This window comes from Aulonocara sp. 'chitande type north' Nkhata Bay, linkage group LG16, assembly GCF_057382095.1.
Source record: "Aulonocara sp. 'chitande type north' Nkhata Bay isolate Kocher_YH1m ecotype deep benthic linkage group LG16, A_spYH_male_GT1.1, whole genome shotgun sequence".
Lineage (NCBI taxonomy): Eukaryota > Metazoa > Chordata > Actinopteri > Cichliformes > Cichlidae > Aulonocara > Aulonocara sp. 'chitande type north' Nkhata Bay.
The window spans coordinates 10,762,012-10,828,597 of record NC_141359.1 but is presented as its reverse complement, the minus strand read 5'-3'; the positions used below and the strand labels follow the sequence as shown (position 1 = coordinate 10,828,597).

Genomic DNA, 66,586 nt, shown 5'->3' with positions numbered 1-66,586 from the left:
TGTGTGTGTGTGTGGTGTGTGTATGTATGCACATTTTTACAAATTAAATAGTTAAAAAAAAAATTAAAAAAATAAATAAATAATAATAATAATAATAATAATAATAATAATAATAATAAAATATATAAAATATACAGAGTTGAATATGTGCAAAACAAGTGGCATTTATATACAGTGTGGAGTGCATAATGTTAAAGTTCCAGTAGTGAAGCTGAGGTGTCTATGACGTGTTCAGCAGTCTGATGGCCTGATGGAAAAAGCTGTCTCTCAGTCTGCTGGTACGGGACCGGATGCTGCAGAACCTCCTTCCTGATGGAAGTAGTCTGAACAGTTTATGGCTGGGGTGACTGGAGTCCTTGATGATCCTCCCCGCTTTCCTCAGGCACCGCTTCCTGTAGATGTCTTGGAGGGAGGGAAGCTCACCTCCAATTATCCGTTCAGAGCACCGCACTACTCGCTGGAGAGCTTTGCGGTTGTAGGCGGTGCTGTTGCCATACCAGGTGGTGATGCATCCAGTGAGGATGCTCTCAATGGCACAGTGATAGAAGGTCCTGAGGATGCGGGGGCTCATGCCGAATCTTTTCAGTCTCCTGAGAAAGAAGAGGCGCTGCTGCGCCTTCTTCACTGTTTTGTTTGTGTGTACTGACCACGTAAGATCCTCAGCCAGGTGTACGCCAAGGAACCGGAAGCTGCTCACTCTCTCCACAGCAGCGCCGTTGATGGTGATGGGGGTGTGTACTTCTCTGCACCTCCGGAAGTCCACTATCAACTCCTTTGTCTTTGCGACGTTGAGGGTGAGATGGTTGTCTTGACACCAGTGGGTCAGGGCGCTGACCTCCTCCCTGTAAGCTGTCTCATCACTGTTGGTGATAAGACCCACCACTGTAGTGTCGTCCGCAAACTTCACAATGATGTTGGAGCTGTTAGTGGCTGTGCAGTCGTAGGTGTAGAGTGAGTACAGGAGAGGGCTCAGTACACACCCCTGTGGAGCACCAGTGTTCAGTGTGATGGGGGATGAGGTGATGCTGCCCAGTCTGACCACTTGGCGTCTGTCAGACAGGAAGCTAAGGATCCAGCTGCAGAGGGAGCTGCTCAGTCCTAGATCCTGCAGTTTCCTGTCCAGCTTCGAGGGAACGATGGTATTGAATGCTGAGCTGTAATCTACAAACAGCATCCTCACATACGTGTCTCTCTTCTCCAGGTGTGACAGGGCAGTGTGTAGTGTCAGGGCTATGGCATCATCAGTGGACCTGTTGTGGCGGTATGCAAACTGTAGAGGGTCCAGTGAGTCGGGTAGTGCAGAGCAGATGAAGTCCCTGACCAGCTTCTCGAAGCATTTGCTTACGATGGGGGTCAGGGCTACAGGTCGCCAGTCGTTCAATGAGGAGATGGTGGAGGATTTGGGTACAGGGACGATGGTGGCCATTTTGAAGCAGGCTGGGACTACAGACAGAGAGAGGGAAAGGTTGAAGATGTGTGTGAACACTCCAGCCAGCTGAGCCGCGCATGACCTGAGGACGCGGCCGGGAATCCCGTCCGGACCAGTAGCTTTGCGTGCGTTCACCTTCCTGAAGCACTTCCACACATCCTCCTCAGACACAGTGTGCGCACTGACGTCATCCGCGGTGCGCACACTGTCCGGTCTCATGGTGTTCGCTGTGTCGAATCTAGCGTAGAATACGTTTAGATCCTCACATAGAGAGGCCGTGGTCTGCGGTGTGCTGGTTTTCCCTCTAAAGTCTGTGATCGTGTTTAGTCCCTGCCACATACTCCGAGGGTTGTCAAACTGTTGCTCCACCCTGTCCCTGTACTCACGTTTGGCTGCTTTGATCGTCTTCCGGAGTTGGTAATGTGCGTGTTTGTAGTCCGATGTGTTCGCGGAGGCAAAGGCGGTGTTCCGTGCCGCGCGAACATCTCCGTTAATCCAGGGTTTTTGATTTGGGAAGGATTTGACTGTTCTGGATGGGACGACATCTTCCACGCATTTCCTGATAAATCCACAGACTGAGTCTGTGTATTCATCAATGTCTCTGGCGGCCACGTGAAACATTTCCCAGTCCGCGTGATCAAAACAGTCCCGCAGCGCAGACTCCGATTGGTCCGTCCAACAGTGCACCGCCCTCCGGGTTGGAGCTTCCTGTTTCAGCTTCTGCCTGTAGGCGGGCAGGAGCAGGATGGAGCAGTGATCTGATTGGCCGAATGGGGCGCGGGGGAGGGCTTTGTACGCATCCCGGAAAGAGGTGTAACAGTGGTCGAGTAGCCGGTTTCCACGTGTGTTGAAAAGGATGTGCAATTACTAGTTTTATTTATTGAATATTGTTGCTTTTGTTTATTCCATTATGGCCGAATGTTGACTTAACGTATCTAGAGTTGAACGAGTGATTTGAATTTTGTAGTTTTGTCCGTTTTGGATGTTTTTTGTTACTTTTCTGATGAAATGCCAAAACGGCCTATGAGATTTTGCATTGAGTTAAATTCCACTGAGATTATTGAATCTGTTGCGCAACACCTGTGATTAAATGAGTTTTGTAAATATATTTGATTAACTTTGGATAATGTTTATTAGCTTTATTGCTGATATACTTTGATGGGACCCATGAGAATGTTTTTCTATAATAGTATTTTGAATGAAATTCATTATAAGAGATGATTGTTTATTGATTGTTGTATGAAACATGGCATTAATTACTTGTCTTTGTTATTTATGGATTTATGTATTTTGTCACGGCAGTAGAATGCTGTTTCATTTTCTTCTGTGATAATTTATGTTTTTGACCTTGTTTAGGTCAGGTTTTTTTTTTCTCCCGCGATCAGCCCTGATCAGCGCGGGATGGCGAGCCACCCGACCACCGCTACGTTGCAGTAGGAATCGTAAACCTATGGACTGAATTAAACTGTTGACACATGACCTATCACAGGTCCATGGAACTAAACTAAATCTCATACTGGATCACACCTCATCCCACCTCCTTTTGGAACCTAATAAGCTGTTTTGTATTGTCAACATTATTTTTGTTTGTGATATATATGCATATTTTTTTAGCTTTTTGTACATCTGTCTATACATTTCTCAAAAATATATATATTTTGAGCTCTACTTTGGTTTCCTGTGCTTTATTCACACACTCAGGCTCCATAGTCGAAACTAATTCTGATAGCTCATTGTCTATGAAGCTGCAGTCAGGTGCCCTGGTCCTTTAACCGCGTTACATGGGACATATAAGCAGCCGGCTGTGGTGAGTGAAAGGGACACTTTTTTTGCTGCGTCAGGTTCTGTGACTGTGTTTTCTGGAGCTATTTTTTGTGTGTCTTCTGAAGATAACAATGATTTTTCCGTCGCACCCATCGCCACTGTTCCAAAGACTGCCTTTGCTGAGCCCGCATTCAGGGTTAATGACTGTGTTCACGCTATTGTTTCTAAACCTGGAGTTACTGAGTTTAGCACTACGAGTTTAGGGAATGACTATGTTAGGGGAGCCTTTTCGTCTGCATCGGTTCCTTACGGTAAAGCAATAAACTTCCCTGAAACAGTTTTTCCTGACCATATCCCCCCATCCACACCTTCACCACAATTCAATGTGGGGTCTATAACACAGTTAGCAGTACAGTTATTAGTTCAGTCAGCAGCCCAGCTGCCCTCAGTTCAGTATGCAGCCCAGCTGCCCTCAGTTCAGTCAGCAGCCCAGCTACCCTCAGTTCAGTCAGCAGCCCAGCTGCCCTCAGTTCAGTCAGCCACTCCATCACCTGTTACACCTCCGCTACCATCATCTTCGCTACCTGTAGTTCAGTTGCCACTAGTTCAGCAGCCCACCCACTCGTTCATCCAGTCACCATCCTCACCATCTCATTACGAGCAGGGAACACACTTCATCATTACATCTGCTGGTTCTTTTACAGTTTCTTTTACAGAGACAGTTACTCCCTCTAGGGTCTCACCAGAGGCTGGGTGTCAGTCACCAGCCAACTCTGGACCCCTAGAGGTCAAGACGCCAGTGCCAGCAGCTCCACCGGACAACTCACCTAAATAGTCTCGGCTCTCAGCACCCCTGAGAATTCAAGTGAGTTCACCCATCCGCCTCCGTCCTCTGCTGAGTATGTTGGGGAACACTTTCAGCTCTTCAAGGACTGCAACCCACTGTTGCTGCCTGAGTCTAACCACTGTGCTGCTCAGTCCCAGCCAGTGTCCGCACTGCCAGAGGTTTCCGTACCTGCTGCTTCAGTGTCTGTCTCCACTGGAGGGCCTGAGAAGCCCTTCCAGCCTCAAGTGTCGTCTGCTGGAGGGCCCGAGGAGCCCGTCCAGCCTCATGCCACGTCTGCTGGGGGGCCCGAGAAGCCCGTCCAGCTTCATGCCTTGTCTGCTGGGGGGCCAGAGGAGCCCGTCCAGCCTCAAGTGTCGTCTGCTGGAGGGCCCGAGGAGTCTGTCTAGCCTCATGCCACGTCTGCTGGAGGACCCGAGAAGCCCGTCCAGCCTCATGCCTTGTCTGCTGGGGGTCCTGGAGGACCCAGCAAGCACATCCTCGCGTCAGCTGGAGGGTCCGGGGAAGTTTGTTCAGCCGTCACCTGCTGAATCATCCCCTGCGACTTCTACACCGTCACCGGCAGCATCCACATCTCCGCCTGCAGCATCACCGTCAACTGCAGCATCACCGTCAACTGCAACATTACCGTCAAGTGCAGCATCACCGTCTGCAGCATCACCATCGTCAGATTCCGCAGCCATCCCGCTGCCGTCAGGTTCCGCAGCCGTCCCGCTGCCGTCAGGTCCAGCCTCTGTGTCTTCATCCAGCCTCGCCTTTCCTGGTCCAGCTTCAGCCTCGCCTTCGCCTGGTCCAGCTTCAGCCTCACCTTTGCCTGGTCCAGCTACAGCCTCGCCTTTGCCTGATCCAGCTTCAGCGTCTGGTCCTGCCTCGTCTGGTCCTGCGGATGCCACACCGTCATCAGTTCCAGCTCGTCCTGTTCCGCTTCACCTCTGCCGGCCGCTTTCCCGGTCTCTAGCTGAGCGTCATGGCCGTCGAGGCCAGCCTCCTGAGACAGTTTGTTGCCGTCACTGGTATCGTGGCCAGCCTCCTGAGACAGTTCGTTGCCGCCGCTGGCATCGCAGCTGACCTCCGGACCTGCTCTGTTTCCACCACTGCCTTCCGCGTGGCCGGCTTCCTGATTTGTTTTGTCTGCGCCGCCCCCATTGCCGTGTGCACGGTCGGCCCCAAGAACTGTTTGCCCGTCGCCGACGTTGCTGTCCGCACGGCCGGCCCCCTGAACTGTTTTGGCTCTTGTGCTGTCCCTCCCTCTCTGTCTTTCACTCAATAGACACGCACACCACCACCATCAACTTTGCTAAATTGCTAATGAAAAACGTTGATCAGGCAGCTGTGATTGAGTAGCAATGTCCATCCAACTATATTCACGGTTGTTGTGGTCATGATGATATTGTGAGGCCACACTGAAAAGGCTCGGATGAGCTTGCCAAAGTTCTACAAGTTGTGCCTCCATCACTTGTGTCCAGATCACACGCTGCACTGCTGTGCTGCCCCATCTTTTCACTTTCATTACTGTGTTTGCACGTGCGTAGTGTGAGAGGCTGCGTTGACACCCTCACAACGGCCAACAGGATTTCAAACAGGTTTGATTTTCTTACGACCAAACGACTGATGATCGGGAGCTGGTCGTGAGGTGTTAATCGCTTCTCGTTACCCCACGTATACTATACGATGCACAACACATGATGAAGGCGAAACTCGGGCCGATCACCAAAATGGTTGCACGACTGAAAAATCGTCTCAAAATGAGCCAAAAATCGCACAGTGTATGCCCAGCTTTAGGGAGATTAGCCTTGATGTAGCCAACAGCCCTCTGTCATTTCTGGTAAGCCAACAAGTCCGACGTTATTCCTGCGACCCCTGTGCTCCAGATCTGTGAGCTTTGTAGCGAGTTGGTCAAGTTGTTTCTTTAGATTGATAGTCAATCGTCTGTCCTCTCGTGCAGCTGCTTGCACTGAATCCACTCGGTCTTGAGTACACTTAGCCACTGTAGCCACTCTCTCGAGTTTGCCGCTAACATCATTTACCACTTCATTGGTCTTTTGAAGCTCTGTGCATAAGTCGTGTAAAGCAGGGACTGAGACAGAGTCCATAGCTTCTCTGACTGCCGAGGCAACTATTGCATTGAGGGACTTTTGTTGTTATTGAAGTGCTAGCTTTAAGCCATTAGCAATAACCTTGTTGAGGTCATCCTTAGTAACGGAGGATTCTTTAAACTTCTTTAAGGGAGAATGAACAATCTCCTTTTTCCATGAGTCTCTGGTTAATGAAGTGTCCATAGTAGGATAGGCCTCAAAATAACTAACTTGTATGACAGGATGCGTGAAAAACTGTGACTATGTGAGCAGAGCTAGAAACTATGCTGGCGAAGGGTCACGTCACAAACTTAATTTCTTAATTGCTGAAAATGCATGACAATTTCTGTCCAGTCATACTTGTCCAATAATTTGAACATCACAATCAAAAAACAGGACATGCTCAGATGAAAATGGTTTTGCAGATTTGCAGTCATCAAGTGAAATTTTTTTAAGGTATGGGTAAAAAATTCCTAGCAGTAACATGCTTGTTGACAATAGATTTTAACCATAAGAAATTTTTTAAAAAGCACTTCGTCATGGTAAAAGTGCTGGATGAATATGTTATATATTCACAATATGTTATTTTGTGAATAAGACTTCTTGTGGAAAGTGCTTTGACTGCATAGAAGGGTGCTATAAAAGTACTAGTCCATTTATGCTTTGTTAAGGTTTTTAACTATATTACGTTTATAAATAATGAGTTATGGAAAGTTCAAAAGAATTTTCATTTAAAAAAAACCTATTTTTTTTAAGTATTGTAAACTTCATGTAGTTGATGGAGGTGATTTTACAATTGGTCATGCTAATTTTAATTACCTTATTTAGCTGCATAAATATATATAACTGAGAAAACAGTTATACACACACATATATATATATATATATATATATATATGAGGACGACGGGCATGCAGTTGAGCGTCCCTGAGACGGTTTCTGACAGTTTGTGCAGAAATTGTTTGGTTGTGCAAACCAATTGTTCCAGCAGCTGTCTGGGTGGCTGGTCTCAGACGATCTTGGAGGTGAACCTGCTGGATGTGGAGGTCCTGGGCTGGTGTGGTTACACGAGGTCTGCGGTTGTGAGGCCGGTTGGATGTGCTGCCATATTCTCTGAAACGCCTGTGGAGACGGCTTATGGTTGAGAAATGAACATTCAATGCACGGGCGACAGATCTGGTTGACATTCCTGCTGTCAGCATGCCAATTGCACGCTCCCTCATTGCTTGTGGCATCTGTGGCATTTTGCTGTGAGACAAAACTGCACATTCCAGGGTGGCCTTTTGTTGTGGGCAGTCTGAGGTACACCTGTGCACTACTCATGATGTCAGATCAGCATCCTGATGTGGCACACCTGTGAGGTGGGATGGATTATCTCAATATAGCAGATGTGCCCACTACCACACATTTGAACTGATTTGTGACCACTGTTTGGGAGGGATGGTTATATTGTGTATCTGGAATGAATTTTAGGTCTCTACGTCCATCCCATGGGGAATGGGAGCAGTAACAAAGGTGTTGCGTTTATATTTTTGTTGAGTGTATATATATATATATGGTCGCCCTTAAATATATATAACTGAGAAAACAGTAAAAAATATTTAAGGGCGACCGTGGCTCAGGGGGTTGGGAAGCGCAACTGTAAGGATAGGTTGCCGGTTCGATCCCTGGGCTCTCTGTCCTGGTCGTTGTGTCCTTGGGCAAGACACTTTACCCTACTGGTGTTGGCCAGAGGGGCCGGTGGCGCGATATGGCAGCCTCGCTTCTGTCAGTCTGCCCCAGGGCAGCTGTGGCTACAACTGTAGCTGCCTCCACCAGTGTGTGAATGTGAGAGTGAATGAATAGTGGAATTGTAATACGCTTTGGGTGCCTTGAAAAGCGCTATATAAATCCAATCCATTATTATTATTATTAAAACAGAAGACACTGTGATGAATATTCATATGCTTGTCAGCATCAAAGAGAGACTTCTACTAATTGATTCATTCTACTAAATTATTTTTATGTGAATATACAATAGTAAATACTAATCTATGACAATAAAGAAGGGAAAATGTGAAATGCAGGCATATGAGATGTTTAGAATTTAAACATTACCAGAAACAGTTTAAGAAATTGTTCGTCTTGTTTTTTATGACCATTTTGTTGTCATTAATAGAAGAACAGAAATGAACATTTACATAAATGTCATGACATTTCTATAAATTTGATCTCTTTTCCTCTGTCTAGTATGTAAAATCGGAGAAAAGGTACTCCATTATCTAGTTTGCATTACAATTTAAAATTATATGCCATACATTTGATAATAGGGCAGTAATACCAGTGTTATTAAACTTGACAACAATATTTTGATATGTTTGAAAATTTCATTCATTTTGAGTCCATATATGATTGGATTTAAAAGAGGATGGAATAAAATTGACTGAAACGTCAATGTCAAACGAAGAGTTTTTGATAGATCAGAATCCAGTCGAACTATAATTATATCAAGGAAAATAAAACAGGAAAAGTTGATTAACACCAGCAGGTGGGGTAAACATGTCTTTACAGCTTTTTTCCTCACTTCTCTACAACAATGATATGATATTCTAATAATCCTGATGTATGTAAAAAGTATGAAAAGCAAAGGTAGAAGGGTAATGTTTATCAACATGACCATACCATATATAGATATTGCGACCGAGGGCACACACTGAAGCTTGTAAAGTGAATTGTTACAAAAAATTCCTGTCAGGGTAAAGCTACAGAGTTTGACATTCGAATACAACACACCCATCACTGAGGTTTCAAAAGCAGGTATAAGCCAAGCTAAAATCAGACATACATAAATAGTTATTCTATTCATAATAACTGGATATTGCAGGGGTTTACATATAGACACATACCTGTCATATGCCATTGCTGCCAACAGTAAAAACTCTGACCCACCTGAGGTGTAATATAAAAATCCTTGGAAAAGACAGAGTGGATATGATATCATCTGTTTTTCAGACAAAACATCAGATAAGAGCTTTGGATAGATAATCATGCTGTAAAGAACAGAGTTGATTAACAAAGCTGCAATAAAAATGTACATTGGCTCGTGAAGGTTTTTGTGAGTCCAAATAAGGCACACTATAGTGGAATTAAAGCAGAGAATCAGAATATATAACGTGGATATAACTACAAAATAAAGATACCTGTATTTGTGCAATTCTGCAAACCCACCAAAAGTTACCAATGTTAGATTTAATTCAACATCCATTGACAAAAACAAAAACGTTACTGAGTATGGAACTATATTACATAAATGGTATTCAAGAATAACAAATGAAAATGCAACTGTTACTGTATTGGAATAATATATTTTCAGCACTACACTAAGAAGGTAAGTGACTGACTATATGGCTTTGTTTTATTAGAAATCTTCCATCCTCTATGGGACTCATTAGGTTCTCCACTAACATGTAAACAACTTCAGGAAATCTGACCTATAAACATCTGATCTGATGTTTATATCACTGTGCAATTCATTGAATTTGCCCATGCATTGTTTTTAAATCATTGAACTAGTATAGGCTTACTATATACGCAAAAAGTTCGAGTGTATGAAAAAAGGCTAAAGAAACCTCTTGAAAAGGAAACATTTTCTTTTTCTGTTTTCCATATGTGAATGGACATATCTCTCTGGGTTTCCGGACAGAGATCTCGGATGTTGTATTGGTATCAGATCATTTCCCCGAGTGCCCCGATTAACATAGAAACCACTGTTGCCGTGACCCTCTACATTTTATCAAGTTATATGACTATATAACACTTTAGTTAATATAAAGCATAGAATTTAGGCACTTCAGGTAACTTCATTCTAACACTTGGGTTTCTGCTGCCTGAGGTATTCACTAAGCACACAGTCTGTCGGGGCATTTCCCTGATGTATTCGTGAATGTATGTTGTCTCATCCTGGACTATGATAATGCATGGTCAGGAGCCTTCTTGTCTTGATGTCACTGGCTTTTGCCAGCCTTTTATGCCAGCAGGATACCTGATCACAGGCAGGGTGTAGGTGTTTATAGCCCAGATCTTGTTCTTATCATTCATATGACTTCTCAGGATGTGCCTGAACCTCTGCAGGTACTTAGTGGTTGCAGCTTTCCGAGTGACCTCTTTGTGGTTCCCATTTGTCTGCGTGATCCCCAGGTACTTGTGGCTGTCCTTGATGCTTGCAATGTTGGCTTTTGGTAGTTCGATCCCCTCAGTTCTGACTACCTTCCCTCCTGTTGTTATAATCCGACTACACTTATCCAATCTGAGTACTGACATGGACTAGAAATAGAGTGCATATTTCTCTTACGGTGTGTTCACACCGAATGCAATAGACGCGACCAGAGCATCAGGTTTACATGTAAAGTCAATGGAGGAACGCCATGAAGCGTGACTGGGGGTCCCGCGAAAATTCAGAAGCAGATTTGCATCGTGAAAACGCATGAGTCGCGCGAGTAGCGTGACTGACACGTTTGAAGCACGAATAAAAATACATGCGGCAGTTTGTGTGCTGCATTTTGTGCATTTGCGCGTATCCAGCTTCAAGCCGTGCCACGACAACCAATTAGGAGCCTGGTGACATGATGCTCTGACCGTAGTTCAAAGGGGCAGGTCCAGCCAAAGCCATTTATTCTTCATTCAATATGGAGGAAAGGCTCATCAACGCCGTAGCAAACCACCCGGAGCTGTACGACACCAGCTGTTTTCTCTACCGAGACAGGAATAAAAAAGGCCTAGCTTGGAGGAAGATGTGTGAAGAGATCGGGCAACCTGGTAAGTTCATTCATTTCTCTTTTGAAATTTTTAACTGACCCGTGGAAGCCGCACAAAAGCTAGCAAGCCGCCTACTGTCCTGCTATTTTCCTACTGATGTACAAATACCTTTCTGCTAACGAGATTATGTACTTATTCAGAGGACATCTGCAGGAGAAAGTGGAAGAGCCTCAGGGACACATACTCCAAGTAGAAGAGGATGGAGAAGAAGAAGAGGAGCGGGTCTGCAGCAGGATCGGGATGAGATGGAAGTTCTTTGTGGTCATGGGGTTTCTGGCAGCAGGGGAGTCCCAGTCAGAAGGTATGTTTACAATGAATTAATGTTGGCAGTTAATTTATGCATGTTGTCATATAGGAATATATGTTATTGTTAACATATATGGGCATCAGTTTCCTCATGTGCAAATGGTTACTGGACTTCCTGACCAACCACCCCCAACATGTCCAGCTGGATAACCACTGCTCATCTACAATCCAGCTGGATAACCACTGCTCATCTACAATCACAATGAACACCGGTGTACCACAAGGCTGTGTGATGAGCCTTTTCCTCTACTCCCTCTTCACCCATGACTGGAGACCTGCCGATGGTTCTAACACCATCATTAAGTTTGCAGATGACACCACGGTGATTGGCCTCATCAGTGACAACGATGAGGCCGCCTACAGGGAGGAGGTGGATCATCTGGCTGAATGATGCGACACAAGCAACCTGCTGCTTAACACTGAGAAGACCAAGGAGCTCATCGTGGACTACAGGAGGAATGCTGACCCACATCCACCCATCTACATTAAGGGGATGGCTGTGGAGCGTGTGAGCAGCTTCAAGTTCCTGGGAGTCCACATCTCCGAGGATCTCACCTGGACGACCAACTGCTCCAAGCTGGTCAAGAAGGCTCACCAGCGCCTATTCTTCTTGAGGACTCTGAGGAAGAACCACCTGTCCTCAGACATCCTGGAGAACTTCTATCGCTGCACCATCGAAAGCATCCTGACCAACTGTATAACAGTCTGGTACGGGAACTGCTCTGCCTCGGACCGGAAGGCGTTGCAGAGGGTAGTGAAAACTGCCCAGCGCATCGCCAGAGCACCACTTCCTGCCATAAAGGACATCTACAGGAAGTGGTGTCTGAAAAGGGCTGGGAAAATCATCAGAGACCCCAGTCACCCATCACAAGGACTCTTCACCCTCCTGCCCTCTGGGAGGCGCTACAGGAGCCTCCGGACTAAGACCACCAGGTACCGAAACAGCTTCTTCCCCACAGCTGTCAGACTCCTGAACTCTGCCTCCTGACATCAGGCCCACATTAAACACATGGACTGGACATACACACACCCACAACCACCTACACACACAATGGACAACTGTACCCTCATACACACAATAATAACATGGACTGAACCACCACTCTCAACCACTAGCACTTTATATAGCCTTTGTAGAAATTATCCACATATCTCACTCATCTTAACTGCACTACTGTATAATTCTGTATAAATAATCATTCTGTATAATACGATAATTTTTAATTCTACAACTGCTTATAACTTGCACAGTTCACATTTCTGTATAGCTGTATATCTCATATTTCTGTATAGTTTTTTTTTAAATTTCATATTTGTGTATAGTTTTTTCATATTTATATCCTGTTCATAGCCTGTACTTAGCTTGTACTTAGGGCTAGGCCATATTATACCGTTCACGGTAATACCGATACAATGTTAGGCAACAATAAGAAAATGAAATATCGCGATAGGATATGGGTAAAACTTTCACGGACTGCCGGGGTAGACCATGTGGAGTGAGTAGAGGACCCAAGAGGAGACAGAGGCGAGGACACAAAACTGGACTTAACAAAAAGCGAGCCTTTATTTAGGGCCGAAAACTCATGGAAAAAACAACAACAACAAAGTAACTGAGGGAAAACCTGAACATAAACTGGGAAACTATGACTCTACTGAGATTTAGACTATGACTAAACAACATAAAAACTATGACTTACTATCATTGGGAAACTGTGACAAGGGGTAGGGGAGATAACACAGACGACGCGACACTGAACACAGCAAGACTGAGGACTAAATGAGGTGATCAGAGGAAGTGGAGACATATGAGGACACAGCTGACACACATAACCTAATGACAGGACAGGGGAAGTGAAAACTAAATGCAATGAACAAAGAACAGAGGACTCTTTCAAAATAAAACAGGAAACATGATGAGACAGACCAGACAACATGGGCTTGACAACACGAGACGTGGAACACAAAGGGCAAATGAGACTAAGATCCAGGGGAAGGGGAAATGAGGAGATCCACTAAACAGAACTAAGGCTGAACAACTTAGGGGTTTAAGAGAGGTGGATGAGCTTAACCCAAATAATAAATGACAATACACAATATATAATGAACTCAAAATGCTGGGTCACAGACCCAGCCATGACAAAAACGCGCATGCGCAGTCCCTTAGTTTTCATATGCACATGGCTGAAAAAGCCAAAAGAGGCAACGGAGAATGAGAAGGGGGAAAGTGGATTTTTGAGTGAAACGGATGAACCAGAACTATTTTTTAAAAATGGTGCAACTTCACTTGTGTGGTGTTTGTCCGTCAGATACACAGAAAAGTAAATTTTTTTGTAGAACATGCATCGTTATTGCCGTATTTGTCGGACTAAGGTGCTCGTTAATCTGGGTGTAATCGGGGTTCTAAACCCCGTCCTTTCAGGTCCCAAAGTTAAACGATCACTGCAGCATCACTGACAGTTAAAAACTGTCTAAATTCTTTCGATCAGCATTGCTGCTTTACCAGGTGTAACTATGAAGTTTAACATACAGGCATCCATGAAAACAGAATTTATTACATTTAACGGAGTTAGAAGCTAGCAGGAAATTAGCGGAAGGTAGCTCGCTAGTTTCGCCAGTTACCTAAGCATGATATACCATGTTCTGACTGAGAGAATTCTGAAAAAATTCAAACATTAGCTTTCCTATCACTTCCAACATAAATGAAGACAGGAAAATAAACAGCAGCAGACGTTTGTATGGTTACTGAAGTTGGGCTAACTGGTATATAATGATGTGCTACGTATCGCTAGCGACACAGCTATGTTAGCATAATATAAACAGCGAAGCTGGAGGATGAACGCTAACATTTTTCCACTCGATAAAAGTTAACATGAAGCTTCCTGACGGTTAGAGACACATGCAATTGCATGGCAGGATGCTGTAAGCGGACCAACTTCAGTCAGGAGAACAACTGAGATAATCCATCCACAGTACGAGGTTAGTCATTAATATACTGCAACAACATGGGAATGGAGCAGCTGTGATAGAATACAACATAAATGAATCAATGGTACAGAAGTGGAGGAAGCAAGAAGAATGAGTTGAATAAAGTTTGATTTATCTGACTGCTTTGTTTCGCCTAATGTGCCTTATAATCCCGTGTACCTTATGGTCCGAAAAATATGTATTTGACTTTTTTATTTGGCACACTGCAGTTTAAGGTTGCAAAGCGCCTCTTTTGAACTTCAGTGGATATTACATACATGGTTATGCTGAGGATATGTCAGCCCATTTCTACTGGAAATGCCTTTTGGTTAAACTTTCAGCAAGAAATTTGCACTGTTAAATGTTTATATGGTTTTAATGCACATAAAAAACAGCTGCTTATTTAACTGAAAATAAATGGATGGGGGTTTTTTTTGTGCTAGTAAAGTTGTGGAGTCGTATTTTGTCTCGCAGAAATTATATTGTCAGTTATATCAATATCGCAAATTTTCAAATATATATCGTGATATATTTTTTTGGCCATATGAATGAATTAATGAATGAATGAATGAATGAATGTCTTTCATATCACCCTGCTCTACTTGTACTCACTACAGCCTGTACATACTTATAGTTATAGCATATTCATAACATACCTTCATACCGTGTACATTATAACATACCATAATAGACCCATTTCTGTAATATACTTACATATCTATATTTTTGCTAATATATATTTGTAATATATCTATATCATGGCTAAAGCACTTCTGGATGGATGCAAACTGCATTTCGTTGCCTTGTACCTGTAACATGTGCAATGACAATAAAGTTGAATTCTATTCTATTCTAATATTATTTCAAATAATTCTTTTTTAATAACTATTGTATCAGTTCTACTACACAGCAAAATATTAACACACAACTTGACACATGTAGAATTTTTTTCATAGTATACTAATGAAAAAATATACAACTATATAGGAACATAGTGAAGACCAATTATTTAAGACAATAAAGAGAGGTTAGTTTATTTTGGAGGCAAGCTCCATTTATTAAGTAAATTTTAAAAAGGCAGGAATGCACTTTAGAGGTTTGTGGGTTGCTCTTAAAAGAGCCGTTCTGGGGAAGTCACTGGGACGTCAAATAGGATATTCTTTTGGCTGCCAAGACACTGCTCCCTATGCCGAGAAGTGGGCCATGAACTTCTCCCTCACCATCAGGACCTTTCGAGTATCACTAGAAATATTATAAACAGTCATCTCCATACCACAGTTTGCTAACAGTAAACACCGACGACATTCACAGATAGCACACCATATCCATGTTATCAGTGTATAAACTGATAGTTTAACATATATTAGCATAGGTATCAATAAAGGACTACTGTATTAAACACTTTTACCAGGCATATGGACAGGCGCTCTGCAGGTGGGATTGAGCACCTGTAGTTGGTGTCCAGGCCTGACGCGGGACAGCAGCTCCTCAAATTGGGCAAGGGTAAGACAGTGGTACCGCTGAAAGCGGCCATCATCCAGACAGAGCTCCTGAAGCAAATGGTGAAACTCACCAAACTGCTCACGCTTCTGGAGGACCTGATGGTCCCAGGTATGGCGAGGACGTCCTTTACACCGCTGCTCTGCTCTCTACAGTTAATAGAGAAGGGAGACTCTCTCTTCAAACACTAGATCAACAGCTGCCATCTTGCAAACATACCATCTGGCACTACTTCCTCCCACATTTAGAATAGAATAGAATAGAATAGCCTTTATTGTCATTGTACAGAGTACAACGAAATTGGAGTGTCACTCCCTTGGTGCAAGTTTCAATAATAAATATAAATGTAAAATATAAAAAGTACAAAAAAAACAATCGTAAGTACTCAAACAATAGTATGTACAATATATACAGGATAGCAGCATTAATATAATGACAGTATGAATAGCAGCATAATATAATGACAGTGACGGTATGGAATAGGTTCAATTGTTTTTGTGCTTATTTACTACGGTGATAGCTCTGGGAAAGAAGCTATCCCTGAATCTGTTTGTCCTGGTTTTATGTGACCTGTACCGTCGGCCTGACGGTAATAGTTCAAACAGTTGGTTGCTGGGGTGAGAGTGGTCCTGCTGAGGTACCGAGAGTTTGCAGTGACCTCCAGGCTGGGCAGAGAGCAGCCAGTGATCTTCTGGGCTGTGTTGATGACCCTCTGCAGTACTTTCCTGTCTGCAGCTGAGCACCCTGCATACCATGTTGTTATGCCGTACGTTAGGATGCTCTCTATGGTGGCTCTGTAAAATGTCACCAGCAGCCTCTCCTCCAGGTTGTTCCTCCTGAGCACTCTCAGAAAGTGGAGACGCTGCTGGGCCTTTTTAACCACCGCTGTAGAATTTGCAGTCCAGGAGAGGTCATCAGATATCTGCACGCCCAGAAACCTCATGGAGTGTACCCTCTCCACACAGCTCCCGTGAATGTAAAGTGGGGCCGGGTCTGCTCTGCCCTTCCTGAAGTCCAAGATAAGTTCTTTAGTTTTCGTGGTGTTCAGTTGGAGGTTGTTAACTGAACACCACTCAGTCAGTCTGTTGACCTCATCTCTGTAGTCCGACTCATCCCCCCTTGAGATGAGTCCAACCACTGTGGTGTCATCCGCGAACTTTATGATGGTGTTTGAGAGATGGGTAGGGGAGCAGTCGGATGTGTAGAGCGTAAACAGGAGGGGACTCAAAACACATCCTTGTGGAGACCCGGTGCTGAGTGTGATGGTGCTGGACCGGTGGGGGCCGAGTCTGACAGACTGTGGTCTATTTGTCAGGAAGTCCTTGATCCAGAGGCAGATGGGGGTGGAGAGTCCCAGGTGAGACAGTTTCTGGACCAGGATCTCCGGGATGATATGATTGAATGCTGAGCTGAAGTCCAGAAAGAGCATTCTCACATAGCTTCCTCGGTGCTCCAGGTGACTCAGCGCAGTGTGGAGCGCTATGGTGATAGCGTCCTCGGTGGAACGATTTGTCCTGTAGGCAAATTGGTGGGGGTCCAGAGTGGGAGGCAGACCGGCCCTGATGTGCTGACAGACCAGTCTCTCAAAGCACTTCATCACTACAGGCGTAAGTGCAACAGGCCTGTAGTCATTTGGGCTGGCCACGGCTGTCTTCTTGGCGATGGGGATGATGGTGGAGGTTTTGAGGCAGGGCGGGACGGTGTTTGATGACAAGGAAAGGTTGAAGATTTTAGTGAAGACTCCGGTCAGTTCGTCAGCACATGCTCTGAGAACCTTTCCATGTATTCCATCAGGACCTGCCGCCTTCCTGGGATTCACTGACCTTAGAACACACCTCACTTGGTGCTCCCTAAGTGTTAGTGTGCCAGTGCTGGGGGCGGGTGGAAGTGGTGTGGCAGCTGAGGGCTTGGTCGTCTCAAAGCGGGCGAAGAAACGGTTTAGATCCTCAGCCAGTGAGGCATCAGTCCTAGATGTTGCCTGGTTATTGCTTCTGTAGTTGGTAATGTGATTGATCCCCTGCCACATTTTTCTGGGGTCGTTGTCAGCAAAGTGATCTTCAATCCTCTTCCTATAGGCAGCCTTAGCTTTCCTGATGCCTCTACTCAGGTCTGCCCTGGCCGCCCTATACGCAGCCCTGTCCCCTGACTTGAAGGCAGTGTTGCGGCTTTTTAGGAGGGATTGCACTTCGCTATTCATCCAGGGTTTTTGATTTGGAAACACCCTGACCCTTTTGTTGACGGTGACATTGTCAACACAGTTCCTGATGTACGAGAGTACAGTGTCCGTGTACTCCTGGAGGTTGTGGCTGGAGAATAAATCCCATACAGTTGTTGAGAAGCAGTCCTGCAGTTGAGAAAGGGCTCCTTCAGGCCAGGTTTTTATTGTCTTTGTCTGGGGCTTTGTTTTTCTCAGCAGGGGGGTGTAGGTGGGGGTGAGGGACATGCAGAGGTGGTCAGATCCAGCCAGGTGGGGGAGGGGTGTCGCTCTGAAAGCATGCCTGATGTTTGAATAGACATGGTCCAAAGTGTGTTCTCCTCTCATAGCAAAGTCCACGAACTGGACAAATTTAGGAAGCACAGTCTTTAGGCACGCTTTGTTAAAGTCGCCGGCGACAATAAAAACCCAATCGGGGTGGGCAAGCTGTTGTTTGTTTATGGTGTTGAGCAAGAGGCTGAGAGCCGTGCTAACGTTAGCATCCGGCGGTATATAAACAGCTATCACAATAACTACTGTAAACTTCCTCGGGATGTAAAAAGGTCTGCACGAGACTGCCAGAACCTCCAAATCAGGAGAACAGTGTGTGTGAATGATCCTGCTGTTACAACACCACTCGTTATGCACGTAAACACATAGCCCCCCTCCTCTGCTTTTACCTGAGTTGCTGTTTCTGTCATGCCGGTGTAGCGTGCGGCCTGCTAACTCGACTGCAGCGTCGGGAATCAGCGGGTGAAGCCACGTCTCCGTAATAAGAATAATTTCCGCTTCACGCGTGTGAAAATTGCATATTTTTAAGTGCGACCAGTTTGCGTTGGACGCGCTTCGAGGTGCGAATGTGAACGTGACCAGCTTGGGGCTTCTGGCGCTTTTTAGTCGTGTCTATCGCGTTCGGTGTGAACGCACCCTTATACTGCCTTCCCTTCACTGGCTTCCCGTTAATTCCAGAATTGAATTCAAAATCCTACTCCTCATATACAAGGTCTTGAATAATCAGTTCCCATCATGTTTTAATGACTTTATAGTACCATATCACCCCATTAGAGCACTTTGCTCTTGCACTGCAGGCTTCTTTTTCCCAGAGTATTATAAAGTAGAATGGGAGGCAGAGCCTTCTGTTTTCAGGCTCCTCTTCTATGGAACCAGCTTCCAGTTTGGATTTTGGGGACAGACATTATCCCAACTTTTAAGATTAGTCTTAAAACTTTTCTTTTTGCTAAAGCATATAGTTGGGGATGGATCAGGTGACCCTGAATTGTCCCTTGGTTATGCTGGAATAGGTGTAGGCAGCTGGAGGATGATGCATTGAGTATTTCTTGTTCAGTCATTTTTTTCACTCACTGTGTGTAGATAGCTAGATCTCTCTGCATTGAATCATTACATCTTATTAATCTCTGGCTCTCTTCAGCATGGCTTTTGACCTATCTTCCTCATCTCACCCCCACTGGTTGCAACAGGTGGCCGCACCTCTCTGAGCCTAGTTTTGCTGGAGGTTTCTTCATGTTAAAAGGGAGTTTTTCCTTCCCACTGTTGCCAAAGTGCTCGCTTATAGCGGCTCATATGATTGTTGGGTTTCTGTCTTCACACTCAGGCAACGGTCGTTGGGATTTGTATAAAAAACATTGAATTGAAACCAATATGAACTGTTAAAATGTATCCCAGTTTCTGTTCATTCACCCTAGTTATCCAGTTCTTGCTCACCATATGTTTTACACACATATAAATGAACAAAAGATTACTATACATTGTACAATAACTTGTCATTTTATCCAATTTCGACTTTTTTCTATCACTCACATTTACATTAAATCAGAGAATGAACCTGTTGTATATCAAGAAAGTCATTTCCTTTATACACTCACACCCAACAGTCCGGTTTGCTGTCCTCGTGGAGACATCTCATTGACATATTGCTTTCTTTCGCAACTTACCCTAACCCAGTGATTCGCAAACTGTGGTAAGTGTACCAGTGGTGGTACTTGGGCTCCCTCTAGTGGTACCCGGGAAGTCCAGATTTTGTGTGTGTGTGTGTGTGTGTGTGTGTGTGTGTGTGTGTGTGTGTGTGTGTGTGTGGTCTTAGAAGAAAAAAGTAAGTTCCAACTGTATGTTTATGCAATTTTACTTCAGGATTAGGTGACAGAAATTAAGTTGACAGTCCATAGGTGATATAAGGTTACTGTAATGAGTATCATTAGTGAGCTTGCATCCCACCTGCACTGTGTAAAACAACAGGCCAAGCCTCAGAGGAGTGGCCTGACTACAGCCAGTCTCTAAACAACTAATTATCTCACAGTAGCTACTATGAAGGACTTTTGGGATGTTTTCCCATGTATCACTGTCATTAGCAGGATCCGTGAACCTGATCTAATGTAGTATATCACAACAAACATCCAGTACCTTTGGGTCTTCACACCAGAGAGAAGAGAGAGAAGGAGAGAATTTATTATTTCAATGGCCTCCACAATGTGTCACTAAGTTGTAACTATCACAGACGTAACTGTCAAAAGGATAAAGTGGTCAACAAGCCATTTTGTCTTTTGGCCTAAGAGAGCAATTAAACTTGCCTTGTATTAAAAAGTTTGGTATTAATTATCAGAAATAGGAGATTTAAAGAGTAGCCTTCAAAGCGTACCTGACTATGGTGTAAACTAGTATAATGGATTTTAAATAAACAAGATGTGATTCAAGCACAGATTTTGAACAAGTTTTACCTTCTGAAGTCAAAGTTATCACATGTGCTAACCAGTGGCGGGGTGGCTTACTGGGCTTAAGCCCGGGTTGTTTTTTCAGAAGCTCAGGGTCTTTTGGAGTGTAATTTTTTCATAGATGCCTGGCTGACAACTGTATAAAACAAAAACTACACACAATATTTGAAGCACATAGTGCACACTGGCAGGGCCTGGCAGGGCCTGGCAGGGCGAAGGACGCGGTCTCAGCTGAACTATGGACACGCACACACATACATATACTGATACTGATAAGCACTCGCTGACACATCACCCTCCCTACCCCGGATCCAACGCCACCTCCAACGCTTACCTCCCCTCTGATGTGGACATCGGGTCAGCTGGAGGCGCAGTCGAAGATTGCAGCGGTCCCAGATCAGATGTACACACTGGAACACTTTCCCGTGTTGCTTGTCTGTGTTTATTGTGCTATGGTGTGTTAATATCTGTGCATTCCTGTATTATCCTTTTGTGTTACGCATTTTGATGTTTTTTTCCTTGCTACCTAGCCTGACCTGTCTCCCCAATGTGATGTTTGTGTATTGTATGTACGGTCGGCAAGGTCTGTCATCTCGGTTGTGGGGAGCTGCTGCCTGCGAGTTTGCTGTTGGAGAAGTGGAGCCAGGCAGACAGAGGAGAACTGAAGTTTGACCAGGTACCAAAGCAAATCATTCATACTGTACAAACAATGTAAATATGACAGTGTATCACGAAAGATTGATATCAAACTGATCACTTGACCCATATTACATTACTTGTTCTTCAAGTGAATCAACAAATGGCGAAATGAAAAGCCGAACAACAACAATGTTGTTTCTTTAGAGAGTCTTAGCTTACATTTGTGTTTATTTCATATTTTCAGTTGTTACCCTCCACGGCTAAATAAATTGGTTTCAGAATACAAGAATGGACATAAGGGGCTTCTTTCAAAGAAAACACTCAGGTAGATGTTATTTTATATATTATGCTTTGTATGTTGTTCAGTATATTTCTATGCAAAACAAGAGGAATTTCAATACACAGCAGGATATTCACAGTTGAAACCAGATATTTACATACACTTTATGGAAAACATAAAACAAGAACATTTTTTTACTGTACAACATCAATTTAGAGTAAACTTGTTTTGTTTTGGATAAATAAATATTGAAATATCTTTTGAATTAGTTACATGTCAGAATAAAGAGAGCTGTCTATGTTTTTTATCACTTTCATCAAATTTAGGAGTATACACTAAGTTTATTGTTAATTAATAAGAAAACTCCAGACGATTCCATTCTGAGCTGAAGAAGCTTCTGATAGGTTAGTAGAGTCCATGTGAGTAAACTGGTGGCACACCCGTGGATGCATATAAGGCAAAACACAGAGCCTGTTTCTTTGACATAGGAAAATCAAGAGATATCAACCAAAACACCAGGGAAAGAACTGTGGAGCTCCATAAGTGTGGCTCAATTTTGAATACAATTTGGTGCCATTTACAATTAAGAAATACAGATAGTTTCTCTCTTTACTCTTAAAGTTAACAAATGTGCTTTTTATATTTATCAACCTAAAAAAAATAAACATTTAGCCTGATTTTATGTTACAATTAAAAAAGTGTTTGTGTTTTTATCTGAAGAGTTTGTAAATATCTGGTTTCAATGATGTTGGTGTTTGGCTTGATTGTCAGCACAAAGAGGGAGAGAGAGGAACAGAGAGGGAGAGAGAGGGAGATGGAGAACGAGGACAGAACAGAGAGGGAACAAGAGCCAGGTGAGACAGACATGTTAGTCAAATGGTTGTTTACCAAAAGTATCACCGTATCATAGGTACTCATGTATCTCGTACCTAGTGTTTCTTTTTAGGTTTGTTATTTTTCAAATTCCATATTTATTAAGTTATGCAGGCTTGTTTGCACAACAAGCCTGCATAACTTTTGCATAACTTTTGAACAAAACTCAAAACAGAGCCTATTATTCTTTCAGTCATTTCTAACACCACAGATCTGTGCATGGATGAATCACTTCTCCTCCTACCTGAAGAGGGAGGCAAAAAGATCCCAAATCTGGGCCACTATCAAAGGGTGCAACCTCCATTCCCTCTACTCCCAGGTTCAGATGGCCCAGAGCATGGGTGACTCTTAGAGACACCCATGCACCATAACAGGTTTCTTCTCTGCCTGTTTATGTAAAAGATCACTGTTGAATTGTTGGTCCTGACTAGGAAATGCTGGCCCTTCAGTACCAGACAAAAAAGCTTGAGGGCTAAGAACACCGCTGTGGCAGCACAAGAACAAGTTCTGAGCACAAGATCCATCGGGCTGGGGTCTACTGCACAAGGTAAGACCTCAGATGCAGAAAGTGTAAAGATGCCCTGTTAAGGTTCAAAATTGAGGAAGGAGAGTACAAACTACTCTTGGTCCAGAGGATCTTGGTCCAACAATGATTTTAATGAACACACGTGTGGGAAGACACTCTGTACGCAGACAGCCAGTAGTCCTCGACTTAATCAAAGCATGAACAGATATTTTATAGCATCAGGGTTTGATTTACTGACGCCCCTTCATGCGTCACAGATACATTTTATACATAGATCAGACTTTTAACCCAGAAGATCATCTTCTATTTTCATGGCTGGCCCTTCCTGTCTACCTTTCAGTTCTTGTCTTGTTCCTCTTTCTTGCCGAGACAACAAGGAACGGTTCCTCTTTTACCGAGACACTTTTGCAGTTACAGCCAGACATGAGTAACCTCTCTCTCCTCTAAATAAATCTAACTCATGTGTGTGTGTCACGACCTCACATGCTCTTTCTCAATTCACCTGTTGCACTTCTGACCTTTCACCAGGACAGAGGCTCACTGAGACTATGTGTATGTCTTCTACTAAATAAATGTTTTAACCAAGAACCTCTACTAAAACCTTAATATAAAATGATCTGATATATAAGTGTTTTGTAAGCATGTATTGCAATTCCTTCTATGTTCTAGTTTTCCCTCAGCATGGATCATCTAGACACTCTCACTAGATGAAGCTTAAGACCTTTAAAGAACCTGAACATCAACTCAAATAAGCACAGATATGCAATATGTATAAAATAGTTATAACTGCACCTGAAATACAAAGTTAATTTAATACCTGTGTGCATAAAACCTTAAAGCCTTCTTAAAGCTATCTGTTACATTGTTAAAGCCTCGTCTTAGCCTGCTGCTCAAAATAACTTCCTGCTTTCACTTCTGCATACAACTTCCTGTCAGCCTGCAACTCAGTCTTTCTGAAAGAGACACTGTTTAACCCCTGAATGCAATATAAACTCCAGATTATATTATTAATGCAATGGTACTGATGACAATTATTCAACAATAGCAGTAAAATAATTTCCCTGATCCACACTCCCTCTCTCGACCTCTGGAACACCAGAGGTCGCAATACATTGTGTCTTCGCTCAGACCCTCTCTGGTGGTTGAGCAGGCCTCGAGATCTCCAGGATCCTTGCCCCTCCTGTGGTCGCCGAGATCGATCTTCTGCAAAGGAAACAAAACACCTTTTCCTGCATCTCCCTAACTTATCCTATTTGGGACTCTTTAATCAAAAGCATGATCCTAATTATGCTCTTAACTTATTGACTTGTATCTATGTATATTCTTCAACGTTCCTCATCACTTTAAAACTCTTAAAGCGCTGCTTTCACGTCCGGTTGCTTGCTCTATTTTCCCTTATTTGATCATCAACATCCTGTACACACAAACTGTCGCTGCTGCAAGTGCCTTCACTCTGATCTTAAGTCACCTTTTTAACAAGAAAATCATTATAAGCGCCTATTCTACTAAAAGCTCCAAAAGAAAACAACCACTTTAATCAATTAAGTTTAAGCATATAAGCAATTACTCCTGCATACATTTCAACATAGCTAACTGCTGCCTTGAAACAACTCCTGTGTGTTAACACTAACTTCATTTTAAAACCTCACATTTCCTATGTTATAACCCATTTTGGTATAGCCTTTTTATTTCATTTTGCTCCTTTTAATGTAACAATACCTTCTAATTCCAATTTATCGGACTTAACCAAAATATATGCTTTCCTTCCTCTTTGGTCCTTCTTTTAAGTTCAGTCAAAAGCTAAATGAATTTAGGGCCTTTTGCCTGGAATCAATACTGTCATGTGTGTTTCTTAACTCTGTGTCTGTAAGCGTGTGCAATCCTTCAATAACTTCAATAACTCATCTCAAAAATGCAATATGTATAAAAATCATTTCTATTTATAAGCTCTCCCCTTTATCCTAAAAATACCTCCTATGTAATATCTGTATGTGTAAGCCTACATTATAACCACTACTTCTAGAAATCAAAAAGAAATCAAAGCTGTTCTACTCCTTCAACCCTCACTAATTTTCCCTCTAAGACTTATTCACAGCTTTGAAAAACCGGCATTGTATCTTCTAAACAGGATTCAGTTCTGTCATGGTCCTGGGCCATGTTGGCCCAGTATTCTTGGTTCCTTGTATTTTCGCTCCTTATTTAGGCCAGGTTTTCTGAGGTGTCCTGTTGTGGTGTTCCCTAAGTGTTTTTTCCCTTTGTGACTCTTACCCCCTTGTGCCCCTCTGTGTATTTATGAGCTCTCGTCTCTCTTTGTGTTTATTCCATGTTTCCCCCAGCCTGTTATGTCTGTGTTCTCCCCGTGCTTTCTCTCCTCCTGTCTGAACCTCTGTGTACTTCCTGTTTTACTTTGACAGTCTCTCGTCAGTATGCGTAATGTTGTGTTCACTCCTGCCCTGTCTCGTTATGTTTATCAGTGTCACCTGTGTTCCCCACCTGTGTGTAATCTCCCTGTGTTCTCTGGGTGTATTTAAGTTGTGTCTTCTGTTATGGTAGTTGCTGGTTCGTCTGTGTTGTTTCCCCTCGGTCTCCCTGCGTCTCTTGTGTATTTCCCCGGACCTCCCTGCATCCTCGTTTCTGGTTCGTGTTATTAGCTTACCCAGTTTAGGTTTCCGGTTTCTTGTTTTTCCACCAGTACAGTTTTATGCCCACCGTTGTAAATAAATATTCACCTGCACCAGAGCTGCCGCCTTTTGGGTCCTTTTCTACAACTCCACACGGCTTGGCCCGCAAACCGTGACAAGTTCACTTTTAATCCTTTAACCTTAACTTAAAAATAACAGTTTCAGTTTTACCATATCCAAATGATCAAAAACCCAAAAGGTCCTGAAATGATCCTAAATTATTAAACAATTAAATTATTAAACCCTAAACCCCCCTTTATCTTGATACATTTCATGTGTCAAGATACTATACAAAACTTAAAATGCTCAGTTTTCCCCACTCATGATCCAATCTATGTCATAAAAATAAACTTAAAACAGAACAGTTATCAGTCATGTGTTTCTTCAATTAATGGTAACTGAGTTACATTAAAATGTTTCCCCTTTAACATTTGGCATTCTCCCAACAATATACTATAATCCCATAATCTAACCCCAGTCAACAAATTTTCTCTGGTAAAAACAATTGTTTGTCCACATTAATTCATCCTCACTCACATGCAGTCACACATTCACTCACATGCAGTCACACCATGTATTTGCTGATAGTGGAGCTTCCCGCACGATCAGATACTCCACCCTCAGCAAAATGAGCTCAGTCATTTTTATTTTCCATAGGAAAATATTTCTTTATGCTTTTGGACTGGATTGACTCGCATAAAATCCTTTTTACAGGGACTTACGACCTGAATCGTCCCCAGGTAGCTTTTTCCTCAGCCAATTGTAATCTGGAAAGCCGCCTTATATTTGCTCTTCCCGAGAATTTTCAGCGCCGTTATTCACTGTTGCAGGCCTGCTTAAAACAGAAATGAAAAAATAGAGCTGATTGTTAGCTCATAAAAACAAAACAAAATCACCTGACAGGTTTTCTTTAAGTGCACTGTTACAAAATAATGGGCCCCTCCCAGACATGTCCATGTTTCCTAAAACTCCCTCTATTAAAAACAAAAACACCAACCCAAACCTAACTGACAAAATCAACCCATTACCACAACAACCTCAACAACCTTAAACACACAAGTATTTTGCCACCACATAATTTCACCTCCTCAATACACCGAAAGTCTCATTAAAACCACACAATTTGCACACAAAAATCACCCCCTTATGCTCTTAAATTCAGCATAAGACCCCTTACGACATCATATAATCACTAAACTATAAATTCCCTACCCCAATCTGCACTTCTCGTCTCTGCTATGCTTCCTCTTCTGAAAGTCACTTCCTCAGTCACACACACACAGGAAGCTCCTACGTCACCACTCACTCCAACTAATTTGCATACTGAGTCATCTCTCAATGAGTTGCTGTAACAACAGAAACATATGTTTAAACATTCCCAACTCATTCATACAAAATAGCAAGCTGTTCTTCATTGCATATGTTTGTGTTCTTAGCCAGGTTTAATCAGTGTCTATGCATTAAACTCCATGAGCTTGTCTTGTCTTTATAAGGTTAATGCATTTTCTGTTTGTGTGTGTGAATTTGCATATGTTGCTTTTGCAGTGTGTCAGACTCCTGCACAATTCTCCACTTAAGCCGTCAGTTTCTTTCCCAAATTTGCTAACCCAAATTTTAAGCTCCCACCTTATTAACCGCGTCCCTGCTCCTCAGCCAGAAGTTAGGGCCCACTTGTCAGGTTTATGGAGACATGGCGCTGTAAACAATTCAACCAGAAACTTGCCTTGGCATGTCCAGTCAAGTTAACCTACAGGTTTCTTCCGACCGCTGCATGGGAGAATTGATCCAGGTCTGTTTAGCCCCTAAAGAAACACAACTGAGACATTTTCATTATTATCATAAGTACTTAAACTACCCGTTTCCCTTTCTCTGGTCAGAAATCCCAACTTATGTCATGTATATACGTGTAAGCAGGTCTTCATTGCTTTTCCTATGTATTTTGTTAATGTTCAGTGAGTGTAAGCTGCTTTCTTCATTGCCTCTGTATGTTATAGTCAGGTTTAATTCATGCATCTTTTCTCTGATTTCTTAATTCAAAATTATCTCACTTCTGATTCTTTCCAAAAATAATTTCACATGTAACACTTTGTCTATGTGTGTTTTCTATTCTTGTTTACCTCTTTGTTTGTGACGGTGGACATCTCTAAACCATCATGAGTTCAGGCTTCACTTTCAGTCCAATTACACCCTGTATTCTCACAGTCGAACTCGTCCGGCTTCACCTCTCACTGGTCACTGTCCTCTTCTCTCAGTGTCCTTTTGTTGTCTTGAATTCCAGCAAACACAGTCTGTTTCTTCTCTGTTTCTCTTCAGTATTTTCCTTTTGGATCAAGTCCCAGCCTGGCAAAATACCACATTCAGTGCCTTTAAACAGTCATGTCACACTGTTCTTACCAGCCTGCTGTCCACCGTGCATGTTTCATCACGTGGTTTCTTCTTTTCTGTTGATCCTTTCACTCGTCCCTTTCAAGATTACTCCAAGCAAGACAAATCTGACAATCAGTGTCCAGTGCTTTACCACCGTTCATTATCCCACTGTTCAACTGCCCAGCCTGTAATTTACAGTACATGTTTCCACCTCGTGGTTCCTTACATGCTGCTGCTGGTGTCGTCAATGTGGTTTCAGTTGCACTGTCTTTTGCCTGCTATTAATTTTTCTCAAGTCCACGATGTTCTGTCGGTCTTCATCAGGAGATTAACTGTCCTTTGAGCTTCTTCTCAGGATGGGGACAAGTGCGAGGTCAAGCTGTAAAATTTTAAGCCAAAATCTGGCCTGTTTTCTCCCAATTATGCTACTCTAGTGGTTTTGGCGCCGTACTCAAAATTCCAGGTTGAGAGAAGTCCACCTTTATTTATCTGTAATCTGTTTTGACACACTAAAACATACAATTAATATCCTTTTCATTTCTTTTCTCAAAACCTCCATTCGCTTTATCTGCCTAGAGTTTAACTCATCTGTTTCTCTCTCTGGGTGCTCACTCGTCACCTTATATGGGCATGCAAACTTCCTGTCACCCACACCATTTCCTGTTACACACACACAGCACGCAGCTGCTCTGCTGTTTCTTCAGGCTAATCAAACTTATTTTGTATTTACAATCTACAAACCCTCTGTAATTCTACTAACTTTTGATCTAAAATGTAGCATCATTCACACAATGATTTCATAATCCTCTCACACACACACCTTTTAAATAAACTAAACTCTTATAACATCACTCATGCATCTCTTAAATTAAAAACACTTTCAAACTTTAAAACATCCTACTTTACATCACCCAAGAAATACCTCTCACACCTTTATTCATCATTCAAAACCTTCTAGTCACCGCATTCACACAAGAAATTGAAAAAATAAAACACACCAGCAACTATTGCTGGAGAGAAGTTACTACTGAAAGTAATATGTTAATCTTAAGTATACACAGTGCACTCAATATATTTATATATCTACATCCAACTTCAGTCAATTACTATACATCCCCTACGGCAACTCAAAACTTTATTTATAGTCCTCTAATAAACATAAATGGCATTTTAAACACACACTCAACAATGTTTGCAGCAGTATTTGTAAAACCAACGGTGGCTTAAACAGTTCACTGCTTACTCATTTGCATTTTCACACTCACACACACCGTCTAAAAATAGCAGCAGGCAGTCAGTGCATTACTGACTCGACACACAGAGATCTCTCACACCAAATTTTCTTATTCTATATTACAACGACGTCTTATATTTACAACCACTGTCAGATCTGTCAGCTTTAGCGCCTACACAATTTAGACAAATTTAAAATAACCGCCCAGCGGATAAACTCCCTGAGTTTTTTGCGACCAATTAACCAGTATCAAGACTTTAACTGTTTCTGGCCTCATTTCTAAAATCCCTAACTCAATTTAAAAGCGTCAACCAACCCAAACTTTGAAGTTTTAGGTTAAAGTTACACGCCCGAAGTCCAACTTCTTCTGACCAAAAAAGCGCAGGTACCGTTCCAAACGGTAAGGAGACTCTAACTCCTAGCTTAATTCCAGGATGCCCTGTACCCCACAGTTAAGCCAAACTGAACTAACCCTGTTCGCCGACAGGTCAATGTCGCGCGTCCACGACAAGGAGGGAGCGTAACCTCCGGGCTCTGCGCTTCCTAGCAGACTCGAACTGCCGTTCTAGAATAATTTATAATACTTTGAAACAACAATCAACACCCGAAACAAGTGTATAACTGAGGCAGGTGCAACCTAGTGGTCAATGGAGACTCCAACTCACAAAATGACCGCTCAGGTCCACTCTTATGACCAAATTTGGACTCTAACCAACACAATAACCAATTCCCTACCAAACTACTTGAGACTCTAACTCAATTTCTTTGGGACTTCAACCCAGTATTTAAACTTTTCCTGGCAGACTCTAACTGCTTTAGCAGACTTTACTGCTTTCATTTCTTCTTAGCAGAACTCTAACTGCTTCAACTCATGAGATTTTTCATCAAAATCAAAACAGACATCCACCAGTAACTTCAGTGAGTAGACTTAAATTTTATCATGTCCAATTTGGCACACTTTGGAAATAATTCAACAGGTAGTGCCTTACCTTTTGGATAAGCCGGCTTATGCCCACTCACTTCGACCACTGGAATTCATGTCTGCCCGTCAGACCACCTCAGAGACCACCAAATTTCTCCATCTAAACCTCCAATTCTCCCTCCTCAACCACCGGACGAAGCCCCCAAATGTTAAGGTTCAAAATTGAGGAAGGAGAGTACAAACTACTCTTGGTCCAGAGGATCTTGGTCCAACAATGATTTTAATGAACACACGTGTGGGAAGACACTCTGTACGCAGACAGCCAGTAGTCCTCGACTTAATCAAAGCATGAACAGATATTTTATAGCATCAGGGTTTGATTTACTGACGCCCCTTCATGCGTCACAGATACATTTTATACATAGATCAGACTTTTAACCCAGAAGATCATCTTCTATTTTCATGGCTGGCCCTTCCTGTCTACCTTTCAGTTCTTGTCTTGTTCCTCTTTCTTGCCGAGACAACAAGGAACGGTTCCTCTTTTACCGAGACACTTTTGCAGTTACAGCCAGACATGAGTAACCTCTCTCTCCTCTAAATAAATCTAACTCATGTGTGTGTGTCACGACCTCACATGCTCTTTCTCAATTCACCTGTTGCACTTCTGACCTTTCACCAGGACAGAGGCTCACTGAGACTATGTGTATGTCTTCTACTAAATAAATGTTTTAACCAAGAACCTCTACTAAAACCTTAATATAAAATGATCTGATATATAAGTGTTTTGTAAGCATGTATTGCAATTCCTTCTATGTTCTAGTTTTCCCTCAGCATGGATCATCTAGACACTCTCACTAGATGAAGCTTAAGACCTTTAAAGAACCTGAACATCAACTCAAATAAGCACAGATATGCAATATGTATAAAATAGTTATAACTGCACCTGAAATACAAAGTTAATTTAATACCTGTGTGCATAAAACCTTAAAGCCTTCTTAAAGCTATCTGTTACATTGTTAAAGCCTCGTCTTAGCCTGCTGCTCAAAATAACTTCCTGCTTTCACTTCTGCATACAACTTCCTGTCAGCCTGCAACTCAGTCTTTCTGAAAGAGACACTGTTTAACCCCTGAATGCAATATAAACTCCAGATTATATTATTAATGCAATGGTACTGATGACAATTATTCAACAATAGCAGTAAAATAATTTCCCTGATCCAACAGAGCCTATTATTCTTTCAGTCATTTCTAACACCACAGATCTGTGCATGGATGAATCACTTCTCCTCCTACCTGAAGAGGGAGGCAAAAAGATCCCAAATCTGGGCCACTATCAAAGGGTGCAACCTCCATTCCCTCTACTCCCAGGTTCAGATGGCCCAGAGCATGGGTGACTCTTAGAGACACCCATGCACCATAACAGGTTTCTTCTCTGCCTGTTTATGTAAAAGATCACTGTTGAATTGTTGGTCCTGACTAGGAAATGCTGGCCCTTCAGTACCAGACAAAAAAGCTTGAGGGCTAAGAACACCGCTGTGACAGCACAAGAACAAGTTCTGAGCACAAGATCCATCGGGCTGGGGTCTACTGCACAAGGTAAGACCTCAGATGCAGAAAGTGTAAAGATGCCCCTGAGACAATCTAGCACATAGGTGTCAAACTCTGGCCTGCGGGCCAAATGTAATTTGGCCGGGCAGGGCATATATGGACCGCCATAACAAAGTGGCTGGCATAGTAAACAGAAACATCTGTGCCAAATATGACGTCGAAGTCCCGAGGTCAAAATGTGAGACGCCCCCTGGGGTGTTGGAGAATGACCAAGCTAAGATCCTGTGGGATTTCCAGATACAGACGGACAAAATGGTGATGGCTAACCAACCAGACATAGAGGTGGTAGAAAAGCAGAAGAAAATAGGCGTAGTGATAGTCGAAATGATAACAAATGACAGCAACATTAGGAAAAAGGAACACAAGAAGCTTGAGAAGTACCAAGGGCTCAGAGAGTTTAAGAAGATGTGGAGGGTGAATGTAACAGTAGTGCCAGTAGTAATCAGAGCACTCAATGCAGTGACTCACAAGCTAGGCGAGCGGCTCCAGCAGATCCTGGGAACATCATCTGAGATCTCTGTCAGATGCTGTTCCTAGGAGTGCAATCATAGGAACAGCAAAGATATTGTGCAGGACCCTGAAGCTTCCAGGCCTCTTGTAGAAGACCCGAGTTTGAAGGGGGCCACCTATATTTAGGAAACTTCCCTTTTTGTTTATCTGTGTTATCTTTGTCTAATATTAACATTTGGTTTGATGACCTGAAATATTTAGGTGTGACAAAAATACAAAAAATGGGAAATCAAGAAGGGCCAAACACTTTTTACACCACTATAGTTGCCTGCAAATAGACTTACTGATTCTAATCTCCTAAGTCCTGCCATTTTCCATTGTGCAGTCTGCTTTCCTTGCCTGTTTCCTAGTTAACTTTCAAAACTTTTTGCTTGCCCATCTGAACTTTGTCCTGTGTTCCTGTAAGGAGTTCAGAATTGACAGGCGGTCACTCACTTCCCTAGAATCGTCTCATTTCCATTTAATTCAGATTTTGCCAATATTAACAGTTGCCCCATAATGCTTTATATTGTAAGGTAAAGATAATACAATACAACAATACACACAAACAATCAGGTGACCCCTATGCGCAAGCACCTGGTGACAGGAAGAAAATAAACCCCCTTTAAACAAGAAGAATCAGGCTTACGTAGGGGCAACCATCTACCCATTACCGGTTGGGGTGAGGGGAGGAAGACAGTACAAAAGTCATTCTGTAGAAGAGAGACAGAGATTAATAATAACTCTTTAAATGCAGAGTGATGTACAAGCACATAGTGAGTGAAAAGAGGTGAGTAAAGGAAAAGTGCATTATGGAAAGCCCCCAAGATTCTAGGCCTACTGCAGCATAACAAAGGGAGGATGTTGTATTACCTGATCCAGCCCTAACTGTATGCTTTGTTCTGTAAGAACTACTCCAATGTTTAACATTGGTATATGCTAAAGTCATGTGTGGTAGATTGTCAAAAAACAAGTGTAGCAGCTTACATAGACAGAAATCTATGTGTCTTCTCTTTTTGGACAGAGAAGACATATGGTTTGAAAGAGTAGTGAAAGAAGCCATTTATGTCCACTATGAGCGACCATCTTTGAACAGAGGCGGTGGCTTACGACACCAACTGTCTGCCATCTATAATCCAGTTTTGATTTACTGTGACCTTCACAGTACAATTCCCTGGTGGACAAAGCAACCTAATAAAACCTTTCACAGAGTAAGATGATTCACTGTGCACATTTGACTGATGAATGTACTCCAAGATATATTTCAAGTTCAAATACCTGTAAATGAATGAAGGAAAGACAACATAGGTTGCATATTGGTGCAGTTTTGTTTTGTTATTTGTTATTCTTCATTAACACTGCTGGTTTTATAATTTTTTTTCAAAGTATTAATGGATGAGGTGTTAAATGCTACATATTTAACTCTAGATGGGTATGTTGAAGTTAACAAGTACAGATATGTTTATTTTTTCATTTTCTTTATATTATATAGTTTAATAATCTGCAGTAATTCTACTATTGTGTACATAATCTGGATTCATAAAAACCTTCATGAGCCGATGTACACTTTCATTGCTGCTTTGCTGCTGAACTGTGTTCTTTACAGCACAACTGTTTACCCCAAACTGCTGATTGACTTTTTATCTGAAAAACAAGTCACAACATATTCAGCCTGTCTCTTTCAGTTTTTTATGTTTTACACTTTAGGCAGTTCAGAGTTCTTTCTCTTGGCAGCCATGGCCTATGACAGATATGTGGCTATTTGTAAACCTCTGCAATATCAAACTATCATGAGTAAAACCATTGTGAGTATTTTCTTGGCTGTAGCATGGCTTGTACCTGTTTGTCACATTGCAGTCTTAACAGCTGGGAGTGCTGAAGCAACATTGTGTAACTTTAACTTAAAAGGAATATTTTGTAATAATGCAGTTTACACTCTTCAGTGTGTCAAGTCACGATTAATTACTGTATTTGGAGTAGTTGCTTTAATAGATCTTGTAATATTACCTATGCTCTTCATAGTTTTTACATACTCAAACATTTTTATCCTCACTTATCAAAGCTGTAAAGACGTGAGGAAGAAAGCTTTGGAGACCTGTTTACCCCATTTGTTAGTTTTATTTAGCTTCTCCTGTTTAAGTATCTATGATGTAAGCATAGCTCGAGTAGAATCAGATTTTCCCAAAACTGCGCGATTAATAATGACATTACAAATAGTGCTCTATCATCCATTGCTTAATCCATTCATTTATGGGCTCAAAATGAAGGAAATTTCTAAACAGCTAAAAAGATTTTTCTATCATGCTAAAATCATTTCATGTATTAACTCTGAATGCTAAGGTGCCACAATTTGTTTTGTAATAATTGAAAATGCTTTTCATTTAATAAAGTAATTCAAACTATTATTCAGAAAAGTACAGGAAAAAATAAACCATGCCGTGTTCATCTGTATTTGTAAATAAATTGAACATAATATTATTATTAAAGTGTATTGAAGTCTGTTGTTATGCTCAGTAAAATGCTCATGTGAATAGGGTTTAAGACCTATGGTTAATTTACATTAACAGCTTTTGGTGACGTATTTAAATACAAATATAAATTGCCTTCTTTTATGAAAGGTGCACCAATTCCAAGATAGGTAAGAGGATAAGTAATCAAATAAACTATCAGATTAATTTTGTCAGACTTTCATATTTTATTTTGGATTTTTATAACATTATTGGTGGTTCTTATATATGCTGTGTAATAGAGATTTTCCACTAAAGGAATGGGTGGTAACACTTTATAAAACTGTGATAGCCGCAATAGCTTTATAATAACTACATCTTCCTCCCTTGTCACAAATCATGGGCCAGTGTAATTTATTGCCGTCTATCTTGAATGTGCATAAAACATTTGAAAAAGTACAATCCTAATTCCAAAAAAGTTGTCATATAAGAAAAGAATCCAATAATTTGCAGATTATTTACCACCGATTAATTATTCATAGATCACAGTAACAAACGTGTAAAATGCTTAACATGAGATTACTACTTATTTTACAATATATTAGCTCATCCTAAAAAAAGATAGGATGTGAGCAAAAAAATGGCTGGAAAAGCAATCCACCATCCATCCATTTTCTTCAACTTATCGATGGCAGAGTGATGGGGGCAGCAGCCTAAAAAGAGAAGCCCATACCCTCCTGTCCCCAGCCACCCCCAGCTTGTCTGGGGGAAAAGCAAGGCATTCCCTGGACAGCCGAGAAATATAATCTCTCCAGCATGTCTGCCCCAGGGCCTCCTCCCAGTGGGACATGCCTGGAACACCTCACCCAGGAAGCATCTAGGAGGCATCCTTGTCAGATACCTGAACCACCTCAGTTGGTTCCTTTCAATGTGAAGGAGCAGCGACTCTACTCTGTGCCCCTCCCAAGATGCTTAAACTCCCCCACTTAAAGCAGGAACTTGTCCCTGGCACATAGTGGGCACTCCAACCTTTCCTTTCTAAGGGTCATGGCCTCAGATTTGGAAGTGCTGATTGTTATTCCCACCGCTCCACACTCGGCTGCCAACCATTCCAGTGTGAGCTGGAGGCCATCACCTGATGAAGCAAACAGAACCACATCATTTGCAAAAAGAAGAATTGAGATTCTGAGACCACCCAAGTGGGAGCCACTTGGCTATGCCTAGAAATACTGTCCATAAAAATTATGAACAGAAAAAGGGCAAAGGGCAGCCCTGGCGAAGTGCAACACCCAGGAGAAATTAATGCAAGTTATTGCCATCTATGGGGACCAAGCTCTTGCAACAGGTGTATAAGGATCAAATGGCCTGTAGCATTGGGCCAGATACCCCATACTCCCTAAGCACCTCCAACAGTATACCAAAATGCCTTTTCCAAATCCAAAAACACATATAGTCTGGTTGGGCAGATTCCTATGCACCCTCATGTATCCTCGAGAGGTTAAGCTTGTCCAAGGTTCCAGGACTGGGACAAAAACTGCATTGTTTCTCCTGCATTCGAGGTTTGCCTAATGAACCGACTCTCCTTTCCAGCACCCTGGAGTTAGACTAGACTTTCCCGGGGAGGCAGAGAAGTGTGATCCTCCTATAGTTGGAGCATGCCCTCTGGTCCCCCTTCTTGAACATTTGAACCACCATCCCGGTTTGCCAATCCAGAGGCCCCTTGAACCAAGACAGCCCTACAATACTGAGAGCCTTCAGGAACTCAGGGTAACCCCAAGGGGCCTTCCACCAAGGAGTTTTTTAACTGCCTTCGTGACCTCTTTCCTGGACATAGACAAGGCATCCCCCTTGTACCTAAAGTCTCAGTGGGATTAAGGAGGTCTTTGAAGTACTCCTTCCACTGCCCGACAATATCCTCAGTCGAAGTCAGCACCTCCACCCCTACACAGTGCAAGTAGAGCACCGCTTTTGCCTCCTGAGCTGCTGTTGGTTAGCCAAAATCTCTTCAAGGCAGTCTGAAAGTCTGTTTCCATGGCCTCTCCGAACTCTCTCGCACCCAGTTTTGCTTCAGCCACTGCCCAAGCCACGTTCCGCTTGGCCCGTCAGTACCTATCAGCTGCCTCTGAAGTCCCACAGGCTAACTAAGCCCAAGAGGACTCCTTCTTCAGCCTCATGGTTCCCTTTACCTCTGGTGCCTGCCATCTGGTCCAGGGGTTACCACCACGACAGGCACCAACCACCTTGTGGTCGCAGCTCAGTACAGCAGCTTCAGTAATGGAGGTGCTGAACATTGTCCGTTTGGACTCAATGTCTCCAACCTCCCTAGGAATGCTGTTGAAGCTCTGCCAGAGTGAGAGTTGAGGGTCTCTGCCCCTGGCTGCTGCCCAGCACACATTGCACCTGACCCCTATGGCACCTACTGCGCGTGGTGGGACTACAGGAGACGGCACCTCCTGCATGTGATGAGCTTACAGGCCACCACTCACAGGAGTGGTGCTAAAAAGAAAGCGCTCAAAGAACTCTAAAGGAACATTTTGCTATTTAATTTAATCAAAGATTTTGAAAACAATTTTTGGAAAACATCAAGACAATGGTCAAGCCAAGGTGGATGTTGCACTAGGGATCACCTCTGAGCCACTTTCTTGTTAACAAGAATAGGTAGGTTGGTAAATGGGGCAAGGCAGGATGAACTACAATGTTCGCAAATGACATTGTGATGTGTAGTGAGAATAACTGGAAGACAGTCTGGAGAGATGGCGGTATAGACTGGTTAGAAGAGGAATGAAAGTCGGTAGAAAAAAGTCAGAATACATGTGTGTAAATAAGAGAGAGAAAGGTGAACATGTAAGAAATCAGAAGGATAAATAAGTTAAATACAGGGGATCAACCATTCAAAGCAATGGGCACTACCCAAGACAGGTGAGAAGAGAGTGCAGAGTTGATGTATGTTTTGGGGATGGTGGCTCTGATAAAAAAGACAGAAGGTGAAATGGTAGAGTTGAAGATGCTAAGATTTCCACTGGGAATGACCAGGAGCAACAAAATTAGAAATGAGTATCTTAGAAGGACAGGTCAAGTTAAGCAGTTCGGAGGCAAAGCTAGAGATTCAAGATTGAGATGATCTGCACATGTGATGAGGAGGGATAGTGGATATAAAAGGATGGAAAGGGGATGTTGAATGTGGAGCTAACAGCCAGAACACAAAAATGAAGTTCACAGAGAAGAATCTTGGATATAGTGAAGGAGGATATGTGGAGGGTTGGTGTGACAGAGGATCTTGCTCGAAATGAAGTGAGGTGGAGACAGATAATCGACACTGGCAGCCCCAAAATGGAGTAGCCCAGAGAAGACAAAGATCCTACGTGATGTACTGTATTTCAAATTATGATTCATCAGTCCATAATTCCTTCTTCCAGTCTTCAGTAGTCTGCTTCATGGCCCAGGCAAGCCTCTTTGTCTTATTCTGATGTCTTAGCAATGGCTTTTTGGCTGCAGCTAGTCCTGTCAAACCTGCAGCTCGAAGTCCTCTCTTCACAGTTGAAATGGAGACATGCTTACTATTACAGCTTACTACTAAGCTGTGCTTGAAGCTATTGTCCATTGAACCACTTATCATGCAAGCTGTTAACTCTAGGGAACTTGTCCTCTGATTCAGTTGTGGTTTGGGGTCTGCTTGACCTCTTCCTGTCAGAGTTTGCCCCAAATTTCTGAGTGCCTTTTGATGGTGAAGGGAACCGTACTTACTGACACCTTGACTTTCTTTGCAATTTCTTTGTAGGAAAGACCTAAATTTTTAAGTGTTATGCTGGTCTGTCTCTCTTCCACTGTTAATTGCTTTTTTCTCACCTTTTTTGTGCAACACACTACTTTCTGCAACACAGGATTTTGGGAAACCCTACCTTTTTTTTAACCTCTTGGAGTTCATCACTTACCTTTGTAACCTTTCAAGCTATTTATTGGACTTGAAAGACTTGAATTGGAATAAATAATTGAAAAAATTGGTGTGTTCTAAAAAGAACCCTCACTGTTCTATAAATTTGTCAATTAATTATATTCTCTAAAGTAAATTTGTGTAAATTATGGAATTGTTACGGTGGCCCTGAGAGGCCAAACGGACTGCAACTTAAGGAAACACCAGCAATAAGAAAAACGCTGTAAAAGCACACAAAACACAATGGAAATAAGAAAAAAGAAAACAGAAACAGAAATTATCTTAAAGTGCATTAACTATTTTTTCTCCCCACATTGCATTGCAGTGTGCATGATGTCGATCTACATGAAATTATCTTAGCCTGAACAGAATTACATATTTAAATATAGGACTATATTTGCTGTTATTTTATTATCATTTCTGCCGGTCAACTAATTTTTTCTTCTTTAAAATTTGTTTTTCAATTAATACCCACGTATGTATGTAGTAAAAGAGGAGGAGCCAGAAAATGTACCCGTGTAAGTAAGGGCTAACCACTGTCGGCTTATGTCTCCAGAGGTTGAACATGGTAATAGGTCTTTGTGGAGAGTTGAATGAGATATATGGAGCTTGAAGTTTCATTTCATCACATATTTGGTCTGATTTGAACAGTTCACTTTCTAAAGATGAACACACACCAAGTTTAGGTATCTATGAATAATAATATTTTATATGTACTAGTTTTAAACATTCTGCCTGTTTAAAATTTTAGTTTGTAATATCTGATTTTCATGAATGCTGAAATGAATATAACATATATAACTTTTGGTGGTCATGTGGAAGTGGAGAAATACAGATATATTTATTTTGTAATTATGTTTATGGTATACGGTCTAATAATTTGCAGCAATTCCACTATTGTGTGGGTCATCATAGTTCAAAAAAGCCTTCATGAGCCTATGTACATTTTCATTGCTGCTTTGTTAGTGAATTCTGTTGTTTTGAGCACTGTCATCTACCCGAAGCTTTTGATTGACTTCTTATCTGAAAAACAGATTATTTTGTATCACGCCTGTCTTTTTCAAGTATTCATGTTTTATGTTTTAAGCAGTTCAGAATTCTTACTGCTGTCAGCTATGGCTTATGACAGATATGTGTCTATATGTAAACCTCTGCAATATCCAACTATCATGAGAAGAACAAGAGTCAGTATTTTCCTGATAATGTCCTGGTTTTTACCTGCTATTCAGATTGTAGTGCCAGTACTAAGAAATTCTATTACACCACTCTGTAACTTTACTTTGAAAGGTATATTTTGTAACAATTCTGTAAATCATCTTTATTGTGTAACTTCAAAAGAACTATCTATATATGGTATGGTTGTTCTATTTAATGGTGCACTTTTCCCCATGCTTTTTATACTTTTTACATACATAAAGATAATTATAGTTGCCTGTCAGAGTTGTGGAAATGTCAGAAAAAAAGCTGCACAAACCTGTTTGCCTCATGTGCTAGTTCTAATTAACTATTCTTGTTTGGTTAATTATGATATGGTTATAGTTAGACTGGAATCAGAGTTTCCTAAAACTGCACGTTTTATAATGACATTGCAATTTATAACATATAACCCTCTTTGCAATCCAATAATATATGGACTAAAAATGAAAGAAATCTCTAAAAACCTCAAAAGGTTGTTCTCTTGAACTAATGTAAACTATTGTAGACTTTTATAGTCTTTTGTTAAAAATTGTTTTTTAGTGTTTATTTAAGAGGTGTTAAATGATATCTGATCTTTGGTAGGTCTTTAATAAGACCTATCATTTCTGAGACATTTTCTTTTCAGTGTAAAAACTGATAAACTTCTCCAGCTATTCAAAGCATGTGATTCTGTTCAGTAATTTTTGGATCATTCATTAAAAAATATTACTATCATTACTCCTATTCATAATATTGTTTCTTCATATACAGTTTAAGGACATTTGAAATGATTGATTGAATGAAAACCAAAAATATATAGCTTTTTCTCTTTTGTATTATAATATCACAGATTTCTGTGGTCATAGTGTGAGATTCAAAAACTGGGCCTTTTCCTTGTGCAACAGAGAGCGGATCATTATTTAAAATTCTAAATGAAAGTAAGAAAATAGCAAGATCCTACCTGTCTGATATCACTTTTCCCATATAGATTTCTGAATAAAGAAATGTGTTCATAATTTTATACTGTGATTTCATATTTATTGGTTCTCACAATCAAATCCAAAAGCTGAGACTATGTATGAAGATAACTGAAAATATGGAGGAAGTAGTTTGACATGAGGACAAGTACATAAGGAAGCGAGAGAATTAACATGCCGAGGTTTTTTTTATCTGTATTGCAGCCCTCTGTAAATGAAATAGGGTTCAGAATGCATATTGAAAACATATGGATTGACATCACCAAAAAATTGTAGGTCTAACTAAAGTATATATTTTCCGTTTGATTTATATGTAGGTTTATGTGATTCTGAATTTCATTATGTGGTGTGACTATTGGGAAATGAGCAGTTTTTTTATGGAGATATAATGGTCAAATCTTGTAACTCTTCAGAGTAGTTTAAAGGATTTTGTTTTAATTACCTCACATGAAAGTAAACATTTGAATTAAATACATTTTATAATATAGCCAGTAAATATATTTTACTGAATTTCTAAATTCACATAATCAAATACAGGAAAAAACAGTCTAAAAATAACTATAATAAAAAGAAGTTTCTAAATGAATGTTAGATATATTTCAGTATTACACTATTAATCGGTTGTGTACCACAGACCTCTAAGCTGGAAGTAGTACTTAGAAGACCATCTCTTCACTTAGATGTTTTAGCTAATAGACTAATAGGCAACCTTACTGTTATCTCAAAAATTGTCGTAATTGTAAAAAATAGTTGTAAAATATGTAACTGTTAATCGTCAGAGAAATTGTTTATTTGAACAGTTTCAGTCATGTTTCAGAGCTCATCACAAGACAGAAACAGCTTTGGTGAAGGTTACAAATTATTTTCTAATGGCCTCTGACAGTCAACTCATCTCTGTGGCTGTCCTGCTTTACCTCAATGCAGTAAATTTAAATTTCACACACTAAGGTTATCACTCATAATACTCATAATATACTCATCACCAAATAATTTTCCAATATTAAATGGACGCTCTTTCGATCAGTGCTCTTTTTATGTAATTGGTTTACAACTAGTTTCATTTTTTTATTTTTTTCCACTGATGAATTGATGATTTTTTTAGATTTATTCCTGTAGGGCTATAAAATTTTGGAGCCAAACAAAGGTTATATATTCTTATGTAAGGTTATATTGTGTGCGCTTGTGGTTTGTGTGTGTGTGTGTGTGTGTGTGTGTGTGTGTGTGTGTGTGTGTGTGTGTGTGTGTGAGTGCGTCTATGTGGTATGGATTGACATTTGACCTGCGCTGTACCTGGGCTCCGGGGACATTTCGACTTTTTGCTGTGTATTCATGTGTCCCCCTAAAACATGACTTGTAAATGCATTTTTAAGTGTCTAAATAATAATTTTTTCTACTTCTTATGAGGTCATTATTTATCTTTTGACCTGTATTTGCTTAAACTGTAGTGTAAATTCATTTATTAAACTATAATTAAAAGATTTTCTGATTTTCTTAAAAGTCCACCTATACCCCTCACCTGATTTTTGTGTATTCCAGTGTATTGCACAGCGACGTTTCGAGTTAGAGTGGATGTGTGTAGGTACTGCAATTTAATACACATTTTCAATACACACGGCCGGAAGTCATTGTGATTGGTAGGCTATATATATAGGCGGTACCTACAGGAAACGGCGCCACAACTTTCGCGCGCGTGCCCTTTAACAAGTGTATGTCGACGGCAATACGAAGACGGATTAAAAACACAAAGGTAAGCCTTTTTTAATGTAAAATGCACCATGACTTTAATACTATATGAAATTATAGGTGCACAGGCCTATATTAAACTGGTTTAATTTATGCTTTATGGACTGTTAGTGAGTCTTTGAAGAAGTAAAACGGCCCCAGCGTTTGTCATTGAGTAAATAAAATAGGGCTGACGACTAACCGCGTCAACGCGATAAAGCGGGCTAACCCGTGTTAGGATTTACTCGGTGTTAAAGCATTATTGTGGCTTAAACGTGTTAATGCCGACATCGCGACTAACGCGATTAACAATTAAACCAGCGCAGTCTGAGTCAAAATCCCTGATGTCGCTGTTAGCTAATTTCGGGCAGTTTGTCCAATGTCTGTCCATTCTGCTGACAGCCCTAAAATAAAAGCAAGGGTATAAGTGTATTTAGTCGTGTATTTATTTATATGCCTGAAGAAAAAACTTCTTACAGTTTTGATGCCTAAGCTTTCTCAGTACTTGTATCACTCTCTGCAGTCGCCATTACAGAAATGTCACATGTCGCCATTTTGAGTACTAGGCCTTTAACATTTTAAAAGAAGGCATAAATTAGGACTATGAATAAGTCAGCTGTGTTTATGCTGTAAACTACACTACTGCTAGTTCTGCTACTACTGATGATGATGACAATGATGACGATAATCGTAATACTTTATATGCTTTGGTAATGCAGCCAATCAAAACGTACAGGAGAACATGCGAAGGAGACGCATTCCTCCACGGGAGGATGCAGTCTGTCATGTTTCTGCTGGAAGGGACAAACTGGGACTTGATATCCACTACATAAATGCCTTCAAAGGTAAGTTGGTCTTTAGTTTGGATTAGATTTGGAGTTTGTCACTTTGTCTTTTGTCACTCACTTGGTATGCCTCTGCAATTCAGGTCGGGGCATTTTCACGACTGTTCCATTCCAAAAAGGAGACTTCCTTTTGGAATACAGAGGTAAACTCATAACAAAAGAAGAATGTGAGCGGAGACACAGAGTTTATCATGACAGCCTGAAGGTGTTCATGTTTGAATTCAAGTTTGATGGAAAACTCTGGTGGTGCGTATTATATCAGTGTAGTTTGATTAAGATTAAATTACACATTGCTTTTGATTTATGAAAAAAAAAGCTTCCTAACTAACTAGTTAAGCTAATACTTTTTTGCCTAACCCCACAGTGTGGATGCATCTCAAGAAGATGGGTCATTAGGCAGACTTGTCAACGACAACCACATCAGTCCAAGTGCTAAGATGAAAATATTAAATATCAATGGAAAGCCCCATCTATGCTTATTTGCAAGCAGAGACATAAGTCCAGGCGAAGAAATAGACTATAATTATGGTGACTCGGATTGGCTCTGGAGATGCAAGGTATTTCTACAATTGTACTTTTTGGAACTGATAAATTGCATACCGTAAGCCATTTTTACATTTGTACCTACTCAAATTGGCTTAACGTGACTTAGGGCATCTAGTTTTTCACTGAAATTGAGTATCACCTACTGTGCCTGGGGTCACTATAGCAATGCAGCCGAGCATCCAGTGATATAAATGCCACAGCAAGCATGGACGTCAAGGTGACAAAATGCCTGCTCAGTCTATACTTTAGTGTTCAATTCAGGGATCACGCTGTTAATTTTGGTCGCTATTTCAAACATTTCAGAGTTTCAAAAATGATGGCTTGGATTTTCACGAAGGAGGCGCACTCATAACTTATCGAGTGACACCATTGACCAGCCACTTGGTGGCATTCAGTCTATGTCAAATTTTCTGATCACTTTGGATCACTTGGAACCTTGGTGCAGTAGTTACTGAAAAACTACATGGTACTATAACCTACTGGAAAAACAGGGGTAGGTACTAATGGAAAACAGGCAATTGTGATGGCTGCCACATCAAAGCCCTCTAAAAGCACTAAAAAAATATCAGCAGGTATGCAGAAATAAAAAATGGCTTTCGGTTTCTAAATTTTAACAGTGATTGATGTTTAATGTGATTCTACACAGCAAAATCTCCAGTGTTAAATTAACACTGGGGAGTGTCTATAAGGGTCCACACCTCTGAGTGTTAAATTAACACTTTTGACAGTGTTATATGTTTAAAAGTAACCTAGTCAGTTTTGAAGATTAACAATGGCTAACACTGAGCAGTGCTGATTTTCTAACACTGGAAAATAACTCAAAATGTTAGAAATATTCCAGTGTTAGAAAATCAGCACTGCTCAGTGTTAGCCACTGTTAATCTTCAAAACTGACTAGGTTACTTTTAAACATATAACACTGTCAAAAGTGTTCATTTAACACTCAACAGTGTTGTGTGGACCCATATAGACACTCTCTAGTGTTAATTTAACACTGGAGATTTTGCTGTGTAGCCTCTTTAGTTAGATTCATTTTAAATTTTGGCCCTCGAAGATAAATGGGCCCTAGTGACAGTTCGTTGCTGCTACAGGTGATTGTTTTACTCCTTTAGCAATGGCTTAAAAAATAAAGAAATCACACTGACTATTTGTCTCTTAATCATAGGGCCTTAAATTCTCTATACATGACAGTGAATATTTTAAAGACATTAGCTTGAAACTTATCTTTCTCATACAGTTTATTTAATGCTTCAAAAGCGTCTTCAAAAATGCACTGTATATTCATTTTCTATCTGTTACACACGAAGACTGAGACCAGCCAGATTCAGAAGACTGTGAGCTGCCTAAAGCCGCAACCAAACAGCTTTCCAAACAATGATCTGGACCTGAAACATCCAGAGCCTGAAAGGGTAAATATAATCCAGTGTACCACTTAATGAACTAATAATTTAATCTATCATCATTCTTTATGGATGCTGTGTGTGTGTGTTTGGCAGTCACCTGGGTGTGATGTGATTTACATGGACCGTGGCTTGTAGGTCCTTTTCATTGTTTCAAAGTGCAAGTCTGGATAACATCTGAGTGTGTGTGTGTTAACCACCCAAATGTGACTTAGGAGGACCACACTGTTATTGGGGGACTCTGTCAAAGTTTGCTTCATGGTGACATCACTCTGGTTTTAGGAGGGGTCTTCTCGTATTTTTTGACAGTTTGACCTACAGCATGCAGAACTGACTGCATGTGCTTTGTTTCTATGTTGAAATTTTTTGAAACTCAGGCTTGAACATTAAGATAGATAGTACTATACAACTTCTTAACTTGTTTTAGGCACTTTTTACTGCTGTAGTGCATGGGTTCTCTCTGGCTGTGTACTCTGGCTTCTTCCCACAGTCCAAAGATGTAGCTTATGGGGTTAGGTTAACTGGTGATTCAAAACTGCCCTTTGGTGTGAATGCAAATGCTTGTCCTTCCATGTTAGACTGGTGATCTGTCCAGGTTGTACTGCCCTATGGTAGCTGGTATAGGCCCCAAACCTGCTACCCCACAATCCTGATAAGGATAAGTGGAAGAGGATGGATGATTGCAAAGGAATCAGTTGTTAATTATTGTAGCCAGTATTTTTTTCAGAAGAAAACATTTCTTGAGTGGAAAGCCCCCCCCCCCCCCACGCGCACACACACACATGCAAATTAAAAACAGAAGCACAGGCCTGCCCAGTACAGTTGCAAGAAGAGCACTTGGTCTAATCTTTGTGCCATCTTTTCTTTGTTGCAGGATCTTGATGAAGAAATGCCTCAGCAAGGCTCAGAAGCCATGCATTCTTCTTCAGTGCAAGATTTTGAAGAGGTAACATTGACCTAGGACAGATTTTAATGAATGTTTCTCATGCACGATGTGTACCCTACGCTATTTGCCGATAGTGAAATGGTTTATTCATCCTCTTGAGTGATGCATTTTTAGTAACTGTCAGATTACTGTTCTTTTGTCTTCATTTTCTATCTGTTACACACGAAGACTGAGACCAGCCAGATTCAGAAGACTGTGAGCTGCCTAAAGCCGCAACCAAACAGCTTTCCAAACAATGATCTGGACCTGAAACATCCAGAGCCTGAAAGGGTAAATATAATCCAGTGTACCACTTAATGAACTAATAATTTAATCTATCATCATTCTTTATGGATGCTGTGTGTGTGTGTTTGGCAGTCACCTGGGTGTGATGTGATTTACATGGACGAAGTTTATTAGTTGATATCTGCAACTGAATTGAAAACACCTCACCTTTCCAACTGTCCAAAACAAATAAATGTTGCAATATTTTGCTAACAGTTTCACAATCATCGTCTGGTGTGCACAACAATATCATCTTTGGACAAGTGCATTCAGTGTGTGGGACCGGTTTCCTCCCTCAAGTGGCTTGGCTATAAGTGCAAAGGTGAGACATTTAGTGAATAGGTACAGTGTATATTAAAAAGCATTAATAGAGTTCAACAAGTTAAGACTAGCTGAAATGAACACTGCTCCCTTTTTAATTAATGGGTGGTCACGTCTAATTAAAGAAATGTAGTATTACCTCATTGGTGCAGGACCTTGTAAAAATGGTATACTTGGGATTGTCCTCAATTCCCCATTCCATAACATAAACTGCTCAAAATAATAAAGGGAACACTTAAACAATGCGATGTTACTCCAAGTCAGAACACACTTCTGTGAAATCAAACTGTTCACTTAGGAAGTAACACTGACAACCAGTTTCACATGCTGTTTTGCAAATAGAGTAGACAACAAGTGGAAATTATAGTCAATTCACCATAATAAAGGACTGGTTCTGCAGGTGGTGACCACAGACCACTTCTCAGTACCTATGCTTTCTGGCTGATGTTATGGTCACTTTTGAATGCTGGCCGTGATTTCATTTTAGTGGTAGCATGAGACGGTCTACAACCCACACAAGTGGCTCAGGTAGTGCAGCTCATCTAGCGTAGCACATCAATGTGAGCTGTGGCAAGAAGGTTTGCTGTGTCTGTTAGTGTAGTGTCCAGAGCATGGAGGTGCTACCTGGATGTGGAGTATGCCAAAGGAGGGCAACAACCCAGCAGCAGGACCGCTACCTCCACCTTTGTGCAAGGAGGAACAAGAGGAGCCCTGCAAAATGACCTCAAACAGGCCACAAATGTGCATCTGTCTGCTCAAATGGTCAGAAACTGACTTCATGAGGGTGGCTTGAGGGTCCAGCGTCCACAGGTGGGGATTGAGCTTGCAGCCCAACACCATGCAGGATGCTTGGCATTTGCCAGAAAACACAAAGTTTGGCAACTTCGGCACGGGCACCCTATGCTCCTCACAGCTGAAAGGAGGTTCAAACTGAGCACGTGACAGTCTGGAGATGCCGTGGGGAACGTTCTGCTGCCTGCAACATCCTCCAGCATGATCATATTGGCAGTGGGTCAGTAATGGTGAGGGGTGGCATTTCTGTACCTGCCAGAGAGCCTGACTGTCATTGGGTAACAAGATGAGGTCCTCGGACCCTTTGTGAGACCACATGCTGGTGCGTTTGACCCTGGGGTCCACCTAATGCGAGACGACACTGGACCTCATGTGGCTGGAGTATGTCAGCAGTTCCTCCATGACAAAGGCATTGATGCTATGGACTGGCCCGCCTGTTCCCCAGACCTGAATCCAATTGAGCACATCTGGGACATCATGTCTCACTCCATCCACCACAAACTGTCCAGGGGTTGGCAGATGCTTTAGTCCAGGTCTTGGAGGAGATCCTTCAGGAGACCATCCGCCACCTCATCCCGAGCATGCCCAGGCATTGTAGGGAAGTCATACAGGCATCTGGAGGCCACACACATTCAACTACACACTTTCATGCCATTCAACTACCTAAAGAACAAAGTATTTAATAAGAATAATTCCTTCATTCACATCTGGGATGTCCTTTTTTTGGGGGGGGGGGATTAGCAGTGTATGTGTAGTCATTAAAATATCCTTAAGTGTGAACAGTTTGGTTTTTTTTTTTTTTTTCAGCATTTGACATTACTGCAATGCTTTGACAAAAAACTACTTCACTTAAATAGAACTGCAAAGCTAAATTAAGTCTATCAAAATGTGTTTCAGTTTGTTTAGGGGTCTGGCACAAATCTTGCCTTGCAAAATTGGCAAATCAGAATTGCCACCAGTCAACACAGGTGTGTATCCCATTCATATTTGGCTTGACTTTGTTTTTCAGTTTATTTTTTACCTGTCTAAAGTATTGATCAATTAAAATAACTTTTGTTCTTACATTCCAGAAAGAAGAAATTTCTGAATATTCAGGGGAGGATGGATTGCCACATTCAGTTCAGGATCAAATATCAAGCGATGATGATGGCAACCACAGCATATCAGAAGAAGAATATGTGCCAGATTCAGAGTCATATGATGAAGATTCAGATGAAGACATCTCATTATTGCCAAGCACATCAAAAGGTCTGCTATGCCAAAATGACATCTCCAAAGCGCATGAACAATCAGATTCAATGAATTTAATCCACAACTTGACAAAGGACAAGCCACAAGATAAAAGTGAGCTTTGCGAAACTGAATCAGAAAAAATGACTTTAAGTAAAAGAAATTACTGCTATTTTTGTGGCAAACCACAAGCTAAAATTTCCCGCCACCTGAAAACGCACAAAACGGCTCCTGATGTTGTGCATGCATTTTCCCTGCCTAGAGACTCAAACGAGCGTAAAAGTCTGTTAGAGAAATTGAGAAATAAGGGAAATTTTAAGCATAATGCTGCAGTTTTGCATGGTGGAGTGGGACCACTGAAAGTGAAGAGAAGACCCAAGATTAAAGCAGTAGAGGGAAAGTTTGCTCATTGCTTTTATTGTCAAGGGATGTATGTTCGCAAGGATCTTTGGAGACATGTCCGCAGATGTCCGAACAAACCAAAAGATGACACGGATAAAGAACCTGGAAGAACCAAAGTACTCGGCCTGGCTTTAACTCTGGAGTCTCAGTGTTATCCGCAGGTGTCAAGTGGAGTCTGGAAGGTTCTTGCTGTTATGAAACAAGATGAGATTGCCTCAGCTGTGCGAAATGACTTTACTGTTATTCACTTTGCCCAGTCCCTCTACAATAAACATGGACAAGACCCTACAAAGTATGATTATATACGACAGAAGCTTCGTGAAGCGGGACGTTTGTTGTTGTGTCTGCGCACAGAATTCTCAGTGCATAACATGGAAGAAGCTATTAAGCCTGCTAATTTCCAGAGAGTTGTGCAAGCAGTAAAGAAAGTTTCAGGTTTTGATGAAGAGACACTGTCATACAAAACTCCAAGCCTTGCGCTGAAACTGGGACATACACTGCATAAAATGTCTGACATTATCCATTGTCGTGCCCTCATGACAGAGGATGAAGCCCTAATCAAGTCCACTGATGCGTTCAAGAAGTTGTATGTCTCCAAATGGTCCGAGATGGTGTCTCACCGTGCCTTGAACACATTGAGTGAGGCAAAGTTTAACAAGCCATCAACATTGCCCTTTACAGAAGATGTTCGGATTCTCCATCACTACCTTCAAAAATCTGCAGAAAGTGCCTTTTGCAGCTTGGAGAACGAAGCCACAGCTCAGAATTATGCCCAACTTGCACAAGTTACACTCTCACAAATCATTGTGTTCAACCGAAGACGTTCTGGAGAGGTTTCAAAGATGCGCCTCAAAAGTTTTCTTGAAAGAGACAAAACAGCACTCCACACAGATGTTGCCATGGGGCTCTCAGAAATGGAACAGAGACTCTGTAACTATTTCTGTAGAATAGAAATAATGGGGAAAAGGGACAGAAATGTTCCGGTTCTGCTAACACCAAGCATGCTGGATGCTCTGTCACTACTGGTTAGTAGGAGGCCTGACTGTGGTATTTGTGCCACTAATATCTACCTCTTTGCAAGACCCCGATCAATGAGTCATTACAGAGGAATGGACTCCTTGCGTGTTCATGCACACCAGTGTGGAGCAAAGCAGCCTGAGTATCTAAGATCGACACAGCTCAGAAAACATGTTGCCACACTCTCACAAGTCCTTAATTTGAAAAACAACGAACTTGATCAGGTTGCAGATTTCCTGGGTCATGATATCCGCGTTCACCGCGAATTCTACAGATTACCAGTTCCCACAACACAGCTGGCCAAGATTTCCAAACTGCTTTTAACACTGGAAAAAGGACATCTTTCCCAGATCCAGGGGAAATCACTGGATGAGATCAAAATAGGTTTGTATTGAAAGGAGCAAATATTAGGGCAGTAGTTGAATATTATGCTTTATCAACAGAATTAAAACCTAAAAGCACAGACCATTCTGTTAAATGTCCATGATTTAAGGTTCTTGAAGTCTATTGTTTCATCACTTTGCAACATTTGGCAAACTGCAGAGTGGTGGCCTTAAATAGTAAAACTATGTACTATAATTTCCAGTATTTGTTCTGTATTTTGTCATATCTCGTTGTTAATGTGAGGTTTTTGGGGGGGTTGTGTTTGTTTGTTTTTTTGTTTTGTTTTCCCCCCCCCCCCCCACAATTTCTCAGATGAAATTGCATTAAGTGATGCTGAAACAAAGGACAGTGAGAGTGAATCAGATGATGATGACACAGCACTCACAATGTCGGCGTGTGGCACCAGTGAGCCTGTACATGCAGTAGCTGATTCCACAAACACAGCGCAGCTCCAAGACACTGTAGATTGTGGTAAGTTACCACTAGCTTGGTTTCTGTGGATAAAATGTTTGTTACAAATATTAAAACTTAATCAAATTGTGTAATCAGCAGATGAAGGACCACTCACAATGCCTGCAGCAAGTGAGACTGCTGCTCCCTCTGAAGGTAAGGGGTGCAGTTGGTTCTCTAAGCGTATTATTGTTTCATCACTTTGCAACATATGGCAAACTGCAGAGTGGTGGCAAAAAGTCACTTGGATGAGTGACAAAATGTTTCTCCCACTAAAAACGCTACGTCCAGATTAACAGAATCAACGTTTTAGGATTTACTTACCTGGATGATTGAGCATGCATCAAGAGACTTTTATTCAACTTTTTATTTAGTCTTTTATTCACAGCGGAACACTAAATGTTGTCTCATTTTAGAAATTTGATAAATTTTCAAAGAGAATTTTAGCTCGTTTTGATATTGATGGTAGCAACACATTTCAGAAGTTAATACAGGGTAGCATCCATTCTTTTAACAAGCAAATGTTTTTTGTTTTTTTTGTTTGGTTTTTTGTTTGTTTTAACTACTACTACTTTATATATCTTCCAGAGAAAAATGCTGCTCAATCCCACAATTCATTTCATTTCATTTCATTTATTTATTCATTTTCAGGCACAACAAATACCTATATTGAACATAAAATACACAAAACAAAAAACAAAACTTGCCTGAAAAAGGAGTGGGACGAAGAAAACTTATTAAATCCCACCCCTATACTCACTCATCAACAAAAAAAAAACAATAAACTTCCCGCAGCTACGCCCATCATTGCATACAGACCCATCAACAGCCCCGGGCAGATACAAGCATCTAAGCGGCAGCTCGCAACCAACAATTAGAGCCTTCATAACTGAATACAGAATATATAAATTATAAATTGCATTACCACAGGTAACAGGCAGTAATAACTACAAGTAACAGACACACATACATATACGTACATATATATCTACACACACAAGTACATATATGTACATACATACGCACACTTTATTTTTTTATTTTTTATTTTGGAATCCATATCAGCAATGGTAAGAGGACAGACATTACAGAGCACACTAAAACCCATCATTGAGTATACTGTGACCAGACCAACTGTTTGTAGAGAAATTTAAATCTATGAATATTTTTGCATTGTTTCAATTGTAAACTCAGACTGTTCCAGATTTTCACACCACATACAGACACACAAAAGCCTTTACGGGTTGTTCGAGTTCTGGGTAATTTGAATTCTCCAAAGCCTCTCACATTATAAACCTTTTCTCGAATTTCAAATCTAGTTTGTAAATTTGCCGGTAAAAGTTTAGTAAAAGCTTTATACAAAATTATGGATGTATTGTAATTAACCAGATCCTGGAATTTAAGTAACTTTGCCTGAAGAAAGAATTTGTGAGTATGATCTAGATAACCAGCCTTGTGAATAATACGCAGTGCTCGTTTCTGTACTGTGACTAATGGATTAGTTGTATTTTTATATGTATTTCCCCACACTTCCACACAATATGTAAGATATGGAAGAACCAGGGTACAGTACAGAGTACGAAGTGCATCTTTATCAAGGAATTGTTTCACTTTGTTCAAAACTGCGAGGCTTCTGGAAATTTTGGTTTTTATGTGTCTGACGTGGGGTTTCCATGAAATTTTGTTATCAATTATAACTCCCAAAAATTTGTTTTCACTCACATTATCAATTGGTACACCTTCAATGATAATTGGTAATTCTATATTATATTTTAAATTACCAAAAAACATTGCTTTAGTTTTATTTATATTTAATGATAATTTATTTATGTCCATCCATTTTTTTATTAATTTTAGCTCCCTGTTTACAGTCATTACAAGATCAGTATAATCATCGCTACTGAAAAATATGTTGGTGTCATCTGTGAACAGTATGAGTTTAAGTACTTGAGAAACATCAAACAACAACGTGCAACAACAATTCCCGAAGAGCTCCCAAAAACATGTGGTCCAAGGCTGAGGTTGCTGCAGTGATGAGGCATTTTAAAGACCACATAAACGAAGGGAAACTAGCCACCAAAAATGAATGCAGTCATTGCAAATTGGTAGAAGATCCGGTGTTGGCAGGAAGAACAGTTCAAAACATAAGAGATTTTGTAAGAAACAGAGGATTAACTGCAAAAAGGCAGAAAAAAAATGAACTAAAATAACTGTTTAGCCAGATGTGGTTTTACATCTTGGTCAGATTGCCAATTGTTGTTAACACTGATGTTCTGTTTAAAGAAAAAAAAAAGTTCTTGTTAACACTTAGACCCCCGGAGAGCAGTCATTTTGGTTTTCTACCTTAGACCCCTGCGGAGTCATCATTTTGCGTTTCTACCTTTAAAAGCCGGAGAGCAGTCAGTCAAATGCTGGAGTCGTTCATATGTATAATAGGTCGTTACCTAGGAATTCTGGAGGGAGGGGAGTGGGGGTGAGTGATTGAGGGGGTGGGGGAGTGGAGTGTTTCAGTTTGCCATCTTAGGGAGAAATCAACACATGTCCTTTGTATGTCCTTTGTTGCTGACATTTATTGATGAAAACAGTACAAAAAACCAACCATTTGTACACATATTTACAAATAATGATAAAAAGTGAGTGAGTACATTTCAACATTTTCAGCAATCACTCACAATCCTGGCACTGCCACGGTATCTGTCGTCTGCATTTACCACATGTGTACCTGTAGCAGTGAACACATCGCACAGTGGCCTGATTTTTTTTGCATCTGTGTACTTGGATTTTAGGTCGCAAGCCACCCAAAACTTGCTCCATGCACCACTCAGCAGGCCATTTGTAAATATGTGTACAAATGGTTGGTTTTTTGTACTGTTTTTATCAATAAATGTCAGCAACAAAGGACATACACCCATGTGTGTTGATTTCTCCCTAAGATGGCAAACTGAAACACTCCAAGTTGGTGACTTTTGGAGATTTGTTTCCCTGGATGATTGAGAATGCATCAAGATGAAACACAAAAGGAAGCTCACCGCTTTTAGCAGCTCCCCCACCCCCTCAATCACTCACTGAGTGATTGAGGGGGTGGGGGAGTGGAGTGTTTCAGTGTTTCAGTTTGCCATCTTAGGGAGAAATCAACACATGTCCTTTGTATGTCCTTTGTTGCTGACATTTATTGATAAAAACAGTACAAAAAACCAACCATTTGTACACATATTTACAAATGGCCTGCTGAGTGGTGCATCCCTGTTCATTGGTTCATGGACCTCCCTGAACTAATGGCATTTATGGCAGCAACAAAAGCGGTGAGCTTCCTTTTGTGTTTCATCTTGATGCATTCTCAATCATCCAGGGAAACAAATCTCCAAAAGTCACCAACTTGGAGTGTTTCAGTTTGCCATCTTAGGGAGAAATCAACACACATGGGTGTATGTCCTTTGTTGCTGACATTTATTGATGAAAACAGTACAAAAAACCAACCATTTGTACACATATTTACAAATAATGATAAAAAGTGAGTGAGTACATTTCAACATTTTCAGTAAATGCCATTAGTTCAGGGAGGTCCATGAACCAATGAACATGCTCCATGCACCACTCAGCAGGCCATTTGTAAATATGTGTACAAATGGTTGGTTTTTTGTACTGTTTTTATCAATAAATGTCAGCAACAAAGGACATACAAAGGACATGTGTTGATTTCTCCCTAAGATGGCAAACTGAAACACTCCACTCCCCCACCCCCTCAATAACTCACCCCCACTCCCCTCCCTCCAGAATTCCTAGGTAACGACCTAATATACATATGAACGACTCCAGCATTTGACTGACTGCTCTCCGGCTTTTAAAGGTAGAAGCGCAAAATGATGACTCCGCGGTCAATTTAGCCAATTTAGCTTCCACTTCCACCATTTGACTGCTCTCGGGTTTTATAGGTAGAAAGGTAGAAGCCTGGGGATGCTAGTGTTAAATACAGAAGCAGTTTGTATTTCATAATTTTTACATTTAATTTATTTAGGGTTTTTTTTTTGACGGGTTATATTTAAAATAAAAAATTATAAATGCATATTTTCTCCCCTTAATATTTACCTTTAAACTATTAAAATTCATTTTAAATGTTTTTAATTTTTCTGTTTTCTATATTTTTATATTTCTGTGGGAAGCGTGGGCATTTTTGTCCATAGATTTCTTTTTTTATTTATGGTTAAAATTAATGTTCAGATCCAAGAACACTAATAAAATGATGTTCCAGTAATCCTGTGTCCTGTCAGATGTGTATTTATGGTAATGATGAGCTATTTAAATATTACATCATTGTCCCTTTAAAGACCCAATATTGTTTTTTTGGACCTCATAAAACACATTGTTGTCAAGTGGACAATGTCTCCAGAAAACACAATAGAGTCTGGTTGGTGTGTATCAGTGTATCTAGACTTCTATAGGGAGTGTATGAGGTCTGAAGTGACCCAAATTTTTTTCAGATTTTTTCGAACACTTTAACCTCACTCCCTTGGCTCTAAGTCCTTTGAAAAGGGTAGTCCACTTAAACCACCACCGGGCGGATTGACGTAGGATAGTCCCTCCATACCACATAGACCCGTGTGTGTGTGTGTGTGTGGTCTTAGAAGAAAAAAGTAAGTTCCAACTGTATGTTTATGCAATTTTACTTCAGGATTAGGTGACAGAAATTAAGTTGACAGTCCATAGGTGATATAAGGTTACTGTAATGAGTATCATTAGTGAGCTTGCATCCCACCTGCACTGTGTAAAACAACAGGCCAAGCCTCAGAGGAGTGGCCTGACTACAGCCAGTCTCTAAACAACTAATTATCTCACAGTAGCTACTATGAAGGACTTTTGGGATGTTTTCCCATGTATCACTGTCATTAGCAGGATCCGTGAACCTGATCTAATGTAATATATCACAACAAACATCCAGTACCTTTGGGTCTTCACACCAGAGAGAAGAGAGAGAAGGAGAGAATTTATTATTTCAATGGCCTCCACAATGTGTCACTAAGTTGTAACTATCACAGACGTAACTGTCAAAAGGATAAAGTGGTCAACAAGCCATTTTGTCTTTTGGCCTAAGAGAGCAATTAAACTTGCCTTGTATTAAAAAGTTTGGTATTAATTATCAGAAATAGGAGATTTAAAGAGTAGCCTTCAAAGCGTACCTGACTATGGTGTAAACTAGTATAATGGATTTTAAATAAACAAGATGTGATTCAAGCACAGATTTTGAACAAGTTTTACCTTCTGAAGTCAAAGTTATCACATGTGCTAACCAGTGGCGGGGTGGCTTACTGGGCTTAAGCCCGGGTTGTTTTTTCAGAAGCTCAGGGTCTTTTGGAGTGTAATTTTTTCATAGTTAGATGCCTGGCTGACAACTGTATAAAACAAAAACTACACACAATATTTGAAGCACATAGTGCACACTGGCAGGGCCTGGCAGGGCCTGGCAGGGCCTGGCAGGGCCTGGCAGGGCGAAGGACGCGGTCTCAGCTGAACTATGGACACGCACACACATACATATACTGATACTGATAAGCACTCGCTGACACATCACCCTCCCTACCCCGGATCCAACGCCACCTCCAACGCTTACCTCCCCTCTGATGTGGACATCGGGTCAGCTGGAGGCGCAGTCGAAGATTGCAGCGGTCCCAGATCAGATGTACACACTGGAACACTTTCCCGTGTTGCTTGTCTGTGTTTATTGTGCTATGGTGTGTTAATATCTGTGCATTCCTGTATTATCCTTTTGTGTTACGCATTTTGATGTTTTTTTCCTTGCTACCTAGCCTGACCTGTCTCCCCAATGTGATGTTTGTGTATTGTATGTACGGTCGGCAAGGTCTGTCATCTCGGTTGTGGGGAGCTGCTGCCTGCGAGTTTGCTGTTGGAGAAGTGGAGCCAGGCAGACAGAGGAGAACTGAAGTTTGACCAGGTACCAAAGCAAATCATTCATACTGTACAAACAATGTAAATATGACAGTGTATCACGAAAGATTGATATCAAACTGATCACTTGACCCATATTACATTACTTGTTCTTCAAGTGAATCAACAAATGGCGAAATGAAAAGCCGAACAACAACAATGTTGTTTCTTTAGAGAGTCTTAGCTTACATTTGTGTTTATTTCATATTTTCAGTTGTTACCCTCCACGGCTAAATAAATTGGTTTCAGAATACAAGAATGGACATAAGGGGCTTCTTTCAAAGAAAACACTCAGGTAGATGTTATTTTATATATTATGCTTTGTATGTTGTTCAGTATATTTCTATGCAAAACAAGAGGAATTTCAATACACAGCAGGATATTCACAGTTGAAACCAGATATTTACATACACTTTATGGAAAACATAAAACAAGAACATTTTTTTACTGTACAACATCAATTTAGAGTAAACTTGTTTTGTTTTGGATAAATAAATATTGAAATATCTTTTGAATTAGTTACATGTCAGAATAAAGAGAGCTGTCTATGTTTTTTATCACTTTCATCAAATTTAGGAGTATACACTAAGTTTATTGTTAATTAATAAGAAAACTCCAGACGATTCCATTCTGAGCTGAAGAAGCTTCTGATAGGTTAGTAGAGTCCATGTGAGTAAACTGGTGGCACACCCGTGGATGCATATAAGGCAAAACACAGAGCCTGTTTCTTTGACATAGGAAAATCAAGAGATATCAACCAAAACACCAGGAAAAGAACTGTGGAGCTCCATAAGTGTGGCTCAATTTTGAATACAATTTGGTGCCATTTACAATTAAGAAATACAGATAGTTTCTCTCTTTACTCTTAAAGTTAACAAATGTGCTTTTTATATTTATCAACCTAAAAAAAAGAAACATTTAGCCTGATTTTATGTTACAATTAAAAAAGTGTTTGTGTTTTTATCTGAAGAGTTTGTAAATATCTGGTTTCAACTGTATACACAGCAAATTCAAAAGTGTTAAATGTTTTGGTGTTAAGAGTCTTCTTGCAAAAGTAGAGTTAATTTTACTCTAAGTAGAGTCACATTCTTTTAATGTAACTCTGAGGTGTAAAATGATAGTAGTTAAAATCGAGTGTTAAAAATGAGCGTTTCTCTGTCAAATCTGGAGGTGTTACAATGGAAACATTAACTCTTGACCTCTTAACTCTGAACTCCTACAGAGGCTATGACACCAATAGAGTAAATTGACAGACTCCGCCCCCAGCACGGCTCCAATCGAAGCTGAAGTGAAGCCGTTTCAGAACATTTTGCTCTACATATTTGAGTTGTTTGCCATGCTTGGTAAGTCATTTTTTCAAAGATTGTTTCAATTATTATTATGAGCTTTTACTTCTGTGGCTCTTTGGAGTTGAGACAAAGCTGTGTGAAAGGCATTAGCCATGTTGCTCGGTGATAGCATAATATTCTGTTTTAGCTAGCTGAAAGGTATTGTTTGCGGGCAAATACCACAGCCTTGAAAAAAAGCTTGGATGTGAATTTTCAGTCAAACTTTTGGTCAAATACACCTAAAACAATGTCTAGAATGTGAAATGTTGGTATAATGGTGCTGCTTGAAGCCTGAAAACGATCTCCCATAAAAAAAAAACGAGCAAACAGCAGTAGCAGGCATCCTGACTGGATTCTACGTTAGCATAGATCCCTCCAGAGTTTTGTGCACACGGTTTAGGTAAAAATTAAAAAGGTTGAGGTTTTACATTTAGTTCAGTATTACCTGTTGCCTGTGTCCTTGTCTTTTGGGAAAAACACTTTACACAAGTAATGTCTCAAAGAGGATTCCTTTTTTTTTTTTACTGTGCTGCAATTGTTTACTGGATTATTTGTGCCATTAATTAGTGTCAACTAATTGTTATTCAATCTCCGCACAGGATATGCCTGTAAAGATGGAATATGGGGGAGAGCAGAAGTGCGTTGAAGTTCCACAAAGGATGAATGAAGGACATGCATATTGTATTGAAGAAATAAGTGATGAGAATGCTGTTATTTGCATTTACCATGTCAGACCTTTTGATAAACAAAATTCTAATGAAAGTGAGAATATGTACACTGTTACATCTTTCAGAAAATGTTTTGAAATTGTGGTGCACAGTTCAGAATAAATGTTTTTCAAAAACCATTGCGTCTTTTTAGTAAATGTTTATTTCCAAAAGAAATTTCTAGAAGTTCCGAACAGTAAAATTCCCGCTTTTTAGAATGAATTAGAAGATAACTCTTACGTAGTTAAACTAAAATACTCTTTGAGAGTTAATATATAAACTCTTAACACCAAGTGTTAAATTATCAACTCCAGACAGATTTGGTGTTTAACACTAAATCAGAGTTAACGTACCAACCCTCCAAAAAGAGTTAAATTAACACTCTCTGGTGTGGACCCATATAGACACTTTAATAGTGTTGAAATCAAATCCGACAGTGTTAATTTGGACATGCTGGATTTGCTGTGTATTTGATGATGTTGGTGTTTGGCTTGATTGTCAGCACAAAGAGGGAGAGAGAGGGAGATGGAGAACGAGGACAGAACAGAGAGGGAACAAGAGCCAGGTGAGACAGACATGTTAGTCAAATGGTTGTTTACCAAAAGTATCACCGTATCATAGGTACTCATGTATCTCGTACCTAGTGTTTCTTTTTAGGTTTGTTATTTTTCAAATTCCATATTTATTAAGTTATGCAGGCTTGTTTGCACAACAAGCCTGCATAACTTTTGCATAACTTTTGAACAAAACTCAAAACAGAGCCTATTATTCTTTCAGTCATTTCTAACACCACAGATCTGTGCATGGATGAATCACTTCTCCTCCTACCTGAAGAGGGAGGCAAAAAGATCCCAAATCTGGGCCACTATCAAAGGGTGCAACCTCCATTCCCTCTACTCCCAGGTTCAGATGGCCCAGAGCATGGGTGACTCTTAGAGACACCCATGCACCATAACAGGTTTCTTCTCTGCCTGTTTATGTAAAAGATCACTGTTGAATTGTTGGTCCTGACTAGGAAATGCTGGCCCTTCAGTACCAGACAAAAAAGCTTGAGGGCTAAGAACACCGCTGTGGCAGCACAAGAACAAGTTCTGAGCACAAGATCCATCGGGCTGGGGTCTACTGCACAAGGTAAGACCTCAGATGCAGAAAGTGTAAAGATGCCCCTGAGACAATCTAGCACATAGGTGTCAAACTCTGGCCTGCGGGCCAAATGTAATTTGGCCGGGCAGGGCATATATGGACCGCCATAACAAAGTGGCTGGCATAGTAAACAGAAACATCTGTGCCAAATATGACGTCGAAGTCCCGAGGTCAAAATGTGAGACGCCCCCTGGGGTGTTGGAGAATGACCAAGCTAAGATCCTGTGGGATTTCCAGATACAGACGGACAAAATGGTGATGGCTAACCAACCAGACATAGAGGTGGTAGAAAAGCAGAAGAAAATAGGCGTAGTGATAGTCGAAATGATAACAAATGACAGCAACATTAGGAAAAAGGAACACAAGAAGCTTGAGAAGTACCAAGGGCTCAGAGAGTTTAAGAAGATGTGGAGGGTGAATGTAACAGTAGTGCCAGTAGTAATCAGAGCACTCAATGCAGTGACTCCCAAGCTAGGCGAGCGGCTCCAGCAGATCCTGGGAACATCATCTGAGATCTCTGTCAGATGCTGTTCCTAGGAGTGCAATCATAGGAACAGCAAAGATATTGTGCAGGACCCTGAAGCTTCCAGGCCTCTTGTAGAAGACCCGAGTTTGAAGGGGGCCACCTATATTTAGGAAACTTCCCTTTTTGTTTATCTGTGTTATCTTTGTCTAATATTAACATTTGGTTTGATGACCTGAAATATTTAGGTGTGACAAAAATACAAAAAATGGGAAATCAAGAAGGGCCAAACACTTTTTACACCACTATAGTTGCCTGCAAATAGACTTACTGATTCTAATCTCCTAAGTCCTGCCATTTTCCATTGTGCAGTCTGCTTTCCTTGCCTGTTTCCTAGTTAACTTTCAAAACTTTTTGCTTGCCCATCTGAACTTTGTCCTGTGTTCCTGTAAGGAGTTCAGAATTGACAGGCGGTCACTCACTTCCCTAGAATCGTCTCATTTCCATTTAATTCAGATTTTGCCAATATTAACAGTTGCCCCATAATGCTTTATATTGTAAGGTAAAGATAATACAATACAACAATACACACAAACAATCAGGTGACCCCTATGCGCAAGCACCTGGTGACAGGAAGAAAATAAACCCCCTTTAAACAAGAAGAATCAGGCTTACGTAGGGGCAACCATCTACCCATTACCGGTTGGGGTGAGGGGAGGAAGACAGTACAAAAGTCATTCTGTAGAAGAGAGACAGAGATTAATAATAACTCTTTAAATGCAGAGTGATGTACAAGCACATAGTGAGTGAAAAGAGGTGAGTAAAGGAAAAGTGCATTATGGAAAGCCCCCAAGATTCTAGGCCTACTGCAGCATAACAAAGGGAGGATGTTGTATTACCTGATCCAGCCCTAACTGTATGCTTTGTTCTGTAAGAACTACTCCAATGTTTAACATTGGTATATGCTAAAGTCATGTGTGGTAGATTGTCGAAAAACAAGTGTAGCAGCTTACATAGACAGAAATCTATCTGTCTTCTCTTTTTGGACAGAGAAGACATATGGTTTGAAAGAGTAGTGAAAGAAGCCATTTATGTCCACTATGAGCGACCATCTTTGAACAGAGGCGGTGGCTTACGACACCAACTGTCTGCCATCTATAATCCAGTTTTGATTTACTGTGACCTTCACAGTACAATTCCCTGGTGGACAAAGCAACCTAATAAAACCTTTCACAGAGTAAGATGATTCACTGTGCACATTTGACTGATGAATGTACTCCAAGATATATTTCAAGTTCAAATACCTGTAAATGAATAAAGGAAAGACAACATAGGTTGCATATTGGTGCAGTTTTGTTTTGTTATTTGTTATTCTTCATTAACACTGCTGGTTTTATAATTTTTTTTCAAAGTATTAATGGATGAGGTGTTAAATGCTACATATTTAACTCTAGATGGGTATGTTGAAGTTAACAAGTACAGATATGTTTATTTTTTCATTTTCTTTATATTATATAGTTTAATAATCTGCAGTAATTCTACTATTGTGTACATAATCTGGATTCATAAAAACCTTCATGAGCCGATGTACACTTTCATTGCTGCTTTGCTGCTGAACTGTGTTCTTTACAGCACAACTGTTTACCCCAAACTGCTGATTGACTTTTTATCTGAAAAACAAGTCACAACATATTCAGCCTGTCTCTTTCAGTTTTTTATGTTTTACACTTTAGGCAGTTCAGAGTTCTTTCTCTTGGCAGCCATGGCCTATGACAGATATGTGGCTATTTGTAAACCTCTGCAATATCAAACTATCATGAGTAAAACCACTGTGAGTATTTTCTTGGCTGTAGCATGGCTTGTACCTGTTTGTCACATTGCAGTCTTAACAGCTGGGAGTGCTGAAGCAACATTGTGTAACTTTAACTTAAAAGGAATATTTTGTAATAATGCAGTTTACACTCTTCAGTGTGTCAAGTCACGATTAATTACTGTATTTGGAGTAGTTGCTTTAATAGATCTTGTAATATTACCTATGCTCTTCATAGTTTTTACATACTCAAACATTTTTATCCTCACTTATCAAAGCTGTAAAGACGTGAGGAAGAAAGCTTTGGAGACCTGTTTACCCCATTTGTTAGTTTTATTTAGCTTCTCCTGTTTAAGTATCTATGATGTAAGCATAGCTCGAGTAGAATCAGACTTTCCCAAAACTGCGCGATTAATAATGACATTACAAATAGTGCTCTATCATCCATTGCTTAATCCATTCATTTATGGGCTCAAAATGAAGGAAATTTCTAAACAGCTAAAAAGATTTTTCTATCATGCTAAAATCATTTCATGTATTAACTCTGAATGCTAAGGTGCCACAATTTGTTTTGTAATAATTTTCTTGCCATCATTGAAAATGCTTTTCATTTAATAAAGTAATTCAAACTATTATTCAGAAAAGTACAGGAAAAAATAGACCATGCCGTGTTCATCTGTATTTGTAAATAAATTGAACATAATATTATTATTAAAGTGTATTGAAGTCTGTTGTTATGCTCAGTAAAATGCTCATGTGAATAGGGTTTAAGACCTATGGTTAATTTACATTAACAGCTTTTGGTGACGTATTTAAATACAAATATAAATTGCCTTCTTTTATGAAAGGTGCACCAATTCCAAGATAGGTAAGAGGATAAGTAATCAAATAAACTATCAGATTAATTTTGTCAGACTTTCATATTTTATTTTGGATTTTTATAACATTATTGGTGGTTCTTATATATGCTGTGTAATAGAGATTTTCCACTAAAGGAATGGGTGGTAACACTTTATAAAACTGTGATAGCTGCAATAGCTTTATAATAACTACATCTTCCTCCCTTGTCACAAATCATGGGCCAGTGTAATTTATTGCCGTCTATCTTGAATGTGCATAAAACATTTGAAAAAGTACAATCCTAATTCCAAAAAAGTTGTCATATAAGAAAATAATCCAATAATTTGCAGATTATTTACCACCGATTAATTATTCATAGATCACAGTAACAAACGTGTAAAATGCTTAACATGAGATTACTACTTATTTTACAATATATTAGCTCATCCTAAAAAAAGATAGGATGTGAGCAAAAAAATGGCTGGAAAAGCAATCCACCATCCATCCATTTTCTTCAACTTATCGATGGCAGAGTGATGGGGGCAGCAGCCTAAAAAGAGAAGCCCATACCCTCCTGTCCCCAGCCACCCCCAGCTTGTCTGGGGGAAAAGCAAGGCATTCCCTGGACAGCCGAGAAATATAATCTCTCCAGCATGTCTGCCCCAGGGCCTCCTCCCAGTGGGACATGCCTGGAACACCTCACCCAGGAAGCATCTAGGAGGCATCCTTGTCAGATACCTGAACCACCTCAGTTGGTTCCTTTCAATGTGAAGGAGCAGCGACTCTACTCTGTGCCCCTCCCAAGATGCTTAAACTCCCCCACTTAAAGCAGGAACTTGTCCCTGGCACATAGTGGGCACTCCAACCTTTCCTGGCTAAGGGTCATGGCCTCAGATTTGGAAGTGCTGATTGTTATTCCCACCGCTCCACACTCGGCTGCCAACCATTCCAGTGTGAGCTGGAGGCCATCACCTGATGAAGCAAACAGAACCACATCATCTGCAAAAAGCAGAATTGAGATTCTGAGACCACCCAAGTGGGAGCCACTTGGCTATGCCTAGAAATACTGTCCATAAAAATTATGAACAGAAAAAGGGCAAAGGGCAGCCCTGGCGAAGTGCAACACCCAGGAGAAATTAATGCAAGTTATTGCCATCTATGGGGACCAAGCTCTTGCAACAGGTGTATAAGGATCAAATGGCCTGTAGCATTGGGCCAGATACCCCATACTCCCTAAGCACCTCCAACAGTATACCAAAATGCCTTTTCCAAATCCAAAAACACATATAGTCTGGTTGGGCAGATTCCTATGCACCCTCATGTATCCTCGAGAGGTTAAGCTTGTCCAAGGTTCCAGGACTGGGACAAAAACTGCATTGTTTCTCCTGCATTCGAGGTTTGCCTAATGAACCGACTCTCCTTTCCAGCACCCTGGAGTTAGACTAGACTTTCCCGGGGAGGCAGAGAAGTGTGATCCTCCTATAGTTGGAGCATGCCCTCTGGTCCCCCTTCTTGAACATTTGAACCACCATCCCGGTTTGCCAATCCAGAGGCCCCTTGAACCAAGACAGCCCTACAATACTGAGAGCCTTCAGGAACTCAGGGTAACCCCAAGGGGCCTTCCACCAAGGAGTTTTTTAACTGCCTTCGTGACCTCTTTCCTGGACATAGACAAGGCATCCCCCTTGTACCTAAAGTCTCAGTGGGATTAAGGAGGTCTTTGAAGTACTCCTTCCACTGCCCGACAATATCCTCAGTCGAAGTCAGCACCTCCACCCCTACACAGTGCAAGTAGAGCACCGCTTTTGCCTCCTGAGCTGCTGTTGGTTAGCCAAAATCTCTTCAAGGCAGTCTGAAAGTCTGTTTCCATGGCCTCTCCGAACTCTCTCGCACCCAGTTTTGCTTCAGCCACTGCCCAAGCCACGTTCCGCTTGGCCCGTCAGTACCTATCAGCTGCCTCTGAAGTCCCACAGGCTAACTAAGCCCAAGAGGACTCCTTCTTCAGCCTCATGGTTCCCTTTACCTCTGGTGCCTGCCATCTGGTCCAGGGGTTACCACCACGACAGGCACCAACCACCTTGTGGTCGCAGCTCAGTACAGCAGCTTCAGTAATGGAGGTGCTGAACATTGTCCGTTTGGACTCAATGTCTCCAACCTCCCTAGGAATGCTGTTGAAGCTCTGCCAGAGTGAGAGTTGAGGGTCTCTGCCCCTGGCTGCTGCCCAGCACACATTGCACCTGACCCCTATGGCACCTACTGCGCGTGGTGGGACTACAGGAGACGGCACCTCCTGCATGTGATGAGCTTACAGGCCACCACTCACAGGAGTGGTGCTAAAAAGAAAGCGCTCAAAGAACTCTAAAGGAACATTTTGCTATTTAATTTAATCAAAGATTTTGAAAACAATTTTTGGAAAACATCAAGACAATGGTCAAGCCAAGGTGGATGTTGCACTAGGGATCACCTCTGAGCCACTTTCTTGTTAACAAGAATAGGTAGGTTGGTAAATGGGGCAAGGCAGGATGAACTACAATGTTCGCAAATGACATTGTGATGTGCAGTGAGAATAACTGGAAGACAGTCTGGAGAGATGGCGGTATAGACTGGTTAGAAGAGGAATGAAAGTCGGTAGAAAAAAGTCAGAATACATGTGTGTAAATAAGAGAGAGAAAGGTGAACATGTAAGAAATCACAAGGATAAATAAGTTAAATACAGGGGATCAACCATTCAAAGCAATGGGCACTACCCAAGACAGGTGAGAAGAGAGTGCAGAGTTGATGTATGTTTTGGGGATGGTGGCTCTGATAAAAAAGACAGAAGGTGAAATGGTAGAGTTGAAGATGCTAAGATTTCCACTGGGAATGACCAGGAGCAACAAAATTAGAAATGAGTATCTTAGAAGGACAGGTCAAGTTAAGCAGTTCGGAGGCAAAGCTAGAGATTCAAGATTGAGATGATCTGCACATGTGATGAGGAGGGATAGTGGATATAAAAGGATGGAAAGGGGATGTTGAATGTGGAGCTAACAGCCAGAACACAAAAATGAAGTTCACAGAGAAGGATCTTGGATATAGTGAAGGAGGATATGTGGAGGGTTGGTGTGACAGAGGATCTTGCTCGAAATGAAGTGAGGTGGAGACAGATAATCGACACTGGCAGCCCCAAAATGGAGTAGCCCAGAGAAGACAAAGATCCTACGTGATGTACTGTATTTCAAATTATGATTCATCAGTCCATAATTCCTTCTTCCAGTCTTCAGTAGTCTGCTTCATGGCCCAGGCAAGCCTCT

General features: G+C 41.0%; 5 protein-coding genes and 1 long non-coding RNA gene across 6 annotated transcripts; 5 read left to right on the top strand and 1 right to left on the bottom strand.

Annotated features, from left to right (window-relative positions):
- Positions 1-8,348: 8,348 nt before the first annotated feature.
- On the bottom strand, positions 8,349-9,356 carry LOC147311036 (olfactory receptor 6N2-like). Its single transcript, XM_086267841.1, has one exon. The coding sequence runs from the start codon at positions 9,354-9,356 to the stop codon at positions 8,397-8,399; it is 960 nt and encodes a 319-aa protein (XP_086123967.1). The 3' UTR covers positions 8,349-8,396.
- Positions 9,357-33,473: 24,117 nt separating this feature from the next.
- Positions 33,474-34,554, top strand: LOC147311035 (olfactory receptor 6N2-like). Its single transcript, XM_086267842.1, has one exon. It carries the CDS (start codon positions 33,607-33,609, stop codon positions 34,552-34,554), a length of 948 nt encoding a protein of 315 aa, XP_086123968.1. The 5' UTR covers positions 33,474-33,606.
- A 4,809-nt stretch (positions 34,555-39,363) lies between these two features.
- Positions 39,364-40,275, top strand: LOC147311034 (olfactory receptor 6N2-like). Its single transcript, XM_086267845.1, has one exon. The coding sequence runs from the start codon at positions 39,364-39,366 to the stop codon at positions 40,273-40,275; it is 912 nt and encodes a 303-aa protein (XP_086123971.1).
- A 1,545-nt stretch (positions 40,276-41,820) lies between these two features.
- Positions 41,821-43,437, top strand: LOC147311033 (uncharacterized). Its single transcript, XR_015125525.1, has 3 exons — positions 41,821-42,493; positions 43,188-43,313; positions 43,397-43,437. It is a non-coding gene; the product is annotated as an uncharacterized LOC147311033 (long non-coding RNA).
- Positions 43,438-44,064: 627 nt separating this feature from the next.
- LOC147311032 (uncharacterized) lies at positions 44,065-51,361 on the top strand. The gene is made up of 9 exons (XM_086265616.1): positions 44,065-44,076; positions 45,167-45,268; positions 46,134-46,205; positions 46,374-46,475; positions 46,686-46,791; positions 48,480-48,550; positions 48,653-48,926; positions 50,928-51,086; positions 51,165-51,361. Exons 1-9 carry the CDS (start codon positions 44,065-44,067, stop codon positions 51,359-51,361), a joined length of 1,095 nt encoding a protein of 364 aa, XP_086121742.1.
- A 10,617-nt stretch (positions 51,362-61,978) lies between these two features.
- On the top strand, positions 61,979-63,011 carry LOC147311031 (olfactory receptor 6N2-like). The gene has a single exon (XM_086267843.1). The coding sequence runs from the start codon at positions 62,064-62,066 to the stop codon at positions 63,009-63,011; it is 948 nt and encodes a 315-aa protein (XP_086123969.1). The 5' UTR covers positions 61,979-62,063.
- The last annotated feature ends 3,575 nt before the right edge of the window (positions 63,012-66,586 follow it).

Excerpts from the sequence above, each read along its gene's own strand:
- LOC147311035 (XM_086267842.1), top strand. The coding sequence starts at position 33,607 with ATGGATGAGGTGTTAAATGCTACATATTTAACTCTAGATGGGTATGTT.
- LOC147311034 (XM_086267845.1), top strand. The coding sequence starts at position 39,364 with ATGAATGCTGAAATGAATATAACATATATAACTTTTGGTGGTCATGTG.
- LOC147311032 (XM_086265616.1), top strand. Across the intron at positions 45,269-46,133 it reads AACATCCAGAGCCTGAAAGG|GATCTTGATGAAGAAATGCC; the intron begins GTAAATATAATC and ends TCTTTGTTGCAG. Across the intron at positions 48,551-48,652 it reads ATTGCCACCAGTCAACACAG|AAAGAAGAAATTTCTGAATA; the intron begins GTGTGTATCCCA and ends CTTACATTCCAG.
- LOC147311036 (XM_086267841.1), bottom strand. The coding sequence starts at position 9,356 with ATGGATGTTGAATTAAATCTAACATTGGTAACTTTTGGTGGGTTTGCA.
- LOC147311031 (XM_086267843.1), top strand. The coding sequence starts at position 62,064 with ATGGATGAGGTGTTAAATGCTACATATTTAACTCTAGATGGGTATGTT.